This window comes from Lactuca sativa, chromosome 5, assembly GCF_002870075.4.
Source record: "Lactuca sativa cultivar Salinas chromosome 5, Lsat_Salinas_v11, whole genome shotgun sequence".
NCBI lineage: Eukaryota > Viridiplantae > Streptophyta > Magnoliopsida > Asterales > Asteraceae > Lactuca > Lactuca sativa.
Window position 1 is genome coordinate 347421451 of NC_056627.2, and position 72089 is coordinate 347493539.

The following is a 72089-nucleotide window of genomic DNA, read 5'->3' on the forward strand; positions in this document are numbered from 1 at the left end:
TCGTTTAGGTTGTGTCGGCTAAAAATCAATCCATCTAAAATTCGAATTTCGGGTTGTACACCGCTAATCCGAAACTTCGAAAAATCATAACTTCTTCATACGAAGTCAAATTTGGGCGTTCTTTTTATCGATGTTCTTAGTTTAACATATTCTACGACTTTTGTTTAGAGCGCTAAGGCTAAATCTCGCTCTATCATAAATTTACTATTTACGCTTCCCGGCGCCGTGCCGGTTCCGACGCGAAACTTCGACGGGTCATAACTTCTTCGTTATAACTCGGATTTCGGCGTTCTTTATATGTATGGAAACCTTGTGACATATTCTACAACTTGGTTAAGATTATTTATTCTAAATAATCTTTTTGTTGAAAAGTCGTTTTCGACCCCTATTGCCTTTAAATTGACTAGCCCGGATCTGCGGGCGTTACAATGGTCGTCATTTATACTCCGCTAGATGACTGGGTCATCTTTCAACATCGAGGCCTCTCATCATTTATTTCATCTGTCATCATCTATATCATCTACCCATCTTTACTCAACATATTGATAGGTATAAAATACATATACAATTTAAATCAAGTAAAACATGTATAAATCGTTCATCCAGCATAGATATCAAGAACACAAATAATATGCACGTATAACATGTAATTTATATTAAATACTTCATATCTATGTGTAAGATGAAAGTAACTATGCACTCACTTGTAAAAGTGATGACTCGAAATTCGGGCAACGCTTCACTTCTAACAATTGTCTTTTCCATTGACGGAACCTAGTATTATTATTGCTAAATTTTAGTCTAATATTTATTGCGATTAATTATTAGTCTATATTCATCATTAACTCAAAAGTCTACTTTCATGATCTATCAAGTAAGGAACAACCAGGTAGGATCAATATCAGAGGTAGAGTCTGTTTGATATATGAAGTATACTATTTGGAAAACCCACTTTAAACACCCCACTAAATCATAACCTAGACATCATACACATAAGTAGATCAATCAACATAACGAATTTAAACATAAGTTATACTTAAAGTAGGGTAAGCATAACTCACTTACAAGAGGGTTTAGCAAGGAACCGTGCTCTACGTGGGCAGAACTTCTAAGCCAAAAGTTCTTTTTCTCGCGGCCTTCCGACGCTCCAGGACTCGCTACTAACACCTAGGAGGTGCTAAGGAAAGGCTTGGAGGGTTTGGGGTTGTTTGAGAGATAATGGGTTAGAAAGGTGTGAGGAATTGAGTGATTTGCACCTTCTATTTATAGCTGGAAATCTCATGAATGTGGGGCGTTCAAGAGATAAATGCAGGGCGCTCGCCTGCCATGTGTCGCCATCTCGTTCCAAGTCGTGGGGAAGAAGGTGCGACTCAGATTGTGCCACGTGTCACTCGCAGATTTAGCCTAAAATTAATTATCTTCTAAAATCCGTAACTTTCGCATACGAGCTCCATTTTTTACGTTCTTTATATCCACGCATATGTAGCAACGTGATCTACAACTTTCATTTACACTCCTTCGGCTAATTTTGAATTTATTTTTAAAGTTATATTTTAACAGGCTTAGACAGTTAAAATCCGTTAAAAAATTCATAACTTTGTCATCCGACGTCCGTTTTCGACTGTCTTTATATTGCTGAGCTCCTATTAATGATATCTTAAAATCTCATTTAGGTTGTATCGGATAAAAATTGATCGATCTAAAATTCGATTGTTGGGCTGTATACTACTATGCAAAATCTTAGAAAAATCATAACTTTCTCAAACGAAGTCAGATTTGGACGTTCTCTATATGCATGCTCTCGATTTAACATATACTATGACTTTCGTTTAGATCACTAAGGCTAAAAAGTAGCTTATCAAAAATTCACTTTTTAAGATACGTAGCGGCGTGTCGGTTTTATCACAAAACTTCGACGGTTCATAACTTCTTCGTTACAAGTCGAATTTCAATGTTCATTATATCTCTAGAATCCTTGTTATGACTATATCAACTTTCTTCATAGATATTGTGTCTATCTATTATTTTATTTTTGACACATATTTTTATTATTATTTTATTATATCGTTGTAAGCACATATGTTGCACATAAATCACTTAATACTCAAATAATTCTTCTTCATTACTTCAAAACAGGTTACAATTGTTGACCATAACTAGTACACCATCATAATAATGCTTAGTCAGAAATGCGGACGCTACACCATTGACTCTCGCGTCAATTCTCGGTTTTACTCCACTTGTCATGCTAATCTTTTGCAGAATATTTCTAGTGACAATTGCACTGCCAAGATCTTTGGGATAAACTAGCGAAATTCTTCCTTACTAACAAGATGTCACGCATGCTCCAACTTCAAGAGCAATTCTGCAACACCAAGAAGGGATCCTCCACCATTACATAATTTTGTCACTCCCTAAAGAACTTGGTTGAAGCTCTTGCTAATTGTGATTCTACCATTGATGAGGTTGAGTTAGTTATGCAGATACTTCGTCAACTCCCGCCCTCGTATCACAACATATTTGATGTAATCACAAATACAAAACCTTTTCTGACATTTCTCGAGGCCAAGAACATGTTACTCATCCATGAATCTCATGAAGAATCGATTGATCTTAATGGTGATGCCACTCTCACATCTCTCACTGCATTGTACTCATTGAAATCATCAAACGGAAAATTGAAAAATAGATTTAATAAGGGTAAAAATAATGGGTGTTTTGCTCCCAAGGGGTAATTCTAATGTTTCTGTCAGTTCTAATTATGTTTCAAGTACCCATGGACTTCAAGGCCACAACCAAACTCTTTTTGGTGCTCAAACACCACAAGGCTCCTTGTTTTTCCAGCAACCGGGCTTACTTGGCGCTCTACCTATGACTCACGGACCTGCTATCATGAGACAGCCTCCTGCTGCCACTCAACAACAGCCATTTGTTGCTCTCGATCAGCAGCCTCCTGCTGTTTATGTTGCTACTGCCTTTGGTTCTCCCTCCACGTTTGGCACCTCACTCCACGGGTCTTCCCAACTGTTACCCAAGCCTGTACATAACTTTTCTCAGCTACCACAATAGCCCCACTACCCCGGTCAACAACACCAGCCCCCTCGGGGCAATTCTCACCTGTTTTTGGAGCAAATCAACAGCCCTATCAGACATCTTTTGGTGGACGTGCTTCTCAACATAACCAACCACAGTACACGGATCTCGCCTCAGTTTTTCAGGCTATGTCGATCCAACCTCCACAAGACAACAATTACTACATGGACTTGGGTGAAAGCTCGCATATGACATTTAATCAAGGTATAATGCACTCCATTACTCCATGTAGCTCAAAATTCATTATGGTTGGTAATGATGCTCTTCTTCCCGCTCAATCCTTTGGTCAAACTTTTTTCCCTTTTCCAATAATAATCTTAAATTAAAAAACTTCCTCATATCTGATAAAACTGTTAAAAATCTTATCTCTGTTCGTCGTTTTACTACTGACAATTCTGCTTCTATTGAGTTTGATCCTTTTGGTTTCACTATGAAGGATCTTAAAACAGGTGTCTCGCTTCAGCATTGCAATAACACTCATCATGACATGTATTATGTTCTTCCTTCCTCTGTTGGGCCTGTCATTGCTTATGCTCATGTTGTTGTCTCTTTTGATATCTGGCATCGTCGTCTCGGCCATCCGGAATCTGCTATTTTTAAGTTCTTGCAGTCTCGTAATTTCATTTCGTGAACGAATAAAGACAATTCTCTATGCCATGCTTGTCAGTTAGGAAAACATTGCCGCTTACCTTTTCAATCCTATAACACTAAAACGTCTCGTGTGTTTGAACTCATACGTTCTGATATTTTGATTTCTCCTATTTCAAGTATCAGTGGATTCAAATATTATATTGCCTTTTTGGATGATTTCTCTCATTTTTATGGGGTTTTCCATTACGTTTGAAATCTGATGTTTTTTTTTAGTTTTTAAGAACTTTCACCCCTATTTTCTAAATCAATTTAAAACTGACATACAACTTTCTCAATGTGATAACGATCGTGAATTTAACAATCAACCTCTTTTATAATTTTTTAAAACCCATGGCATTAAAATTTGTTTCTCATGTTCGTATACCTCTCAACAAAACGGAAAAGCTGAACACACCATTCGCTCTATCAACAACATTGTTCGTACCTCACTTTTTCAAGCTTCTTTACTTCCCAAATTCTAGGTTGAAGCTCTTCTCTCTGCGACTCACACCTTTAATCTGCTCACCGCTACCATCCTTAATCTCAATACTCCTTTTGGGATTCTATTTGGGTTCTCTCCGTCATACTCTCATCTTAGGGTGTTTAGTTATCTATGTTAACCAAATACATCCTCCACGACTCCACACAAGCTTGCTCCCTGCTCATCAGCTTGTGACTATCTTGGTCCCTACATTGACCATCGTGGGTATCGTTGTCTTGACCTCATCACTCAAAAAGTCATAATATATCGTCATGTCATCTTTAAAGAGTATCACTTCCCTTATTCAAATTTTCACTCCCCTCTTCCCTCTCTGACTATGACCTATTGGATCCTGATGAGTCTGTCGCCCTTTTACCCAATTTTTCTACGACTCCTATCACCCATACTCCTCCTACGTCTCTAGAGAATTTAAGGTGTTGTTTGTTTTTCTTCAAAAACCTATTCCAAGCTCTTACTGTTATGGGGCGCAGCGCACACGCAACACTTTTAGTCCTGCAACAGTTTGTTTTTCGGAAGTCTTCGGGGCTTAAAACATCTGCTGTGTGCTTCTTGGGGAAGCACTTGTTGTACCTCTTCCCGCCCCTTCTAACCTGAACCGAAAAACATCCCACCCCCAAAAAACATACGCCTTCTTCCAGAAATCGAAACCCATCGCATCACATCTTCTCTGTCGTCGATCTCCACCTCGCCGTCGCCCCACCTTGCCGTCACCCCACCTTGTCGTCGCCACAGCTCGCCGGAGCCTCCTTTTTCCTTCTTCTTCCGACAGTATACACATGTACATTTTTTTTCTATCGATTCCTGAATTGGCATTTGGATTTGTTTGAAATCATAAATTGGTGCTGATTTCTTTTATTTCTGCATATATGTTTGTAACATCCCAAAAGTACGAGCCAAAATTTTCGTTTTTAAAACATGTACTTAGCAAAACATTTAGGAATAAATCATTCAATGATCATTTCATTTCAAAAAAGATGTTTCACGACGGAAAACATTGTCATAATCATAAAAGTGTCAGAGTACAATTTCCTAGGAAAATATCAGAATGCGGAATACAAGCAGGTGTGTGATGTACCGCTACCGCGCCAGCTCCTTCCCTTTCAAAGAAGAGGTACCTGAAACCAAAACTGAAAATTGTAAGCACGAAGCTTAGTGAGTTCCCCCAATATACCACATACCATACAATCACATATCATACATACTGTCGGGCAATTCTTGGGTGACCGACCTACCCGGTACGGCCATTCTGGGGTGCTGACCTACCCGTGTCAAGCCATTCTGGGGCGCTGACCTACCCATGTCAAGCCATTCTAGGGTGCTGACCTACCCGTCGGTCCTAACAACCGACCCTCGGGGACTATTCCCCTCCTACTACCACTATCACATATAACATATCATACCAGCATATATCATATCATCACATACTGTCAGACATATCTGGGGTGTCTGACCTACCCTTCGGTCCTAACAACCGAACTCTACTACTATCACATATAACATATCATGCCAGCATATAACGTATCAGGTAGTAGCAAACCTAGATGATATCACAAAGACAATCATCCAACATACAACTCCTACTGGTGGGCCGGCATTGTGGCCATAGACCCACCGCTACTAGAAGGTAACTTACCTCGAAATAGTTGTTGATCTGTGTGGGAATTGACTGTCCGCTGCTGCTGCCGCTCCGGAAATCCTCCGGCTATAATTCCCACAAAATACTCAGTCAAATACTGCTAACCGATTTCAAGGTAAATTGACCATTTACCCTTAACAAATCAAGAGTCAAATCACAGTCAACTGCCAGTTGACCAGACTCGCCGAGTTGGCTTGCCGACTCGCCGAGTCCCTATCCCCTTTGTCTAACCATGAGCCCGTCTCTACTCGTCGAGTTAGGGATTGACTCGACGGGTTTTTCCTTCTAACCAAAGGCCAATAGTCTTTCATCCTACTCGCCGAGTTGTATGAACAACTCGCCAAGTTCATCTTCATCCGAAGAACACTCTAAGCTGTGACTCGCCGAGTTGTATGAACAACTCGCCGAGTTGTTCTTGAGACAAGAAGATTGCCTTGAACTCGCCGAGTCATGGCATTGACTCGCCGAGTGACTTCATGAGTGAGTCTGGCTTCCGACCCACTGAGTCACACCCAACGACTCACTACTCCCAACCCGCAAATGCGAAAAGGGGGAAACTCGGGGACTCGCGACTCAATTTGCCGAGTCAGATGAATGACTCGCCAAGTCGGCCACATGCAAAAACTATACACGCGATTCTGCTTGGATCCAACTCATGCCATTCATAGATCTGGGTTTCTAGGGCATGAATAACACGTAAAGTTTCCAACTTTACGTGTAAATAATCACCAATAAAGGTTTTAGGGCTCAAAATGCACCAAACGAGTAGATCTAGGGCTTTCATGCAATATGGCTCCATAAAGACAGTAGATCTAAGCTCCTGGAGCTCAATCTCACCTAGATCTAGAGGCTAACCACTTATTACAACCCACAAAGCACAAACAAGCTTGGGGAAAGGCTCAAGAAGAACTTCCATGGAGCTAAAAGGGACTATAAGCATGAAAACAGAGGGGAAATCGAGTTATACCTTAAGGAAAACACTGAGATAGCTCAAAGATGCCTGACCTCCTCTTCTTCTTCTTGATCTACTCTCCTTCCCACTCCAAATCTTCAAGAAAACACACCAAATGCTTCAAACTCACAAGGAACAAGGCTTGAACGAGGTATAGAGCTCTGAGGGTGAATGTGGGCGAGCTTGGGGCGGAAAAAGGGGTTTAAATAGGGTGCAAACCCTTGAAATTTAGGGTTTCATCAGACAGCGGTGACTCGCCGAGTCCAGAATATGGACTCGCCGAGTCGCCAACTTAAACGTGTTCCGGATCCCGTCCCTACTTGGCGAGTCGGACCTACGACTCGCCGAGTCCAAGGCTAAAAAGAAAAGCACTAAGATAAATTTTACATACCAGGAACCAGGTGTTACAATGTTGCTGAATCATCCATAAATTTCGGCTCCTTCTTCCCTTTTTCCTCCAGCAGCCCAACGAATTCCTTCACAGGTATGTAAAAAAAATTCTTTCTGTTTTCTATCATTTCCACATGAAATTGGCAATTAGATTCGTTTTTAATCATAAATTGGTGCTGATTTGCTTTTTTTCTGCATATATGTTGCAGAATCAAAAATTGTTTTCTTGTTTTTTTTTCTATGTTGAAGATGATGTTGTTGAATCAGAAATTGTTGTTGGTTTTGTTTTTTTGATGCAAGTTTATTGCTAAATTGTTATTGTTGCTGTAAGGTCACCTGTTATGTGGTGAAGTATCATAAATTATGCTTAAATGTTTGTTGAATATGCCAAAATCTTTGCTGAATTGTTTGTTTTTCAACTATAATAGTGATATTTTATTGTGGAATGGTCATAAATATATGCTGAAATATCATAAATTTTGCTTAAATGTTTGTTGAATATGCTAAAACAATTGCTGAATATGCTAAAATCTTTGCTTATATGTTTTTTTTTATTCATGATGCATTATTTTAATTTTTTAATGTCTGCAGCAGTCTGGAGATGTTAACAAAAACAAACACGCTTCTTGTTACAGTCTACAACCGTTTGGTCCACTTCTTCTGCTCCAGAGGTTTGCATAGGTGGTCCGCAGACTTTTTAAATTTTTGCTTCAGAAAAATCAACAACACCTAAGTGACCCTACTCCACCTCCACCTCCGCCTCCTCAAAACCGACCATCTTCCTATCCCCCTTCTAACGTTGGTCACCCAATGGTTACCCGGTCTCATACTGGTTCCTTGCGTCCCAAGAAAATCTTCAATCTCTCAGTTACTTTAGATATCTCTCCCATTCCTCACTCTACGGATCAAACCATGTGTGATCCTCACTGACGAGTAGCGATGGACTCTGAAATGTTTGCTCTCTCTTCCAATAACACTTGGGACTTGGTTCTAAAACCCCCCAATGAGTATTTTGTTGGGTGTAGATGGCTTTATCGTCACAAATTTGATGGTCACTGTCGACTTAATCGCTACAAAAGTCAACTTGATGCTCAAGGATTCTCTCAACAGTCTGGCCTTGACTTTGACGACACATTCAGTCCTATTGTCAAACCTGCCACCATCCACACTGTTCTTAGTATCTCTATCTCTCGCAACTGGCCTATTCATCAGCTCGATGTTAAGAACACCTTTCTTCACAGTGATATGATTGAGACTGTCTACATGCGTCATCCTCCTGGCTATGTCAGTAGTCAATTTCTTGATCATGTCTGTCATCTGAGAAAAGCTCTCTATGGAATTAAATGTAACGTTCCATTTTTCACAACCAAAATTTTCCATTTTTATTAAGGTAAAACTTTTATAAATTCATTATTACGAAAACTGTTTATTCCAAATTACATTTATTCAAAATCAGAGTATTATGATGAACGTGAAATCCTCATTGTTGCTGATGAGTGTGTACAGTCCCGTCTTCGCCTTCCCATAATCATCAATGATACATGAAACAATAAACAACTGGATAAGCATGAAGCTTAATGAGTTTCTCCCAAAATACTTCATACGATAAACATACAAGCATGGATAATGGCCCACAACCTCCCAGTTAGAATGCCTAGGCCCAATCAGTCCCTTGGACTGGAATGCCAACATGCAACGGGTCCAATCAGGAATCGGGTTAGAATACCCAGGCTTTGTTGGCCTACCACCTCAACCCAACCACTCTTTTAGATCCTCTGTGCCTACGGCTTATAGTTGGCCCGCATCGGGTATCTTGGCCTACAACACAAAGCAATACCGCCTCAACCCACCTACGTAACTACAGACAATCCCTAGGGCACTCCATAAGAGGATAACCGACACAACATACTCGATACCAGGATACAGATCTAACAAATCACTATAGCCTAACAGCATACTCGATACTAGGATACAAATCTAACAGATCACTACAACATAACAATATACTCGATACCAAGATACAGATCTAACAGATCACTACAACATAACAACATACTCGATACTAGGATATAGATCTAACAGATCACTACAACATAACAACATACTCGATACCAGGATACATATCTAACGTATCACTACAGCATAACAACATACTCGATACCAGGGTACAGATCTAACATATCACTACATCATAAAAAAATACTTGATACCAGGATACAGATCAAACAGTTCACTACATCATAACAACTTACTCGATACCAGGATACATATCTAACATATCACTACATCATAACAACATACTCGATGCCAGGATACAGATCTAACATATCACTACAATATAACATCATACTTGATACCAGGATACAGATCTAACAGCTCACTACAGCATAACATTACACTAAGTATCAAAATCCAAGGAATGCATGACCATATATATTTAGAGGTAAGATAGCCACCCGGACAGGTGGTCCTACCCTAGAACCACAACCAAACAAGGAACATGTAAGAGAGCCTAGACCAAGAGTCCTCAGTCTATCCTATATGACTATATATACAGTCCCTAAGGCATCCTTCTACTAACAGATAACCAAAACTAGTGAGCCAACATTGGTGTATTCGACTTATGGTACAATGAGGCGAAACTCACCTGAAATGAGAAACCTGAGAACACCACGATACGCTCCCTGCTACACTGCTTGCTCCCGCAGATCCACTAACATCATAATCAATAAAATCTTAATCACCAATCGAAACCATCAAGTTTGAACTAAATTCTAACTTGGTCAAAAGTCAATGGTCAACAAAGTAAACAAAAGTCAAAGTCTAAGGCTGGTTGATCAGTACACCCCTCTACAGGTCACCTATTCTACGGATAGAAACCAAGGCTTAACTATGGCTCAAAACGTCCAAACATTTCCCATTAATAAAATAATCACAATTTCCTAAATTAACCTCGGTCAAAGCTAACAAGTTGAAAGTTTGTTTTATTTCCTTCTTTTTATTAGTTTATTTTAGATTTTTAGATCTTTTTATCAATATTGCATTGTATTTTATTTATTTTCTTTATTATGGATCGTATCGGGGACTTTTTATTTTGCATGAGGTATTTTGTAGGGTTTTGGAGCTTGTTGCGGTTGTGGATTAGCTTGGAATGGGCTTTATGGGCTTTCAAGGCATTATTGGGCCTTGCAGGTCCATAAAGGGAGATTTGGGATTAAAAGCTAAAGACTTGGATGAAGTGGGCTTGTGAATATGGGTCATGGATTGTTATTTTGGGCTTGGAGCATCCATATTTGAAGCTAAAAAGATGATTGATTAATTTGAATCATGTGGGATATGGAGGGGACCAATGGAATCTTGGGTAGTGGAATGGTGTAGTGGAGGAAAAATGAGCCAATAGCATTCCAACAATATTTGCGCGGGTGGATTCTCACATGTGTGGGTACCCGCGCAACTGCCCAGTTTTGGGCATTTTGGTCATTTGGCTTACCATTTACCTTGGGGGTTGGATCTTTCTGCTATCACTTCGATTTTTCACCATTAGAGATCAGAGGAGATGATTTTTGGAGATTGGATACACATTCTTCTTATCTTCCAAAGTAATTGTTAGTTTCTTGATGCAATTAGACTTTTGTGATTGTTATTTTGTTGCCATGAGTGACTAATTTCTCTATTTTGGTCAACCTTGGCTAAAACCTTTGAATGTTTGTGGGTTTTTGAAGGATCCATGCTTATTTATCATTTATCTTATGTTTATGATTCTAGTTCATATTTCTTATACTTGTTTAATACTTTGATCATGATCTTGGTACTTGAATGAGCAATTGTTGGTTTATTTCTTTGGCTTAGCATTGAATCATTGAATTTACTTAGAACAAGGGATTTATGATGGTAGAAATCATCTCTAGCTTATGAATCATGACTCCTTTATGGATGTGTAAGCATTGACATCCTTTAGGAATTGGGGATTCCTTCATTCATAAGGCTAATCAACTTCTTGGGTTTAATTGCTTCAATTGAATCCTTGATTTTGATTAAGAAGGTGTGCTGTGGGCTTCCCCAACCTCCATACTACCTATGAGGAATCTTGGCATATCATGCTTCATGATTTCTATAACCAATTTGGGATGAATGATAAGCTTCATATTGAATCCTAATGATAAACACACAAATGTTCATTGTGTTGAATTGCCTTGGTTAACTAATTCTCTCCAATATTTGAGCTTCTCACCATCTTGCTTTATTGCAAGCTTTTTAGTTATTCAAGTCTTTTAGTTTTCAAGCAATCACAACACCCCCATTTTAGTTTAATTGTAGTTAGTTAGTTTATTTACAACAGCTCTATTGGATTGCATTGGTGATTGAATACAACCATTTCCACGAGGATCGATACCTCCTTTTACCATTATATTACGTTTTATTTGCAAACAAAGGGTGTAATTTGCTTGGTGGACTTGACATACCACCACAAGTCAACTGAGTCAACCCAGCCGAGTCGACACAGAACGCGTACACGGGGCGTACTCCGAAGGTATGTTGGGCGTACTCAAGCCTTGATCGCATTCAGGATGGTTGACCTCGTGCGCGCTGCATACTCCAAGTATGCAGGACGTACGCTCAGACCTCTTAAATCTCCATTAAGAGCTTAATGTCTTAAGTTATTACGTCTATTTATCAGATCCATGGCCAAAATATTGCTAGGAGTTATAAAGTTTCCAACTTTATGAGTTTTCATGTCCATTAAGCACTTAACTCAACATCTTAATGCATTAAGACCATCTAAGGAATGCAGGGAGTGAAACTAACCCCCAATACTACATTTTTATGACTTAAGACCCCTCTAAAGGTCTGAAAGGACGACTTATTGAGTCAAGAACATGCTATGCTTAAGAAACACCACATTTGGGAAAAAAAGAATGTAAAATCAATCCCAAAACAAGATCTAAATGAAACTTCACCAAGTTTAGAACTTTATACCTCCAGAGGGAGTCAAAAGATGATGGAATTTTGGATCCTAAATGTTCCACTCTTCAAGGATGAACTTCTCTTCCAACTTGCTCCTTTAAGGACACCAAAATATACACCAAAGCTCAAAAATGCACTAGATAGGATTAGGGTTGGTCGAGGAATGATTTTGTAGATGGAGACTGAAGGGTAAATGAGAAATGAGGAGTTAATGTTGTATATATACGGACCACACCCTAAAAATTAGGGTTTGAGGATCCACCACGTACGTCCTACGTACACGGAGTACGCCCAACGTACTAAGCTCAGCCCAAGTACGCCCAACGTACTAAGTCCTTAGCCAAAATCACCAAAATTCCACAAAGGGACAAAATGCAAACAATTATCATACTAAGGGGTTAGAAGATAATTACTTAAAAATCGAGATGTTACATTAAACAAGCCCATCGTGCCTGGTATCAACGCTTTGCTGTTTATCTCTCCAAACTTGTCTTCTTGAGCAGCAAGTCTGATAGCTCTCTCTTTACCTTTCATCATGGTTCTGACACCATATACCTTCTCCTTTATATTGATGACATCATACTTACTACTTCCTTTCCTTCTCTTATCTACAAAGTCGTCACTCAACTCTCCTCTGAATTTCCCATGTGTGATCTTGGATCTCTTTTCTTCTTTCTAGGTAGTGCTGCCACTCGCAGTGCTTATAGTCTTTTCATTTCCCAATCTGCCTTTGCTCAGGAAATTACCACTCGAGCAGACATGGCTGCATGCAATCTATGCAACACTCTGGATGACACCAAAAGCAAACTTGTTGTTGGAGGTGATCCTGTTCCTGATCCCACTCTTTATTGCAGCCTTGCTGGTGCTCTGCAATACTTAACTTTCACCAATCCTGATATCGCTTATGTTGTGCAGCAGGTCTGTCTTTTTATCCATGACCCATACAGTCCGCATTTTCATGCCTTAAAGCGTATCTTACGATATCTTTGTGGCACTCTGACGCATGGACTTCATATTCGTTCATCAGTTGTTGATCACTTGGTCTCTTACTCTGATGTTGATTGAGTCGGTTGTCCTACTACTCGCTAGTCCACTTCTGGGTTCTATGTTTATTTGGGTGATAATCTCGTCTCTTGGTCCTCCAAATGGAAACATGTCATCTCTCGTTCTAGTGCTGAAGCCAAGTACCGGGGGATAGCCAATGTAGTTCTTGAAACTGCTTGGATTTAGAATCTTCTCCTCGATTTATCATGTCCTTTGTCATCTGCCACTGTTGTCTTTTGTGATAATGTCAGTGCCATGTATCTTGCTTCTAATCTTGTTCAGCACCAAAGAACAAAACATGTGGAAATTAATTTACATTTTGTTAGAGAATGTGTTGCGATTGGTCATGTGAATGTTTTGCATGTCCCATCGGCGTATCAATATGCGGATATATTCACAAAGGGTTTACCTACTTGCTCGTTTCTTAGTTTTAGAAATAGTTTGAACATTTGAGATTCCCCAGCTCAAACTATAGGGGTGTGTTAAATAACTGATATGTTTCTTATTTACATCTTATGTATAATATAGGGACATTTGTGTAATATGTATCTTATATATATATTGATCTAATATACATAACCCTATTTAATTGGTTTTCAAACCAATTATCAAATAAGATAAGTAAGGTTGAATTTGAATTAAAGATGGTGTTTTATTTTTTATATATATATATATATATATATATATATATATATATATATATATATATATATATATATATATATACATGTTTTTTTTTTATTTTGATATATAGTTATTTCAAATTATTTTTTCATGTCACCTGAAGAGTTGTTGTTTGGGTTTGGATGTTAAATAAGGGTTTGATTTTGTTAATTATCTATACCAAGCGATGGCTTTCTTCTGATTTTTTTTCCAATTGAGATAACGAAGAGTATGAAAGATATATATATATATATATATATATATATATATATATATATATATATATATATATATATATATATATGAAAGAGAGAGAGAGAGAGAGAGAGAGAGAGAGAGAGAGAGCGTGCAACATGGAATGATTTCGGTGTTGGCTATTTTGAAGTTGACGATGGGTGGAAGTACGATCTGTAACCGAAAAAGAGAAATGAATGGTAGGGGTAACGTAGGGGAGGTTGTAGGTTATTTATTTTCGTTTTTTCATTTTCAAAGTAAAACTACATTTAAAAATTGAAAATAAAAATTAGAAAGGAGTGTAATTGTAAATTCAGATCAAATTTGTAATAAAATAAAACCACATTGATCAACCATGGAAGTTTTAAAAACCATAAAAATCATGTTGGTCGATATAAATTAAAAAAAAATTGAAATTATGAATTTATTAAATCATAGGACCATTTATATAAATTTGTCTAAAGTTATTAAATTAATAAAGGTGGATCCAATTTGGATATTATCACACTCCTCGTGAAACTGTAATGTCATGTAGACAACGTATCAGTATTTACCACAAAAGTGTGGTTTCATGCCACACCCAAAGAGTCGTGTCACACTTATTTAAAGGTAAAAAAGAAATATATATATATATATATATATATATATATATATATATATATATATATATATATATATATATATATATATATTCATTTGACCGTTCAATGATCATGTAGGTGAAAAGTGCAACAAAAAAGTGCGGCCAGTGGTCTCTACCACACCAAAACCACAATGAAGGGACGATATTTCAAACTGAGATGACAAAAGAGTGTGCCACTCCCACACCCCTTAGGCTTTGGGGAGTGGTCACACCCACCCCACCGAAAAAGTGTTGCCACATGTGCAACATGTCAACTTTACACCCAACCCACAACCAACCCACTAAACATTGGGAATGGTTACCACTCCACAAATTCATTTTTTTTAAATTATATTAAATAAAAAACAAAATACAAACCATAATTTAAATAAAAACCACACATTACATTAAAATTAAAAACACATTATATTAATATAAAAAACACAAATTAAAATTCTAAAATTCTTAAAAAAATTAAAATCCTAAATTACTTATGACCATAAATAAAATCCTAAATTACTTAAAACGATAAATATTAGAACCTAAATTTCATATTTCTCTTGGACTTGTCGTTGAATTTTAAGAAAGGTCGCAAGATTTCCTAGGTCGAGATCCGGTTGGGGCTTTGTGTTTATGATTTGAAGATCGGTAAGAACTATTTTTTGGCGAAGAGCTGCCTTCGACGATTCATATTTTTTTCTATAAAACTAGAGCTTTATCTATGGATGTCGGAAGCTCGCATTCGCTAGTTGTCGGTGCTTTTCCGCTTGAAGATGCTCCCCTTCTCGCTTTATCCCTTCCCTGTGGTCGACGAAGTTGGACGTCCGGTGGGCCCTCCCCCTCGGTGGCGTCGAAGTCATCGTTGACGTCGAGTCCAAAACCCATGTCCGACTCGGACGTTCTTGCCCTTTTGTTGGAAACGGTTGTAGATCCCGAATGCATCATTTCCGGATGTAGAACCCATTTTGGACCGTTACGACAAACTTCTCACGCTTTTTGGTGGCCTGAACGGTTTACCATTGGTGGTAATTTTGTATTCGTAGGCCGTAGTTGCTAAAATGTTGAAATCGTTGCTACCACTTTTATGCATGTTTTTAAGCTTGTCAAATATGTCATTGAATTTGGTGCAAGCCGCTCGTAAATCACGCCTTTGTGTTGGCCGAGTCGTACGTCTGCTCCGTTTTCTTTCTTAATAACGCGTGAAAATGATCTAAAATACGACACCAAAAACTTTGACCCGTTTGTGAGTTCCTGACATCTCCGTCTTGCGATATGAAAATCCAAGCTTTCACTAAAGCTTCATCCTCATCTTCGTTTAATGCGGTAGTTTTTTTTCTTAGATCTTTTGTTTTTTTTTCCTTCGACGAGTTGGTTGCTGTGTTTCTTGGACCCGTTCATCGTCGTCGTCATTGTCGAAATTTATAGGTTGAGACTGAGATAATGAGACTTGAGTTGGTTGAAATTGTTAAGGTATAAAAGAAGGTTGTTGAAATTGTTGAGAAGGTTGTTGTTGAAAGGTTTGGAATTGGGGTTGATTGAATTGTTGTGGTTGTTGTTGGTAGAAGTTTTAGGGGTATGAAGTGGTGAATAGAGGTTGTTGTTAGATTGGGGAGGTTAACAATTGCATGTAGTTAACATTTGCATTTGAAGTGTTTGGGGTGTTTTGATTTGAATCCATGTAGAGAGAAAAAAATATAAGAGAGATGAGTGTTTTTTGTAGATGGTAAGAAAATATAAAGATTGATTTTAAGTGTAAATTGTAAAGAGAATAGTAGGTAATTTATAGGTGAGGCTGAGATTGTTTAAATTTTAAAAAATATTTTTTTTTTATTGTTGAATAGTCAAATGACCGTTCCCCACAAAGAACTCGTTACAAAAAGAAAAGAAGGATTGTGATTCGTCGTCTCATCCCGTCTCCAGAGTCACGTCACGCGCACCCCATCGGACTTGGGGGCGATGTTCACGCGTGGGGAGGCATGCCACCTCAGCCCAAGACTCGGCAGTAATGATTGGAGCGGCTCTTGGCGATGAACAAATGTGTGAAGGCGGCGACGGTGCTAACTCGATTGTGCGTTGGGTTTCTCGGAGATGTGATAGTGATGCTCCGATGGCTGGGGGCTGTCGGATGTTCCCCTTCAAACTCGGCAGTAATGGTGTTAGGACCGATTTCTCATGTGGTCTTCAAATCAAATTTAAAAAGTCGACGATGATGGAGAAACCCTAGATAGTTTAGCTGAAGTCAATGGTTACGATAATTATAGGATATTATTTGTGAAAACTAATTATCAAATTACCTATTTACCCTTATTTAATTATTTATTTTTATTTTAAATTTTGATTAGACCACATTTATGCATACAATAACACAATAATTACTTTAAATACCTGAACCTAGCTCTTTCTCTCTCTCTCTCTCTCTCTCTCTCTATATATATATATATATATATATATATATATATATATATATATATATATATATATAAGTGCAACAAAAGAGTGCAGCCAGTGGTCTCTACCATACCAAAACCACAATGAAGGGACGGTATTCCAAACTGAGATGACGAAAGAGTGCGCCACTCCCACTCCCCCTTAGACTGGAGGGCATGGGAGGGGTGTTTCCCTTGCTTTTTGTGGGTTATATCACATTTTTCCTCACCTAAAACCTAAGGAATTGGTGAGAAGCTCCCCTGACTATTTTTTTATTTTTTTAAAAAAAATATATTTCATATATATATATATATATATATATATATATATATATATATATATATATATATATATATATATATATATATATATATTATAGGGAATTAAAACCATGAATTTTGATATATTTTTTAGTATGTATATAATTTTATAAATATTAAAAAATATATTAAAAAAATGACCAATATAATAAGGAGAAAGAGTACGGCACCCCTCCCTCTGCGTCTTTCCCCGCGGATTGCTTCCCTCTCTCCCACGGTATGGTGTTCCGGTACGAGGGAAGCTTTCTGCTCGCTCCTTTCCCGCTTGTATTCCGTCCGGCCTTATAAAAACCTTGAGTTGTGGGATAGAAGCGCGGGTATCAAACACCTTAGAATCAGTGTTGGCGCACATATCTCCACGCTTAACCTTTCTGTCCTCCAATTTCACTTCTAGCCTGTTAATGTCAGATCCGGCGGCCACCATCAGCTGCCATGTGGTGGCGATACCATACCCCGGCAGAGGCCATATCAACCCCATGATGAACCTCTGCAAGCTCATTGCTCTCCGCCGTCCCTCCGACTTCCTCGTCACCTTCGTCGTTACAGAAGAATGGTTGGGCTTCATCGGCTCCGAGCCAAAACCGACTAACATCTGCTTCGCTACCATCCCTAACGTCATCCCTTCCGAGGTGAACCGAGCCGCCGACTTCCCTGGCTTCATCAATGCCACACAAACGAAAATGGAGGATCCGATAGAGCAATTACTCCGACAGATGGAGGTTCCGGCGAGTGTCCTGTTATACGATACGTACCTTATTTGGGTAATTAATCTCGGAAATCGAATGAATATTCCGGTGGCGTCATTGTTTACGATGTCGGCGACGGTATTCTCCTTGACCTACTATTATGATCTCCTCCTCAAAAACGGCCACGTCGGAGATAATTTCTCAGGTATGTTTAAGGAAAACGGAAAACTTTTGTTCTTGTAGATCCATGACTCGATCTGATAATTGATTTGATATTCTGTAGAAAAAACTGAGGAAGAAGTTGATTACATACCTGGAGTTCGTCCAATACGCGTGGCTGATCTTGTGACTGGCTTTAATGGCAATGGCAAAGAAGTTTTGCCAGTAACTCTGCAAGCCATTTCAATGGCGACGAAAGCTCAGTTTCTTCTTTTTGTGTCGGTTTACGAGCTCGAATCCCAAGTCATTGATGCCATTAAATCAGAGCTTTCAATACCCATATACGCCATTGGACCAGCAGTACCTTACTTCAATTTGGACAACATTGAAAATGACCAAAATACCCCTGATTATATAAAATGGTTAGACCATCAACCCAATGGTTCGGTGTTATACATCTCACAGGGAAGTTTTCTCTCGGTCTCGAATGCCCAATTGGAAGAAATCATTGGCGGTGTGCGCGACAGTGGTGTACGTTACATGTGGATTGCAAGGGGCGACGGAATATCTCGATTTAAACATGAAAATGACGAAAATGCCCTTGTTATACCTTGGTGTGACCAATTAAGAGTGTTGTGCCATGGTTCCATAGGGGCATTTTGGTCACATTGTGGTTGGAATTCGACGAAAGAAGGTGCTTTTTCGGGTGTGCCGATGCTCACATTTCCAATATTTTGGGATCAAGTTCCGAATAGTAAGATGATTGTGGAAGATTGGAAGATGGGAAAGAGGGTGAGGACTGAAGAGGGTAATTTGGTCACTCGAGAAGAAATTGCTAAACTCATTAAGTGTTTTATGGATCGGGAAAGTGAAGAGGGGAAAGAGATGAGGCGAAGGGCATTGGAAGTCAAAAAGATTTCTCGACAAGCAATCGAAGAAGGAGGCTCTGCTCAAATTGATATTGATTCTTTCATCAACGACATATCAAAAAGTCACTAGAATTGATTAATCCATTATTTCAGTTATGATTGTTAGGACTAAATTAGCTAGCGAATGGCAGTATCATCATCTTGTTGTAAGAGTATCCACAACATGACCACCGTTTAGAATCCATAATATGAGTTTTTAAGAATTTTTTCAAAAGCTAAAAAGATCTTAAAATAGAAAAGCTGTTAGGCTTAAGGGAATGGAGTGCGGCACTCAATGCGGTAGGAACACGGCCGCACCCTTCTTTTCTCTCTTTATTTATGTGTCTTTCTCTTTCTTCTTTTTCTCACCTCTCTCATTTTCTCTATTTATTTATGTGTCTTTCTTTCTCTTCTTCTTTTTTTCACCTCTATTTTCTCATCATGGTTTGCACTTCCTGCGTGTAGTAAAAATGATGTGCCTTCTATGTGTCATAGGAAGGAGTGCGGTTCCTGTGACACGACTCCCTTCACTCTTATAAATAGCTAACTTTTTTCTTGAATTGAAATTTTCAATGATATGATAAGTCTCATACCTTTTTATATCGATGGCATAACTTGTGTAAGATATAAATGGCTTTTTCATTTTAACTTTTTTTTTTTTCACAAAAAATCTTTCAAGTAAACCCAATCCATTATGGACGCTCTTAGTTGAGGTACATATCGTTCCTAGATGAGAGATATCACATTTTTTTTTCATTTTTTAAACTTATAATATTGCATCCTTTTGTTTTTACATTTTCGGTTTATACCCTACACAAATTTAATATATCAACTAATTATTAAAACACATAATAATATATAAAATAAATTGCAATATTTTTTTTTGTCTAAATCTAAAAACATATTTATGTTATGTTATGTTATATTGAAAAGGTTAAAGATTTTGAAAAATCTATATGGCCAAGAGTCATTATAAAATGATATAGTCATTATAAAATAATATTGCTAGATAATATATGATGCTTAAATGTCATACTAACAACAAAGTGATGCAAATATATTATTTACAAGAATTTGATTCTTATAAATAAATATATATCTTGTAATTAATTGGAAATTACATTAGTTTGTCTAAACTACTGGCCTATAAGCATACATAAAATAAGTTCAAACGAGTAAAACTGTCTCAAACCAATAATGTAGTGAAACGTATGAAATGCATACTAAATATGCATAATATATCGTGAAAATGATTAAGAAAATATACTAAAATGATACATGAAAATCAACCTAACACATTTTTATAAATAGCTATGATTATATCAACAAGAATATTATTTATCATAACTACATATTCTTAATATGAGATATGACAAATAGATTTTAAAAAAAAAAATCGTTTTACATAATATATATATATATATATATATATATATATATATATATATATATATATATATATATATATATATATATATCATATTATCCTAACAAGATATGTAATGCTTAAGATCCACCTGTGGATATAAAGCAAACATCTTAATGTTAGAATCCTCATTTTAATATGAAAACACAAGATATGCTTTTATATCAAATTGAAAATAATATTTGTGTTTACTAAGAACTAGTGGGAGCATAGTGATATTCCTAATTTTGTATGAATGAGATAACCTTAATCATGAGGAATTACATTCTGACCATGTCAGACTTTTTCACCTTGACTCGGAATGTATTTCTAATATGAAATACTTAGGAATGACAAGATGGATTCTTGAAATGTAAAATCTATAGAAATTGATAAAGATGAATGTTTAAAAGTTTTAAATTCTTTTGCATGAATTAACAATAACTTGAAAGAGGTCAAGATACAAGATTCCTTTGGAGGATTCTTGGCATTGTCACATGTTATACCCCGGCCAACGACTGAAGCGTCAAGGTTGTGACGTCAAAAATTGGATCACAATTAACAAACATATATTGAACATTGCAAAACTTTAATAACATGTTAGAAATATAGTGTTTGTAGTGGAGATCTGGATACCAACTTGGATCGTGAGAACACTTTCCGAACTGATATTTCTATCCTATGCCTGGGTTGCAAGAAATTCAACCTAAGATAATCTAAGTGGACACTTATGATTCTAGTCAGAGAAATCGTAAGCCAAATTGCTAGAAAGATTCTGTGAAAGTTTGAAGAAAACGAGAGCTAAATTTCGTGTGTCTTCTGAGAAGGAAGAACCGTTTATATAATAAACGAGATCAGGGTTTCATTAGGGTTAGGCCGTCATGAGTTTCTTTAGAATCACGTCAAGGTAATTAGGATTTTAATGAGGATTTAGGGTTACCAATACTAACGAGTTTTGTTAGTTTTACCCCAGAAGTCAACTAGTCAACCCTTGGTCAAAGTCCAAGTCAATGGTCAAGGTCAACAGTCCATGTTGACCCGACTCGTCGAGTGTAGTTCACCGAATCGTCGAGTCCTTCCTGAACTCGAGAAGTCGTAAAATCCCTCATTGACTCATCGATTTTCCCTGTAATTCGTCGAGTTCATGCATATCTAAATGTCGGGAAAACCCTAGCTGACGTGCTGAGTTCATGCAGAAATCCTTGCATGACAATCTTTATCGGACTCGCCGAGTTGACCATGCAACTCATCAAGTCCCTTCAGTCATTTCTCCATTCAGATGCTTTTTAAGCCACTCCAAAGCTCCATATTGCAGATTAAGCTTCCCAAGGCATGTTTATCATGTAAAGTTGCAAACTTTACGTGCATGCAAGGCTCTATAGGCTTAGAATGTCAAATCCAAGCTTATAATGGGGTTTAACTCAAAAGGGAAGGTTCATACTTGCTAAATCTAGAGATATTATAGCTATAGAGACCAAGATAAGCTCAGATATGAAGTTGCAACTTCAGATCCTAGCCCATACCCAAAAATGGCTAATATATGCTAGAAAAGCCCTGATCTTTAACATAAAGAGATCTAGAAAGAGGGAAGGTCAAGGTAACGACTTGTTACCTTCAAACTGATGCCAAGAAGCAAAAGAGTCAGATCCACTAGCTCCTATTACACTACTCCTCTTATACTTCAAGTCTTTTCTTGCAAATCACCTTCCAAGCTTGAAAATCACACAAGAATGGAGCACACACACGAATTAGGGTTTCTGGACTCACAAGGGGCTGTAAGGGAAGTCTAAGGGGGAAAAGGATCCTTTAAATAGGGTGCAAAACCCCGAAAATTAGGGTTTCATCCTTCAGCTCTACGTGTCCTCTGACTACTCGACTTGGTCACTTAAACACGTGGCCAAAAACGTTCCTTCTCGACGAGTCAGGGCATCTAACTCGTCAAGTAGACCTTTCAATATGAAAAATAAAGCTATAAAATTAATACCTGGGAGTCGGGGCATTACTGGATGTCCGCTGCTCGAATTGTGCAGGCTTCAGAGTTTGTAATCGTTGATGGCGTCAATAGAGTATGCGTTGTTGCAGTTTTCATGAGTACTCCTGTAATAAGATTTGAGTATTGGATTAAACCCACGATCACTTAATCACTTCATGGATTTTATCACGAGTGATTAGTGAGACGATAATATCTTATATTCTTGAAACGGAGACATATAGTTGCAATTTACAAGTCGATTGCACATTGATGATGTGTAAACGCACCAGTAACTTGGTGTTATAAAACACATTATTGTGTGTGATTTGATGAGTAAATAGAGCAAGCATATGAGTCGAAGTTTATCCGTTCCTTTTACCCTAAGAGGGATAAAAACGATATATGTGGGCCCCGATGAGGCGTACCAGTCATGCTGAAGGTTTTGTGAGCGTACCAGATAGACTATAAGTCGGTGGGGTGTTCCAACCAAGTTGAAGGCTCTGTATGCATGTTGTTTGCTTTTATTGTTATGATTGTGTTGTGTTGGTATTTTGGGGGAACTCACTAAGCTTCACGCTTACAATTTGGTTTATAGTTTCAGGTACCTCAGTGGATAGTGGCAGGGCGAAGGCGTGACCATACACATCCTTGGCTTTACAACTGATTGGATCTTGGGAGACTCTGATTCTAAATAATGTTTTGGAAATAATAGTTTGTAAACATTTTTATTAATAATTGGGTAGCTTTTGAAAGTTTTAAATTTGTTGAAAATTTTGGGTTGTTACAATTGTCTTTCAAGGAACGTGGTCTGGTTTAAGCATTTCATCGAGCAGTCGGGGTGCGTAATGAAACTCTCTTTCAAATCTTAATATCAAGTGGTTGGGGTATAATCGATCCTTGTTTATGGGTTATGATGGAGGCAAGTGTAGTGACATGGACCTACGGATCACATTCCCTGCACAAATAAAGACGAACAAACATAAAAACGTCAAAAAAATTCACCATGAATACAAATAATAAAAGTAGATGAAAAGAATTTGAAGACAATATGCAAACCTGAGCTAGTTAGCGGAAGCATCAATAAGCCGCCAACGGTGAGACCTTCGAAGTAAACCATCAACAGATACTAAAGAGGATGAAGTAGAGTAAGGGAGCTTTCGTTTAGGCACAATGCAAATAAAAATCCAATATAGAGGAAGTACAACAACAACGTAGAAGCAAACAGAAAAAACAAATAAATAAATAAAAGGGATTACCATGAGGAAGACGAAAAGAGACGAAGCGAAAGAGATGGAGAACGACGAAGATTAAGGATGAGTGAGGAGACAGGAGACGATGATGCATTGTGAAACACGTAGAAAGAGGATTGCCACAAGCGAGCATGTGTACAACATAAACTCTAAACCCAAGAACACAAGAACACAAAAGGCAGAGGTTATAAAAAAATAAGTTTTTCCGTCATCAAACAAAAAAATTAGTAATAAATAACCGATTTAATCTATCAGATTGTTCCTAAAGGAACGGGTAATTAATATGTATAAAGAATTAGAAAAATTTGTCAGAATCATTTAACTTTAAAAAAGATGATTTATTTATTTATTATTATTATTTTGCTACAAGGTTTGTAGATTATATGTAACTAAACTTGGTTTAGAAATCAATTACTCATATTGTAAAGGGAAAATAACTTATTAGGGTAATCATTTTTATCGTTTTGTTCACATTTAGGTAACTTCTTTATTATTGTACATATTTGACAATTTAACTTGTTATATGTGTTCATATATTGTCAATGTCACTGGCTAGGTGACAATGGTAATATGTGAACAAATTAACAAGTTAAATAGTTAAATGTGTAGGAAAAAAGAAAGTTGGGTAAATGAAAACAAAACGAAAAAGTTAATTACCATGATAAGTCATGTTCCTCATTTTTAATAGCGATTTTATTTTTCATATTTGTTTTTATTATTTTTTTTTTCAAAAGTTATTTTTAAAATATCCACAATTTTCTAAATATCAATTAAATATTGATCAATTTTAAATTTTACTTTTTAATTAATAAATATGTTTTTGTTTTGTGAAATATTTTATATAGCATCTTATAATTTTTTTCTTTTGTTTTTAAGGATATACAACATTTTTAAAGTACATAGTATTTGACAATAAAATTAAACAAATTAAATATGTAACAATAAGTATGGAGTGTCTTTTAAAAATAAAATAAAAATATTACTTAGCAAATAAAAAAACAAAAAAAATCTATATAATGTAAATGTGTTTAAAATTATTCCAAATTTTTAATACTTTTTAATTAGAAGTTTATAAACTTTTAATTTTTTTAATACAATGTTTTAAACTAGTATTTAACGAAAATATTTTAAAATATTATAAAAAAAAATTAAACTATCATACAAAATCCGTGAAACACTTTAAAATGTTGTAAAAGAAAGTTTAGAAATAAATGTATGAAAGTTACAAAAAGATTATATGAAAATTAAAAAAAAAAAAAATCAAGTTAAATTCTTGTAAGAAAAATTTAAAACAGTTATAAAATATTTGGTTTAAAAACACTTGTATTAAAATTATATGAAATAATAAAAAAAAAGTTTTAAAAAAAATATAAACAAAGATTTAAGACATTATATTAGAAAAACTTATAGGAAACAAATATCATAAAAATATTGTAAGAAATTATAAACTTTTTTTAAAAAATTTATAAAAGAAAATTATTCACATTTAAACAACTTTCATTTTTTATATACATTTGACTATTTAACTTGTTAAACGTGTTTACAAATTAAATGATCAAATGTATATAAAAATAAAATAAAATTAGCTAAAAATGAACAAAAGATAATTTGTCATTTTCCTTGTTGTAAACTCAAAGGTAGAAGGACGGAAACTGAATAGTAAGATTATATAGGGATCATTTATATAATTCTCTTGTGTCCCTTCGAGTTGCGGAGATATCATGAATCGCAAAGAAACCATGTCAAAACCCTAATTTTTCAGCTTTTCTTGTTCAAAGTTTTCGTGTTCATTTGTGTAATAATTTCAATTTTCTTTATTATTCTTTTCCAATGGCGACGACAGAAGCAGCAAAATTCAAGAAATCCGACCTTATACCGATCCCACAACCACCAGATTACCACCCGGAGATAACCGTCTCGCCGCAGCACGACGGCCTCCACTTTTGGCAGTTTATGATCGCTGGTTCCATCGCCGGCATGGTCGAACACATGGCCATGTTCCCAATTGACACAATTAAAACCCGTATGCAAGTGTTAGGATCATGCCCCATTAAATCTGCTGGACTCCGACAAGCTCTTCAGTCGATACTCAAGTCCGATGGTCCCGCCGGTCTTTACCGTGGAATCGGAGCGATGGGACTCGGTGCAGGTCCGGCACACGCTGTTTATTTTTCCGTATACGAGATGTGTAAAGAGACGTTTTCAAGGCAGCACCCAAATAATCCGGCAGCTCATGCGGCGGCGGGGGTTTTCGCGACCGTGGCAAGTGATGCAGTGTTTACTCCAATGGATATGGTGAAGCAGAGGCTGCAATTAGGAAGTGAGAGTCCGTATAAAGGTGTGTTCGATTGTATAAGAACAGTGTTGAAAGAAGAAGGATTTGGGGCTTTTTATGCTTCGTATAGAACAACGATTTTGATGAATGCGCCATTCACGGCTGTCCATTTTGCGACCTATGAGGCGGCGAAGAGGGGTTTGTTGGGAGTCTCGCCGGATAGTGCCAGTGATGAACGGTTGGTGGTTCACGCTACTGCTGGTGCAGCCGCAGGAGCATTGGCTGCTGCTGTCACTACTCCACTTGATGTTGTCAAGACTCAGTTGCAGTGTCAGGTATTTCTTCACAAATCTTCTTAATTTCCTGTTAATTGCTTAACAAGTTATTGAAGAAAGAAGAATTAATATCTGTTTTATTATGCTTATAAAGTTCAAATCTTTGGTAATTAGGTTTGTTTGTACTTAAAGAAGAAGTTGAAAAATCTTTTTATCTTGTTTCTTTTTGCCATATCTGAACTTCGAAAGTATCTTTATCCCATCCTGTTTAGTGATGTCTAAAGTTATACTTTATCTAGACTAAGACTATGCATATCTGCTGAAATATATCTATTTATATGTAGTTGATGATATTGAAATTGGAATGAATGGCAGGGTGTGTGTGGATGTGATAGATATGCAAATGGTTCAATTAGGGATGTATTAAGAACAATATTGAGAAAAGATGGATACAGAGGGCTTTTCAGGGGATGGATGCCAAGGATGCTTTTTCATGCTCCAGCCGCAGCCATTTGCTGGTCAACATATGAAGCTGGAAAATCATTTTTTCAAGACATAAATACTGATGATAGAGGTAGCAGAATGACCTAAGAGTATAGGTAAAAAAAAAATCAACATTCACTTTTTCTCTTGTTGTTACATCAAGATTTAAGACACATACACTCCTCTCCTCTCACATAGAAAACAAAAGAAAAGAAAGATCAACTTCTTCTACCCGAGTGAGTGCTAATACTTCCAATTGTTATATTTGTTCTGATGAGCTTCAAATCAGAATCAAATTGGAGTGATTGAGGCAAAACAGAAGAAGGGTATGCCATTATTGTTTATGGCTTGAGCTGTATTGTTGTTTATTGGCTTCAAAATTATTTATCCAGATCTATTGAGTTTTTTTTATCGTGCAGATTTATCTGTAAGTTTTGCTGGAAATTTTTTCTTAGTGTCCATTACCACTGCTATATTATTGGATTTTTGCTGATGCAAGTGAAATGTTAGTTGTTGAATAAAGTTTTAGAGCTTGATTAGTAGTAGATGTTTTAAATGTGTAGTTTGATTTATTAATGTGTTAGTTATCTTTAAAAAACTAAACTTTGAAATGATAATATAAATTGTCAGAATAAATAAATGATTTCGAATGTTGTAATTATTTGCACACTCTTCGTGATATTTTTGACTGTTTTAATCGTTTATATTTGAGTTAATTTTGTATATCTGACTAACAAAATTAACTTATTTAATGATAAATGAATTAAAAGACATGATAAAAGTTGGTCTTGAACCTTGTTTCTTTGTGATATACAAACAATTTATCACTTTTAGAAATTATATCAACGTCAAACAACAAAGTTCTGAATATGGTGGTGGAAGGGGTTTCCATTTGTTCAATTGTTCTATTTTCAAACTTTAACTTCAAACAAGCAATCAACAATACAACAATTTGTATCAATTCTTTGCAAAACCTTACCTAAAGTTTAAAATTACACATTTGTTGGATGTTTATACATTGACCAAATCTATATTACTCTTGACATATGAACAAATACCCATTGAAGCAATGATCGATTCAGTCAATTGCTTACCACTTCACCAACTATTACGGTTATATCATCCATCTTTCCACCTGCACAGTAACCATAACATCAGTATTTATATTGTTCTTCCACTTGCAGCTTCTAGAAAGTTCTAGAAAGTTCTACAAGTTCAAGACAATATCCATGAAACTATATACAACTACTACTAATTACTAAAATGCCATTAGTCATGCCTGTTAGCTTTTGTCCCACAAGTTTTTTCCACCATGGCACATCAAACCCCTGCATATCAACAAATACATACAATTTACGCCTTTGTTTTTTTTTTTTCAAAAAAGAAAAAAAAAATGAGGACAGATTTGTTAAAAATTTACTCTGGTTCTGGCTTCAAGTGAATACGGGGATTCAAAGTAGAAGTCCACTGAATGCTTGTAAGCAAGATCAGCCAATACTTTTGCTACCATTCAAACCAAAAATATATTCCATTAACATCAGTTTGCTTATTCTAGAAAATGTGATAAAAAGGATTTTCAAGAAATAATTACCAGCCTCTACAACGTCTTGATGTTTGGTAATTGTGGATACAATTTCATGATCAAATACATTATCAAAAAGCCCATCTGAACCCATCACAATAATGTCCCCCTTCATTGAATCCACACTTGTAACCTACACACACCCCATGTATTTTTATTTATTTTTATTTTTACAAGGTAAAAAAGTTTGAAAATTTGTTTTTATACAAAAAAAGGTTTTGATAATTTTGTATACCGTGGCATCTAGATATGTCTGGGTGACTGCCTCTGAGCTCAACTGATATGGGCAATCAAAATAATGCTCTTGTGGAAACGTGGAAAAGATTATTTGGCCTAAAAGGTTCAAGATTTATACAAAAAAAAACATATCACTGATTAAAGATATTTTTGAAGAGATAAGAGCTTCATAGAATCTTGTGTTACCTTTGCGAATAACCCGAAGCCCACAATCACCAACATTGGCAACCTTCAAAATCCCATTCTTGTCTAGCATTGAAACAATTCTACAAACCCAAAAGCATTAATGTAAATATTGGGAACATGTCTATTATACATGAGACCTATGTCAATGGGACAAAAACTGCAACTTTGTCCCACCAAAAAAGGTAGGAATAACTCGTCTTTGAAAAAGACGTAAATGCCCTCATCAACAAAAAGCCTAAACGTGTAAGTGATTGGTGATGAATTGGAATACATGCCAAAACATACACAGTAGCTGAACCTGTGGAAGAGGTGGCAGCATGTGCTTTCCTAACAAGAATCCGTGGATCATAGTTAACCTATAACAACATTAATATAAACATCATTTCTATAGGGATTAGATATAAGAAATCACAAAAAAAAAAAAAAAAAAAAAAAAACATGGCTATTGTACGTCTAATAATATCATATAATAAAATGATGAAGATACCTCCTCATCCTCAACCAAAGATGAAGCTTTTCTCATAAGTTCTCTTGAGAATTGTGCTGGATCCACATCCTTTTCAGCCCACCTACCACAAAAAGGATTAAGAGTTGAAAATCAAAAGGTTATATGCAGTTTAGCTCAATGTTTACTGTTCACAAATTTAAAGTTGTGAGCTCCAAAATTGCTTAAAATGAATGACAAAGGAAAGAAAGCAAAATAATTAATACCCAGAAACACCATCTGCAACAGCAATAACTCCACCATTGTAACTGCTCACAAAGAAAGCATCTTCCCCACCTTTTGCAACCTTCAAACAGAACATAGAAAGAATGATCCAATGGGGAACGAAATTGATTTGATACCCACAGTAAGAGGAACATGTATACCTTTTTGGGGTGTGGAATGAGTTGAGTTCCAACACGAATAGACAACTCTGGCCTAAAAAAACAACAAACAGTCATGACTCAGGAGTCCCTTGTAAATTAACATCTTATCTATCAACACTAGCAAGCAATAACGGAAGTCGTTCGTCAGAAATTTCATGGACCAGAAACACAGTGAACGAATTTCAATCAGAAAATGGCGACTCAGAAGGAATGGAAATGAAAATATACAATTGAATTTGGGATTGGGGATTGCGGATTGCGGAATTAGAAGTACCTTACAATAGGAGTGGATTGTGGAGAGGAACAACGAATGAAGCTCATCAGTTTCTTGCTGGGAAGTTGTATTGCAATTCCATTATTAGAAGATAAGAATTGATGATGACGAGAATAAGAAACCGTGACTGCCATTTCCAGTCGTCAGACTCCGACCACCGCTGCTCAGCGGTTCGTATTTTACACACAATCACTACACAGCAAGGATGGGTGTGTTTGAATGCAGAGGTTTGATAGACATTTTGCCACGTCATCCTTTTTTTATAAATGTACGATAATTTATATTATGTGGGCTTGACAATCACCAAAGCACCAGTGGTCTAGTGGTAGAATAGTACCCTGCCACGGTACAGACCCGGGTTCGATTCCCGGCTGGTGCATTTCTATGCCATGATGAAAATTGCGCTAAATGTGATGTTGGGTCATCACAATTGTTCGATATTTCGAATTAAAGTGCTTCTGAGCATATATTTTTTTTATTATTATTTTTTTAATTTCTTTACATAGTAGTTTAATAAGTCTTAAAAAGTCGAGCTTTTTGAAGAGGTCATTTTGAAGTAGGATAGCTTTTGGTGGACGTAGTTTTTGGTTAATGTGTTGTGGTACGTGTATATTATGTTTTGGTTGGTCTCTTCCATCTTCAGCCCCTCTATTTTAAACTCCCCGGCAGCATTCGTCCAAACATTATGATAGTAACAAGAAATATGTCTCACTCCACATTCATAGCAGTTACAAAATCTCCTCTACAATAAGATCTAGTGGCCACACGAAACCGATGGCGTCTCAATGTTCTCCTTGAAGTAGTCTTGTTGTTCTCCCTCTTTAAGAAGTTTGTAAAAAGGATCAACATTTTTGGCATTCTATAATATAAAACCCTCTTAGGTTGTAGCAATGTCTTTTACATTCATTGCTACGTTTGAGTTAGTTTATGCGGCGGGTTAAAGAAATGTTCATGGCATAAGTCAGCGGAAGCAAACAAGAAATCAGTTGCTTGAAGGACCCCAACTTTCTTTTTTCATAGCTTCCTTTTTTTTTTTTTTTTTTTTTTTTTTTTTTTTTTTTGTGTGTGTGTGTGTGTGTGTGTTTCTAAAATGGTAGACTAGATTTAGCATTAGGGTATGTGATAGAGTTCGAGTGTGGCATCTAACCATAGATTAATGAACTTTCGAGTTGATTCCTTAAGAAAGTTATCGAAGTCTATAATGTAACTTAACCTTCTCATTCATGGAAGGATTCTTTTTTCAATGGTAAATGTCAATCGATGACACTTCATTTCAAGATAGGGAATCATGATGCATAGAAGGGAAAACCTTCCTCAATCATTGATCATTGAGACAAAGTGGATCGCAATCAGGTCCGATTGAAGATATTGCATTAGAAAAGGATATAAAATCACTTCCGATGATTGAAAGAGAGGTAATCCCATTTTGATACAAGTCTTGTTGCATTTCTTCGAGTTTATGACGTATAGGGCGCTAGGGACTGTTATGCTTGTTAGGGAGAAAGTGCATAAAAGAATGCAATTTATTGATCAATAAAATAGGCCAAAGTGCATTAACTACAATTGTTTTTTGGATAATAAGATGGAACTATACGGTAGATACAACTACAATTTTTTTTTCTAAGCATTCTTGCCTTACGAAAACTAACTTCTAATAGCTTATTAGAGTTGTAAAATTGGACATGGAGTGAGTTAGAATTGTCATCATGCATCTACACGACTACACCCCCAGTTCCCCTCAATATGATTGGTGTAGAGTTATAAAATCAATAAGGTGTATCATCATCTCCTAAGGGGGTCACATTAAGATGTATGATAAAATTTGAATTTTTAAACGGTCTGAACTTCTAAGATGATTTGATTTTTCAACATATTGTTTGGTTTTAACCTCTAAACTGTTATGCTGAATTATAATAAAAAAAAAAAAAAAAAAAAGACCATTTAATCCTTTTGTATTATTTTTTGTTGAATTCAAAGAATTTGTTTATTTTTTGATCGTTTTCTTTTTGGAAAATATTGTTTACCGGATGGGACCATGTGAAATAGATAGGGATGTAAACGAATTAGACGAACACATAAACAAACACATTTACTTGTTCGTGGTTGTTTGTTTAAAAATTGCTTTGTTAATGTTTGTTTGTCTTTTTTCATTAACACGTTAAACAAAAATAAATAAGAAACGTTAACAAACATATAATTAAGGTAATTGTTCAAGTTTGTTTATTAGATAAACGAACATATTACCGAACAATATACTAAAGTTCATTTACATTCTTAACAATGAGTAATTCGCAAAAACAAAAATTTAATACTTTTGGTTTACATTATAAAAAAATGTGTGATGCAAAAAAAAATGTAAAAATATTAGGTTTCTTGTAGGAATAAATCTTAATCATATTTGTACAACATATATAGAAAACTGCTACGAACGACATATTACCACGAACAACTATGTTTTACGGGCAACAATATTGTTTGATCTGTTGTGTTGGAGAGAACTCAAGTTGTCCTTCAACGTCCAAAAAATTGTTCTCATCTGTTATTTTGTCATATGTATCATGTCTTCGAATAGTATACGTATATATAATCATATTGCTCCATCTTTTGGGACGCCTACCGTCCTACTACTTCATCTTTTTGGGCACCTAAGAATCTACACAATCTTCACATTCATCAAGTTTTTCGTTTTGATCTTTTTGTGCCTAAAAACGATAATGTCTCTTTTGGATTATTATAGATTAAAATCCGTGTGATCACGACATAAGATTGAATTACCAGTTAAGAACAATAAACAATAAACGATTCATCAAGATATTTAGGAACTTTTTATCGTCGTTTCATTCATTTTTTGATATCTTTCTTGCAATGGACAAAATCGATAATCGAACATTCCTTGAAATAAAACCCCACCTAATTAAATCTGAAGGGTTGCGTTAGTATTTTTCGTATTTAATTTATTATTTGTTTAAAGTTTTATTTATTGTATATAATATGTTTTTCTGTTTTGATAATGTACTAGGAAATAGGGATGAGAATTTGGCCCGAAACCGAACCGAACCGAAAACTGAACTGAATCGAGAACCGAACCGAACCGAGAACCGAACTGAATCGAGAACCGAACCGAATAAGCAATTTGATTCGGTTTCGGGTATCTATATAAGACGTATCCGGTTTTCGGGTTATTTGGTCCGGGTTACCCGAATAAGGGCTTATTCGGTCCAAAGAACCGAACCGAATATGAAGATTCGTTTTTTTTTCCTTGCACAACATACGTATTTGGTTCTGTCATCATCACAATCGATCACAAAAAAAAACAAATCGAAGATCGTTACCCACTTAATACACCAAATCGAATATCCTATTACACCAAATCGAGTCGACTACTTCCATATTGATGATTGCGACAATTTTGTTTGATCGACAGTTGCTGCTTGCGAATTGCTCCTTCCGACAATTTTTTTCTGATCGACAATTGCTCCTTCGACATTAGTTTTTGATCGGCATTAGTTTTTGATCGACTTCCGTACTTCAAACTTCTGTGAATCATCTCCTCATCTTGTTTTCTAGTTTTTACTCCATTCAATTCGTGGAAAATTGGGTTCCAAATCAAGAAACACAAGTAAGAATTTGTATCTTAATCTACTATGTATGTTACTCATTGAATACTCAATCTTTAAATATGTTATTATGTATGTTATCAATTGAAATTTGAATGTGCTATGTTAACAGTTAACTTTTTTTTTCTATAAGTCCAAGCAATAGGGACTTTGACCTTGTATAAGAGAATTTAATGAAAACAACAATATATGTTCTTTTATTTGTTTCATTCCATATTGATGAAGTTATTCAGGTTATATACTTATAGATAGATTTTTGGGTGTTTTGGATGTTTAATTTTTAGTGTTTAATTTGTTTCTTTAAAAGATTTGTTATGAAATCATAAGCTACAAAAGTAATACAAAATATTCGGGTTATTCGAATCATTAATCATCTTGTACATGTTATTTGGGTTATTCGGGTCGGAACCGAACCGAATCGAATAATACCCGAACCGAACTGAACCCGTATTGCTTATTTGGTTCGGTTTTCGGTTCATAGAATTACCCTTATTCGGTTTTCGGTTTATTCGGTTCGGTTCGGTTCCGACCCGAATAACATCCCTACTAGGAAATATCAAATTGGGATGAGTGGTCAATAATTTGCTAAATATTGCAATTCTTTTCACAGTTGTACTCTATTGCCATGGGATTAAGTCAGTGTAGCCGTGATTTTTGCTAAATTCCATGTTCAACTTTTACACGGTTTTGGAGTAATTAAAATAGCCGAAATGTATATATTTGATATAAATACCTGTAGAACATCAAGCACCAGTGGTCTAGTGGTAGAATAGTACCCTGCCACGGTACAGACCCGGGTTCGATTCCCGGCTGGTGCATTTAATTATGCCATGATGAAAATTGCGCTCCATGTAATGTTGGGTCATTACAACAGTTCGATATTTCGAATTTAAGCGCTTCTGAGCATATTCTTTTAAAATTTCTTTACATCTGAATTAGTCCTTTTTAAGAATTTAACGATTTACGTAATAAGCTAGTAATTAAAAATAAAACAAACATATATTTAAAGTCAACATTTTAAATACCTGTCTTATAAGTTTATAATTTAATCTTTTCCTTAATAAATGAAGTTTTTTTTTTTTTTTTTTTTTTTTTTTCTTCACATGTCAATCTCTTATTAATTTTAATACTTGTTATTTTGTGGTATTTTTGAAATAAATATTATCCATTTGTCAATTTTTGGTTTCTTTCAATTTTTAAAATCAATGTCATATAGTTATATATGTAAAGTATTAAATATCATATATATGATATTAAATTGCAATAAATACATTTTTTCTTTTCTTATTTTAAAGTTATATATTAAAAATTATTTTTAGTTTACACTTTAATGTTTAATTTTTTTAAAATCAACTCGTGTAATACTCGGTTTCACACCTAGTGATACTTAATATTTAAACAAATATTTAGTTAACAACATAATTACAAGTATCATTACTAGAATACCAAACAAGTGGCTTGCGTCTTGAGAAGTTAATTATGAAAAACTGAAAACGCTTACAAACTATTCGATAAAGAGATCACATGTTGCTGTGTTATACTCATAACAAATATATCACTCAGAGAGCATATAATCATGATTCAGGTACAATTACTAACGAATCTTATAACCATACACAAAAACTCAACTACATCACATTAATCATCTCTATAAAATCTCAAAATCCCCGTTATGCCCTTTACCCCAAAGATTATTATAAAGCAACAAATCAAGCTCATATTCCATCACGCCATAATGTTTTCAATGGGCGATGTTTTATCCATTCTCTTCACAATCCCAGCAATAACCTGATTTAAAATTCAATTAGATCCACCAACAAGATGACATGTAACCTAATTTAGGGTTTAAGGTTTAGGGTTTTTACCTTTCCAGGTCCAAGTTCATAACTCTTTCCCAATCCCCTCGATAGGAGAGTCTTCACTGTCGTCTCCCATTGAACAGGCGATGTAACCTATCATATAATAATTTTAATTTTAATTTTTATTTTATTTTTTTTTATTTAAATTGATTGCAAAATAGAAAGGTTACCTGGCGAGCCAATATTTTCTTAATTGTATCGGGGTCGGAATGTGGTTGTGCATCAACATTAGATATGACTGGAATTCTTGGAGTTCTGATTTGGGTTGCTGCCAATGCCGATTCCAGTTTCGACAATGCCGGACTCATGAAACCGGTGTGGAATGCCCCCGCAACAGCAAGCCGTACCTAGGGTGGAATGGAATGGAATGGAATGAGTTGTTACATTTCATATCAATGGAATGAACAATTCCATTCAATCACACATACCGTCATTCGAGCCTTGAATGATTTGGCTTTTGCTTCCACCGCTTCAATTCCCTTCACGCCTCCAGAAACCGCATAGTTTCCCTGAAAAGGTAATCATCAATTCATTTTCCATTTTCCAAATGTAAACTTTATATGATATACAGGGGCAAAATAGTAAATAGTAATAAGCATTACAGTGCATAAATAATTTGCAATTTGAACTTTCTCAGCTTCCTCAACTTCTTCATTAGCTGCATCACAAAGTTGTTGCACCTTATCTGAATCTAGTCCAATGATACTGGCCATAGCACCTCTAGAAGCATCCGCAGCTTCCTGAACGTATTTGTATCTTTTAGAAATTATATCTCTTTCAGCAAAAAAAAAATAATAATAAAACTATCAAAGAACACAATAACAGTAGTATTGTTGACTTGCTTACCTGCATTGCTTGACCTCTTAGTTTGACCAGCTTGAGACCATCTTCAAAGCTAATAATATAGTAAAATGCATAAAGAATGATTTTTTTCTAAAGCAAAAAAAGGGTAATAATGGAATTTGGAATCCTATCAAAATTGCATGGCTCACCTAAATGCTCCAGCAAATGCAAGAGCAGTGTATTCCCCCAAACTTAGCCCACATGTAACATCCACTGAGTCAATTATTTGTTGACCTCCATCACGTGCACGTAGTATCTCAATTGCAGCTAAACTAGTAACATAAATAGCTGGCTGCAATTTTTTTAAGAAAAACAGTATTCCAATAAGCAAAATTTATATCTTAAGGTCAACAAGACAAAACAAGTTGTATTGCATCTAGTGTGCATTGGACTGAGACTGATGTCAATGGGACAAAAATTGCAGCTTTTTGTCCCACCCAAAAAGACGTGAATGCCCTTCTCACCCTCATCATCAAAAATAGCCCTAGAAAACTTGCCTGACTTAATACGGTGGAATCCAACTTTTCTTTTGGGCCGTTGATGCAAACGTCCAAAATGTCAAACCTTCATGCAAAGATTCATATTGGTGATTGAGTCAATGACATGAGTTAATTTTGCTCAAATTTTGAACAGTAGATGAGAAATGAGAAATGAGAAATGTGAAATGAGAAATGAATTTAAGTGATGTGATGCAATCTCATGTTTTGAGAAAAGGAATTATCGAGCTAACCCTAGAATTTCATTTGCCTTGTTGTACAACTCTGCAGCAGCTGGCACCTTTTGAGCCTCTTGTCCCATTCCAACAGCTTGTGCGCCCTGAAACAAAATGAGATATGAAATGAAAACATTTTCATCTTTGCAAGTTCAGTTTGATTGCTACCAAAACGGTTTATCCTAATTCCTAAATCAAAGTTGCATACTTCATTGCTAGTGAAATCTCTAGCTACTTCAAAATCATAACAGTTGTGTATAAATCACGGTAGCTCAACATGAATCAAAACAATGATAGCATTTTCATCTTTGCAAGTTCAATTTGATCGCTAACAGCATTAACAATGAATCAGAATAGTATTTCCATAGATCGTTTTCATAATTCTTATCAATCACAGTCCAATTCAAACATTGAAACTAAATCAACTACTTTAAATTCTCGAATCTGACCTGACCAGGGAAGAGGAAGGCGGTGGTAGGCTTGTAATCGGCGAACAGTGCATCATCAACTGCAGTGGTAGATCCAACAGATACGCTCATAGAAACCCTAGATTTATCCAAATTAAGACGACGAAACCCATGCTTAGAAGCCCCAAAACAAAGAGAAGACGAGCTCCTCAACGGATACGAATCAAGAGCATCAATTGACACTTCATGCTTCAGCGAAACCGAAGGAAGGACAAGGGAAGATGAAGCCATTGTTGAGTGAAGATTGAAAGGTCTGAGAAATCGAGGGGAGTTGAACCAAATGAGAGATTGGTGGGAAACAAGCATTCAGTGGTAATGAATTTGAATTTATATATGAGGGTTTTGAAATTGCAGCGGAGATTACAAGGGTAACTTGAAGTCCTATGGAGCATGCCAACTGCCAACGTTTGGATTGATGTTTCATTGTTTTGTATATGAGTTCATAATTTGACACTTTACCCCCTTGGGATTTCTCAAGCTATCAAATTGAGTTCAAGTTTAGGGTTCTTTTTTATTATTAAGTTTTGCATGGATGATATGTTTAATGGATAAATAGGTATCTATATATAAAGTTTGTTTCATTGTTAAATAACGCGAAATTTTTTAATATAAGGACATGGCTATTTTATCCTTTTGTCTAGAATGATATTGGACAATAAATAAATATACAATTATTTGATATCAATAATGATACAAATATAATTACATGTAAACACAACATGGTTAATAACTTAAATTAAACACAAATTTAAACATAGCATCAATGATAACTCAAATCTGGATGTACTCTTTTATAGATTTAAACATAAATGCTAAATTCTGCCCCTTTTATTTCAAACCCAAAATAAAATGTGAAATTGGAAAAACAAAGTTATTGGCAATTTTGTAAAATGAATGACCAATCTATCATTTAACTTGTTAAATCATTGTTTGCATTAATTGTTTGTATTAAATAAAAAAGAAACAACTCTATATATCTTAATTAGTCAAGTCATCATTTCAACTTTACACATACAACCTCTTGAACTACAATTGAGTTCTATTTAACCCCCACTTCTTTAGTTGTTTTCTAAAAAATATGCAAAAAACCGTATCCAAAGGAGAAATGTGTTCTAACAAATTTATTGCTGCAACATGGTCTTAATAATGGGCTTGGTTCAAAGTCTATTTTAGGATACAATACTTATAAGAAGTGGCATACCTACATAATGATAGACCTTGTATTATAATCATTTATCATAACTATTTATAAGAAGTCAAACACAAGCACCTTAGTTATTAAAAAGCCCTTAAAGCCAGTCCTAAAGGGTGGCCATAGAGATAATTCATCAAGATGTACATGTCCAAGTTTGTAGAAAAAAAAAAAAAAAAGCTCCCTATTAACATTATTAATCAAGTAAGTAACCTCTAAAAGCAACAAATTGTTTCTCTTTCAAATATTAATAAGTAATATGATTACATCTTGTTTGTTGCCATGTAATGTAAATATACATCAACCAAACAACTTTTATTCCATAAATACCCTTTTAGTTTATATACATATCCCCCAGTATAGACATGAAATTTTTCTAGAGTAGCAACTTTTTCATTCATTCTACATATAATCAACTGCCTGAAGTTCATTGAATGTCTCTGATTCGCTCCTTATTACCCTTGTTTTATCGCCTCTTATTTCTAAAACCTGGTCAATGAAAGTCAAACATTTTACAACATTACAAAACATATTTATAATAAAAAAAAAAAAAGTAAAAAGAAAAGGAGTACGTTTTACCTCAGGTCTTGAATCAAGAACCCCACTAGACATCCCCACATCAATGCGCCAAATGCTACAATTATACTTACTGCAAACAATATAAAATACCCTTTAAGTTATTACATTCATAAGTCACTTTAAAATATATACTACAATTATTATGAAGACATTTTGTTGGTGATTTTAGTGTCATCTGACCATTTGAACATGAACATGATGATTGCTTACCAATTGACACCTGTAGTTTGTGGAGTATGACCCACCACCATAGCTTTTGCTCCAACCACTTGAAGTGTAGTGTCAAGTATAGACTGAATCTGTAACAAAAAACATGTTTTCATCAAGTCCCAAATATAAACATTTTGATATCATGAAAATAAACTTTAGTCACCTGTTCAATGTGATAATCTTCTAAATCAGTGGTGTCTCTAGAGTATAAACGATTCCACACAACACTATCGTATCCTCTAGTAGCTATAAATGGTATTTGCGATTCATCATCTTCACCAACATTATTCATCCATTTAGATACCTCATTGTTTATCTTCTCTATGCCATAAGTAACTAAAACACCACCAAGAGGAAATTGAGCTTTTGTGGTGTAAATTATAGTTATAATCTAATGAAAATAAATTTTTTTTTACCATGGTGGGGAAGAAGGCCACCATGACAAAACACCCAATCATCAACTTTAAGAACAACAGGGTGTCTGGCTAATTCAGATGCTAATGGACCTCCGGGTCTTAAAAGAACCGATCTTGCAATTACTCCCTTTTGCCGCTGTCCTAATATTACCAATACGCCATCATCATCATCATCATTACAAAAAAAAAAATAATAATAATGATAATTACTACAAAAAAGTTAAGATTAATATACTGATAACCAAAAATTACCTTGACTAGGTTCCATGGTCCCCATGAACTCTGTGCCAATTTACGTTCTTCTTTCCAACTTTCTGACACTTGACCCCAGCTTGAGAAAGCATCTTCCCAATTATGTTCACAATCATCCAAGTATTCTAGAAAGTCTGAACACTCATCAAATGCCCCCGAATCAACATATCTAAAATCCCCTTCAATGTTCATAGTTTCATGATTTCCATTCACCTAAGATCATCAAACAATGGTACAGTTTAGATTTTTGGCTAATATGAAAGAAGGATTTTGTCCCATTGCTAGACCAAAGGAGTTGACTTTGACTTTCTCATAGACTACTACTGAATAAGGGTAATCAAGTCTTTTACTTGTGTAGTAAGAGCATCAAGACCTTAAGTAGCAGTAGTAGATGGTTGAGTATTAGTTAGTGGTTATCGAAAATTGCAACTGAATTTTTGGAAGCGTGAGCTCTGGAAGAGTCCTAGTCTCTCGAACATTTGATTCGAATCCAATCCAATTGATCTTTTGATTTTTTTTTTTCTTAAATTTGATTGTATGAGTGTATAGCACCCACATGGGCATATGTAAGAAAAATGGTTGTATGCCTATAAACGGAGTCTAAGGCGAATACACTTAAAGTATTTGGTTCTTTTCTTTTCTCCACTTGTTTTTTTGTGTATAAAATTGAGTTAAATATTTGGATATTGTGGGTGTAATTGGGGAGACTGGCTTGAGAGATTTGTCTATGTGATTGTAATAATTTGCCATATATACCCATGGTTTTTCCAACAAGTACAAAGTCAAATAATGATGCTATTAAGATTCATCTATATTCACATAACATAACCAAAAAACATAGTTTCTAAACCAACCTGAAAAACAGCACCACCATGTTCTTTAGCCTGTATTTGCAGTGACCTTAATAAAGATAATATAGCGATTTCATCTTCACCTCTGTCGAGTATATCTCCAAGCTGAACCAAGACCTGGTCAAAGGGTATAAATGTAAACAATCACATCACTTATAAAACTTCATAGATGATCAAAGCATTGATAAAGACTTACTGTTTCTTGGCCAGTCCAAGTGTCTCTACCATCTGAGCTCAAGACTCCAGCTAACTCAAGTGCGCTTCTTGCTTTGGAAAGATCCCCATGCAAATCCCCAACTGAATGAATTGATTTCATATCAACATCTCAATATATCAAATTCAAATGCTCCCTTGTTCTAAAGATAGAGATGTTTCTTCTATTCAATACGCTAATAACATGTATATAAGATTACTACCAGTAATTTATTAACATGATTATAGTACTCAACCAAATCAATTGATTTGATATGGACTTTCAAAAATTCAAAATTAGATTTCAATGTATAAATTTTGAAACTCAATGTTGCAGATAACATCATGTAAATTCACTAGAGCTCTTTAAGTTTTAAGAAGATAGTATTAAATTATTAATTCGTCAACAAGTAAATTGAATCGCAACCGAAAAGAACAGTAATCGCAATTAAGTTTTCAAATGAGGAAACTTGAAATTTGATATAAAGGTTAATCGATAAGTGCATTTTGATTAGCGAGTATTCAAATAGGAACACTTTTAAATCAAATTATACATCCAATTTGAATTTAGGAATTACTAAGTTTAAATCCCTAAGATTCTCTACAGGGAGGGAGAAACAATAAGAGCTAACCGGCAACGATGCGGCGACCGGGAGCGGATACGAACGTCGGAGGGTCACCGGATATGACTATGGGTTTTAAGGAGCCGCCGGCGCCGGTTCCGTAGTTAAGAGAAGTTGATGATGGAGCATCAATGAGTTTGCGACAGTGCTGAGAAGGTGGTTGCACAGGTAAGGAATTGAGGGACAAGGAAGCCATCACCATTTCTGTGTTGCTCACTTGGTCGAAGCTTGAATAACAATGGCGGATGGCGTCCACTACAACCACGATTTTTTTATCTTCGCTTTTTTGTCTCCGATTTTTTCTTCGTTGCTTTCTAAACCTTTCACTAATGTGCAATTTTGGTCCTTCGACTATTTAAGTAAGAGAAAGAGAAAATTACACGAATTGTCCCTATGGTTTGGATTAATTTGCACGCTTGGTCCGTAACTTATTTTTATAACTTCGAAAGTCCCTACCGTTTGTTTTTGTTATGTGTTTGGTCCCTGTCTTACCTAAAAGACTATGCCCTTGATTTTTTTAATTTATTTAAATAAACACACCCGAACCCCACCCCTTCGTATTATATTACCCACCCTATCATTTTTTATTATTTAAATAATAATCATTTTAGATAAGACGAGGACCAAACACGCAACAAAAACAAACAATAAGGACCAAACATGTAACAAAAACAAAGAGTAGAGACCCTCCAAGTTAAAAAAATAAGTCAAGAACCAAATATGCAAATTACTCAAAACCATAAAGACCATTCGTGTAATTTACTCTAAGAGAAAATGATAGAAATAATTAATTTTAAATGTGTTATTCCAAACTACAGTTCACATTTCAGACTGCTTTTTAAATTATTTTTCAAAAAATGCTCCATTCTAGGTTTCATCTTCAAATTTAGGAATTAGTTTTTGATTTTTTTCTTGTCTCTTTGGAAAAAAAATATCTTCTTTTGTGTTTAAAATTTCCAATTTGAACTGTTTAATATCTGAAAATTTTCAATGAAATGTATGATTATATGCACTAATATTGTATATAGTTCACATTTATTATGTTTGTTTAACTTTTTGTTATATTTAAGTAAAAAATTCAAAATTTCGGAATTGATCATCGAATTTTAGATTTGTTCTTACAATTCCAAAGTTTTTTTTTTTCAAAATCCGAAAATTTAGTCCTAAATCTGAAATGACATTTTGGAATATATATATATATATATATATATATATATATATATATATATATATATATATATATATATATATATATATAGCATGTTAGTGGGTTCCCCGTTATTTGATGACCCTACTTTTTCTGAATATATATATATATATATATATATATATATATATATATATATATATATATATATATATATATATAAGTTTCTTATTTCGGGATTGTAGACAATAAATAGATCAAGTAAAGGTCATGGGCTTTAAGGGAATATGGTTTAGACCCTAATGGATGTTGATAATATTGGTTATGTGATCTAAGCCTTTGGTTTGTGTTGGAGTCAAAGGGTAAAAAAGGGAAAAGTGATGTTTCAAACTTCTTTCATGGATTATAGTTTTTATTTCGACATGTTTTAAGACAAAATCAACTAGATAGAAGTGTGGGGCTCGTCAATACCTTTCCTTTGATATAAAGATCGTCAAAAACGGAGTTAAAACGAAGAAGTTATGGTTGTTTGAAGTTGAGTGTAACACCGTAATTTTACAAACAATTTTTCACTTTTTAAAGACGTATTTTCATTCATAAATATTATAAAATCTCATCGTTTCACCTATCAATCTATATAACACAACCCAAGGTCATAAAGTATAAAGACTCCTCATGTGTGTACTGATCATGGTGGCGCCTTCCCGCGATCCTCACTGGTACCTGAAACACATAACACCAAACACTGTAAGCATAAATGCTTAGTGAGTTCCCCAAAATACCACATGCAACACATATTAACCACTCGAGGCTATAACTCTGTATGACCCTCTGGTCAAAGTGTCTCAGTGGGACCCTCCAATCCCATAACTCTGTGGACCCTCTGGTCCTAACTCTGTTAACTCTGAATCACATATAACACAGAATCATAAACATAACACACAGGATACAATATACTCTGTCACATAACTCTAATTACCACTCTAGGTAAAGTATAGTGAGAAGACTCACCTCGGATAACTCGGTAAACCTCGGACTCTGAAATACTGCACTAGCCTCCGCCTATTCACATAAATAATTACTTTAATTAATACAACTTCTAAAGGCTAGGCTAACCCCTTTCTATAAGTTCTCTAAGAAGGGTAAAAGACCATTCTACCCCTCTAATGGCTCATAAGTCCAAACACTGACTGAACCCTAAAAGTCAACAAAAGTCGACGGTCAAACTTTGACCAGACTCGGCGAGTTCATGTGTGTCCTCTTCGTCCCTGGCCCTCACTCGACTCGCTGAGTCAACCCCACACTCAACGGGTTATCACAGGTCACGAATCGCGGGCAACCCAACTCGACTCATCGAGTCCCTTATGGGCTCGACGATCCTCCCATGAAAACACTTATCTGATCTCCTGAGGTCAGATCTGCTTCTCTAATCTATAGATCTGACTTCCCCATGACCAATAAACACGTAAAGGTCGAATCTTGGTACACATGCAAGGCACTTTAGGCTTATTTTGGTGAAATCTCTTCTAACATGGCAACCTATGTCCATTTCCTCCATAGAACCACAAAAAGTAGCATGGTTCAGGCTCTTTGGACCTCAAGAGGTCCAGATCTGGAGTTTAGCACTCAATGGGACACTATACTCATCTAAACAAGCCATAAAAGGGTATAGAAAACCCTAAATTCAATGCTCTTAAGCAAAACAGAAGGATAGGATCGAATAGCTACCTCAAACTTGAAGATCCAAGCTGGAAACCCTCTGAAATGCAATCCTCTTGACTTCCCCTTGCTGGAAACACTTTCTCCTTTGAAAAATCACACCTAATATGATCAAAAAGGCTCAAAATCTCTCACAACTCGCTCACAATCGCTAGGGTATCTCTCTCTGGACTGGTAGCCGCAAATGGAGGCCATAAAGGCCTTTAAATAAGGCACAAACCCCGAGAATTAGGGTTTCAATCCACAGCGCGGACTCGTCGAGTCCACCCTTCCCGACTCGTCGAGTCCGTTCATTAATCCAGTCAGCATTCGCGGTCCTACTCGACGAGTCTACGACTCAACTCGTCGAGTCCCTCCCTTTTTCTCAAAAATAAATGATAAAATATAATACCTGGAATTTCGGATGTTGCATTGAGGTAGGTTTAGGTGAAAACAATCGCCACGACACGCCGATTAGTCAGGCCCAAGCCCATGATTTTTAGGGTTTTCAACATATTTAAGCATAAGGTTATGAATTTTTGGCCATTTTATCAGCCCTCATCACCTCTAGAACCCATTGGGAAAAACCCTAGCCTCCGCCTTCAAGATTTGAGCTTATCTTCTATCCTCTTTTCTCTTTTGGGTGCTTTTATGATATTTTTATGAGGTTTAAAGATCAAGAAGGTTCTTTTGGTTGCAAAGAATGATGCTTCAAGTTGGGATCCATTAAAGACACTACATTTGTGTACTATTGTAGGTATAAAGTTCCAATATTGCCATCTAGTTCTTTAGATATTGTCATTTGGGGTTTTGCACTTTTGGTCCATTTTATGGATGATCTCGGAGTTGAGTGGACTCCAACATCTTTTGATCAGATTAGAATGCTTCTTAGACCTCATGGACTAGAAAAGTTGCGAACTTTTTCCTCCCTTTATAGCCTTCAATATTTGAGCTTATCTTCTATCCTCTTTTCTATTTTGGGTACTTTTATGATATTTTGATGAGGTTTAAAGATCAAGAAGGTTCTTTTGGTTGCAAAGAATGATGCTTCAAGTTGGGATCCATTAAAGACACTACATTTATGGAATATTGTAGGTATAAAGTTCCAATATTGCCATCTAGTTCTTTAGATCTTGTCATTTGGGGTTTTTGGCACTTTTGGTCCATTTTATGGGTGATCTTGGAGTTGAGTGGACTCCAACATCTTTTGATCAGATTAGAATGCTTCTTAGACCTCATGGACTAGGAAATTTGTGAACTTTTGCCTCCCCGTATAGCCATGCAAGTTATCTTGGTCTCGTGAGTCATTTTGGTGTATTAAAGTTTAGATATTGGAAGCTTGAGACATTGTTATGGATAAATTTGGAAACTTTATCCATCTAAATATCATGTTGATTCAGATCTGAAGGTTGGAGACTTGGACTTAATGGATTAAGTTAAGAAAGATGCATTTTTGGGTCCTTTAAGACTTAAAGTCTACATCTTGATGGTTTGGACATTCCTAATGGATAAAGTTAGAAACTTTATCCATTAAGACCCTGGAAAGGATCAGATATGAGCTTTGGAGATCCTAAAGTTGGAAGAAAATGGATTAAGCTTGTTTGAGTTGTTCAGACCAGTCCTTACGACATGGCTTAGTCTGCTACGACATGGCGACTGGGGAATCATCGACTGTTTTGGCATTTTTTTGCCCACGACGTAGCTAAGGAAGGCCATGACGTGGAGGGCCGATGTTGGCAAATTTGACCTTAAAACTTGCTATACAAAGTGAGGCTTTCATATCTCTTTCACCATTCATGCAAAAAACCATAACTACGTATGTATGTGTGTTTCTCTATACTTTTAGTTTAAGACATGAAGATCACACTCTTGCTTATGCTCTCTTTATGTTCTTAGTTAGATAAGAACATAAAGCTTAAGAGTCTTAAGAGTTCATACAAAAGAACTAGCATTCTACATCAAGTTGATTCATTATTGGTGTCTCTAAAGTTCTACATTCTTCATCAACGTCCAAGTCTCTCAAGAGGATCCAAAGAACTACAATGGTTGTAATTTTTCTCCATCTCTTATTTGGTTGGTATTGTTTTCTTTCCAAACTTTGCAAGATGATCCTTGGTGGGTTATAAACTTGTTTTCTTGAAACTAGTTTTTGAATAAAAAACCAGCAGAGTAATATACATATTTTTGGATATATCGAAATTACTCGGCTTTTATAATGAAACTTTATCGTATATCTTAGTTAATGGCCTTTATAGTGAGACATTACTCGTTACATAAGTTTAACTAATTAGTATACCCTATTGACCATAACCATTAATCATCGGAACGAGATACGTATGTATAGATCTATATGGGTTAACACCTCCATATACGGTTGCTAGCTACAACCTCGACAGATCAATTGAAGCGGGTGATAAGTATCTTCAGTCATTATCCACGACTTCTAATGAAGTGTCATAAGGGGTTATATCTTAACACATAGATCAGTTATAGGAATCACTATAAGCATTAACTGGAATATTTATCAAGGAACCACGAATTCAGTTTCTCTTTTTATCAAACATGGTTTTAACTACAAAAGAAATATTTTCAGATTTTTTAAAAGTATTATTACCGCGGTTAGCAAAAAACCTGTAACTCTCACCAGCCTTTGTGTTGACTCTCAAACAACATGCACTCTCTAGAGATTACTGAACCAACTTTTAGCAGAAGCGATAGTCATGTATTTCGGACAATCTAGTCTTCTCTAGTTTTTGTTATATCGGGCTATCTGTTAAGGCAAATTCATGAACTTATTATTATTATTGTATGAACCATGTATTTGAACCTTAAAGTGGGATATAACTTATGTGTTCTTATTGTTGTAACTTGCATTGTATATTCAATTTGCTTATGATCGATGAACTAAGTCGCAAAACCCGACATGTTCCGCCGCCTCGGTCGGGGGTGTGATAAAGTCCATCTTTTACTTTCAGACTTCCCTTCTTTAGGTTGAATTTATTCTTCGAGTTAGGAATGGGAAAGATTTTCAGTTGAGGGTGTGAAAGGCGGTTGGGATTGAAATTGGAATTGGAATTGGTTTTGCGTTTAGGTTTGGGGTGTGGGGATTGGATTTGGAATTGTTGTGGCATTTGGAATTGTAAATAATAGCTAGGAACACCATCTGCAAACGCTTGGTTTTGACATAAAATCGATGGATCAATTTGTGGCCGGTAAGGTGGTTGTGATGTCTAATTGTAATTGAAGACTGCAATTCGATTGGAAGCATTTTGGTTGGAAGAGTTGAGATTATTTTGGTTATTGGAAGAAATTTTGAATGAGTGTGTTAATTAAAATGAATGGTAAGTATTTATATATAATGATAAATGTGCTAAAAAAAAGTTAGCCATTTGCCAACGTTCACCTCCAATAGTCACCCAACATCCATATTTTTCGAATTTGCCTTCGGTGGAAAGCTACCATCGATATAGTACCGGCGGTGAAAAATGGGTAAGACATGGTGTTTATCGTCGATAACAGTGTCAAATCAACTTACCAACGGTAAGCAATGCATGACAACGTATAGCCTATGTGAATAAGAAGTTATATTGTATACTGTATATAGGTTTGTGTTTATATTGATTTTTTAATCTAATTATCATATTAAGCTAATTCAAGGATGATATTGTTTTTTAATATATTATATATTTTTAAGAAAAGGTAATTTATATTTCATTTTATTTCCATATTTTTAATATTCATATATATCATGTTTTTTTAAATAAAAAATTATTATTTGTTATTTTATAACTCCTAAATAATTTGATAAGATAGTCAAATAAAAAACATTCTTATATATATATATATATATATATATATATATATATATATATATATATATATATATATATATATATATATATATATATATATAACACCCTATCTAGTTTATCATTAATACAATATTTTTAAATTTGAATAAAATTGTTATCATAACTTTTAATTTACACGTAACAAAATTTGCAGGTGTCTAGATTTTTGCATTAATCATACGACATTAAAAATTTTTAATCAATGTTATATAACTATGTTTTATTGATATCATATCATATCATATTATATTATAAAGGAAACATTTTTTCTTTGACCACATTCATTTGAAAATTTCATGTATTTTTCTTTTCATCACATTTATTTGAAACTCCAATGACTTTTCAATTTCTTTCTAATAAGGACTATAAGTTGGTCAATAAGATTAAATAAATATCAAACATAAAGTGTAATCATATATATAAACTAAATTTCAATATTAAAAGAATATATTTACTTCTACTTATAAAGTTATGTTTTTTTAATGGGATAATGACTTAAAAGGGTAATACATTTTTCGATTTGTACACATTTGGTCACTGAGTTTTTTTTTCGTCCACATTTACCCCTTCAACTTGTTAAACTGTATACATTCAATCCTTATGACCGGCTACTACAGGTTACCCGGTAAAAATGACTTAATATGGTAATATATTTCTCACTTTGTACACATTTAGTCCTTAATATTTTTGTATACATTTAGTCTTTTTTTTTTTTCAAAATAAGTCATTTTTTTGTACTCATTCAGTACTTATGAATGATTTTTTAGTTTTTTCTCACGAAATCTTACGTGGGACATTCGTTAATGAGGTGTATGGGGCTTTTGATGCTTATATCCATTGCGATCTCGACTACTTGGTTGTTTAGGTCATGTGTTCTGAACGTCATAACTTCTTCATATGATCTCGTATTTTAACGATCTTTATATCAATGCGTTCGTATTTTAGTCTACTACAACTTTCATTTAGATTACTCCCATTAAAAAATAATATATTTTTACTTACGATTTTTATATCCATACGCGGTGGCGGATTTAGTATGGTCCCGGTGTTGCACCGACAACACCTATTTTTTCTGTTCGCAGTGGAAAAAATTTCGCTTTATTTTTTACTTTTATACATATTTTCCATGTATTGGCAACACTTATTTTATCTCGGCAACACCTACTATGTATTATTGCATCTTCCCCTATCCATACGTTTTTTATGAATGCATGTATGTATGTTTTTTTTATAAAATTGTTAGTAAAAATATATTACATTTTAACGGGAGTAATCTTAATGAAAGTTGTAGTAGACTCAAAAGATGAGCACGTGGATAAAGATCCTTAAAATCTCATATCGTATGAAGAAGTTACGATGTTCAAAATACAAGACCTAAGCCAAACCACAAAACTTACGCAACCAAGCAGTCGAGATCGCATTAGACATAAGCATCAACAACGCCAAGCACCTCATCAATGATTGTCTCACGTAAGATGTCGTGAAAAAAACCTAAAGAAATCATTCATAACTACTAAATTAGTACAAAAAAGGACTTATTTTGAAACAAAAAAAATGTTAAGGACTAAATATGTACAAAAATATTAAGGACTAAATGTGTACAAAATGAAAAATATATTACCCTATCAAGTCATTTTTCCTGGCTAACCTGTAGTAACAGGTCATAAGGACTAAATGTGTATAGTTTAACAAGTTTAAGGGGTAAATGTGGACGAAAAAAAACTCAATGACCAAATGTGTACAAATCGAATAATATGTTACCCTTTTAAGTCATTATCCCTTTTTTTATTTTTACATATTATACTTAATTTATTAGTTTTAATATATTGTTGGATCTAAACCATTATCATTTTAAAGCTATAACTTTTGAACAATTTGTATAAAATATTTAAATTATAAACTTAAATATAACATTACAGGACCAACTTAAATATAAAGTTTAGTTTAACTTAAACAATCCAAATAATATTTTGTAAATAGTTAAAAGTGATAAATTGTAGTGACTTTCTAATAATGATTATAATTTGGTTAATAAGGTTAAATAAATATCAAACCTAAAGTTTAATCATAAATAAACTAAATTTCAATATTAAAATAATATGTTTATTTCTACTTATAAATTTATGTCTTTGACTTTTAACATATTATACTTAATTTATTAGATTTAGGCCCCGTTTGTTTGCATCTTAATACCACTTAATAAGGGGCAAGTCTGAATCGGTAAGATTCAGACTGTTTGTTTACCTCTTATTTTGTGGTCTTAATCTGAATTTTACCACTTACCGAATTAGACTTGGAAGCCCATCTGAAAAGAAAAAAAAAGACGCCCTAGCCCTCTCTTCTCTTTGTTCGCTTTCGCTTGCTTTCTCGCTTCCAGGTTATACTCTCGCCAACCGAAGAAGGCATTCCTCCTATCCTCATCTGCCGCCGTCACCTCCCTTCCAAGCGTCATCTCCTGCCGCCGTAGCCACCCTTCCCAACGCCATTTCCTGCCGTTGCTTCACCATCACCGACTTCAGCAGCATCATCAGGTTTGGCTTTTCATCTCTTTTCTTCTTGTTTTTTTTTCCTGGTGTTCTTTAGCCGAATCCATCAACCGGGTTTATCACTGACTCCTATTTTCCTCCCATCATCATCAATTTTTTTTCTTTTATCTCGTTTTTTTCCTGTTGTTCTTCAAAATCATGTGTTTAAATATATTGTTCTTGTTGATTTCCAAAATCATGGGTTGATTTCTTGTTGATTTCCAAAATATGTTGTGATGTTGATTATAAGTTGTTGATTTCTAGTTGATTTCTGAAAATAAGTAGTTGATTTTGTTGATTCATAACTGAAATCTATTGGTGAAACTTGTTAATAATGTGTTTATTGATATGTGCTGAAATATATTGTTCATTTGCTGAAATAAGTGATGGGTTTTAGGCATAAGAACAATCATATGTGCTCATACAAACCCTAATGCTTGGATCTAGGTTTCTCTATTGTACATGCTTTGAATCCAAGACTAATAAACTTAGATCTAACATATTATAAACTGAATTGGGGTTTGGAGAATTACCTTTGATTGTTATATAGCAATAACAATCAATCCCTTGCTTGGATTGGCTTTAAAAAGCTTAGTGCCTCAAATGCTGCACCTCCAATGGAGTCACAAACACCATATACAACTTGGATGAAGAGGAGAAGAAAGGAGGCTGCCCAAAAACGACTAGAAACCCTAGAGAATTAGTTCCACACGTTTTTGGGGCCTAAGAGGTCCTTTATATACTTGTGTGGGCTGCTAGGGTTTCAGTCAAAACCCTAATGGACAGCTTAAACTCTAAGCAGCCCATGGAACCTTCTGGATAAGGCAATCGACGAAAATATGATGGGCTTCCATCATAATTTCGTTCACCCCTTATTCCTTTAGCATTCCTTAGCCCAATAACTCAATTATCCAATAATTGCAGTCCAGTCCCCTAAATTTAATTAATCTCTTTTAGCCACAAAATTAATTATCAATTAATTCTTGACTAATATTAATTAAACAATATGATTTCTCCTTTAATATATTATTCTCATAATATATTAATAAATCATATTTAAACCTTTCTCTCCTTAAATCATCCTACATATTGCTACGGTGAAGGCAACCCAAAAGGACCATGCTCATAATCGGGTCAAGTACATACCAAAATAGTTATGGACTTAGACACTAATCCAACAGTCTCCCACTTGGATAAGTCTAATAACTATTTTCCGTATGACTTCAGAACCTGATCAGCAATCGTAGCTTTCACAAGCCGCTGTCAACTCTGATCTTATCAGACAGCGTGTCCTCTAGATAAGGGATTATATATTCCTCCATTCTCAATATATCGTATAGACAAAAGACATGAATTTCAATCATTCTCTCTATACTATTTCCCGGCTTCCGATTTATGACGACTGATAACAGACTATAATTGAACACATCAACTTAGTCCCGGCTTAGCCAAGCGCTTAGGTATCATCACTAAATCCTCGAGAGGCCCATAGATATCACTTTTATCCCACTTTGGATAAAAGGAATGGATAAACTTCGACTCAAATGCTCGCTTGCATTTACTGATCGAATCACACACAACAATAAGTTTTATAACACCAAGTTACTGGTGCGTTTACTTATTATCAATGTGCAGCCGACCAACAAATAACAACTCACATGTCTCGGTTTCAAGAATATACAATATTATCGTCTCACTAATCACTCGTGATAAATCCATGAAGTGATCCAAGTGAGCGTGGGTTTAATCCAATACTCTAATCTTATCAAAGCACTCATGAACTCTGCAGCAAACTTGTGTTATGTCTAAACACTTCAGACAATCTACAGACAGATTCATGACAGTCTTTATTCATACCTACTCCCAACGTATGACCGACTATGGATGTTTGAATAACCTAGTTATTATGGAAGTCAAAACATGGAAATTGAAACATAACAATAATACTTAATCCTATATGGCCTCAAACTTGTGAGAGTAAATAAAACACTTCTATTTAACCACCATATTGATTACTCATTATTATCGTTTACTGTTTCAGAAAATCAACTTATTACTTAAATTACAACAATAGTTGTCCCATGCATAAAGCATGCACACTATGTTTCCTATGGTCCTTACTTTGTGAAATAGATCAATTGAAAAACCTTTTCAATGATGCTCATTTCACAATTCATAATCCTTATCATTAGTGTAAGAACACAAGGTTCTTTGCTACTATTAGAATATGCTAGATTCTAACATCTTATGCAATGATCCTTTCATAAAGTCATAGCACAAAAGTCACCAAGACTTGGCTAATGAAATTTTGAAGTACTCTATTGGACATTGTTACAAGACAATTCCATAGACGTGAAGTCTCACATTCAAAGTACATTCATTTGAACATCCTTCCTGCATAAAAGTTTATAATCTAGGCATAGAATCTCAATATCCAACTCCCAATATGGAAACATTTCCACATTTGCCATATGACAACTCATTCTTAATAGAATCTTATCTATTCATAATAATGTCGATATGGTCCATCCAATACCATACTTCTAACTACTCACAAGCGACCAATCCTCAGCGAACTTTGGACCATCCTTTGATAGTTGTTTAATTATTTTAGTCAAAACCAATTCTAGTCCTTTTTCCCTCTTAATGCGCTAGACATTTAGAAAATTTTAGAATGGTAAAATATTATAACATTTGCAATCGATCCTATACCCGAAGCGTATGGGACACGATGCATAATGTCTTACATAAAGATAGATACTTTGACATGTATTCAGAAAACAAATGAGCTTCCAGAAAACAATGCCTATTGAATTTCTGAAATTCATATTTCTAATACCAGACGCTTCGATAAGCCTTTATCTAAGCTTCTTAAACTTATACACCTTTTCCTTAGATAGCTCATATGTGTGTTTGAACAATTTAGAACTTATGTTACTAAGTTCCAAATGTTCAAACTAATTGCCAAATCTCACAATTCGAACTTATGGAAAGGGATGCCGTAACCATAATCGAATTTGAGAATACAATTTTCACAATTGATATCTTCTTAAGATCTCTCTTAGTGAAAGCATTTCCTCACAGTCATTTTCATGAAGGAGGGAATCTTATGACACTTAGATTTTATGGTGTATGAGTTCCTATCCATGTGAATTTGCTAAAACCAAGGTTTGTGACAAATCCAAACTCATATGGACTAAACTTTCTTAATCTTGATTTTTTGCCTTATGGTAACACGAGTGCCCACCATGTCTTCCAAGTAGTTTAGTAATTTGTCCTTACATATCAATGTACTTTTCATCGACTAAGGCTCTAGTGTGCATTCAAATGAGAACTCATAGAACTCACATACACAATTAACTCAATTGGAATGGCATAGAAACAAAATAATGTCAACACGATAGGTTGTAAACCTCAAGTCGTGTGCTAGTGATGATCTATAAGGTTTATTCTTGATTTGTTCTTGAAACCTTTCAAGACCATTAAGACTCCCACTGACTCCTTGATATATAAGATTCTCTTGTCAAGAAACATTTCTTGACAAAGCAAATATTCAAGAGTTAGTGTAGTTCTTATCGAGACAAAACACTTCACATAATTGGTCCTAGTTGGTCTTGTCTTATCCAAGATAGCACAACTTACCAATTTCAAATGTGCAAGAATAAGAAAACTTTTCCAATTTACACATTTGATGAGTGTTATAAACCTACTTAAGACTTTTCACTCAATGTCACAATCTTGACTCTAAGACTTGATATTAGAACGAAGTATGATTGACTTATTGATTTAACCATTTCTACAATACTCGATTCCTCTTCTTAGACATGCAATTGCACTAAGACTCACTTAGAGGATCTATTGAGACATGGTTCTTAATCATTAAGACTTATCATAAAACACAATAAAAGGTACTCTCCCTTCTTCTTAGAATAGGGAACTTTTTATCTTTCTGCCTATTTGATTCTTCTTTATTCGTTCTACTATTCATTGAAACTCTTTCAATCAACTCAGAATTACACTTAATCTTATAAGTATAATCATATTTACTAAACTTTAGTAAATCACGATGAATATCTTTGTCACTCTTGTGGTGGACTTGATCAACGCACAACCTAGTGTACTTGATCTCCTAGTCCTTCAATTGACACTTTGTCAAAGAATTAGTCTAAGTTTCCCAAATGTGAAAGTTTTTCATTCATCATACAATACACATTGCATGATTCCAAGTTTCTGTCCAATTGAAACTTGGGCGATGAGAAACTCTCCCTATTTTGTAAACTTTTGACATTTCCACAAATAACATAATTAAGAATCAAATCCATTGTTGCTAATAATAGAAACATTCAAACATCAAATTTTTCATACATGCCATCGCAAGGATAAATAAATATGATAAAATCAAAATTCATTTTATTGCGGAAAAAAATTTTTGTCCTTACAATGCAATTCAATTGAAAAACTATGTTATTACGTATTTCTTAACAATCTATTCTATCTCCAAGTAGTAGCTCAAGAATCCATTCTTCAAGTAATGCGATCGAAATCCATTTCTTCATGATTAGATTCAACTCACTTCTTCCCTCAAGCTTCCTCTCTTTTCTTCGATCCTATAAAACATCAAAATGTAATCTTATCACATCATGTATTAAGAATCTAGAATAGGAAATCAAAAGAGTTAGATAATGGATTTTACCTGAAGCAGAGCCATATGTCTTGAATCTCCCATCTCTTAGATCTCTCAGGTAGTTAGGGCAGCTTCGTCTCCAATGCCCCTTCTCTTGGCAATAAAAGCAAATGGACTCCTTTGGCACAGCACATCGGACAATCACAAACTTAGTTCTTTCTGCACTTCCAATGTTGCCAGTGTCCATTGAAGTTTGGGAGTTTGATTCATCAGACAAGTTTGCTTGACCAGCACGCCAAATCATTGCTGATTCAGCAGCTATAAGCAAATAGGTGAGATTAATGAGGGTCACGTCGTAATCCATCATATAGTACTCTCTAACGAACTCACTATATGATTCAGGAAGCGACTGAAGAACCCAGTCAGCAGCCAACTCACTTGAAATCTCGACACCCAACATGCTTAACCTATCAATGTGTGACTTCATCTCTAAGACGTGTGCACACACAGGTTTCCCATCTTCGTGTTTACTTGCCAAAAGGGCTTGAGTGAGCTTGAACTTTTCAAGCCTTTGAACTTGTGGGTCAGGGAGAACGATTGGAGGAGGTGGAGGAAGTGAAGCATGACTCTCATTTCCTTGATCGTATCTCGAAACGTCATCTTCATTTGGAAAGCTTGTTCCAAAGGATTTAGGAAGACCATTGTAAGATTCAGACATCTACAAAACGGGAGAAAATTCAAGTTATGTTGATTAGAATTCTTGATGTAACACCCAAATGAAACATCAAGCTAGGATCCAACACAATATTCTACAACCTAGAAAAGGGATGCCGTAATCTAGTTGCAAAAAATTTGAAGGTAGGTAAATGACGATTTACCAATTTTCACCATGAAAAACGAAAAGGAAGATTAAGTTTTAAATGAATTGAAACTCCTAGATCTTTTGAGATTCATTGAACTTTTCAATGGCATGTTTAATCTTGATTATGCCCTACTATTTGTGACTGGGATGCCGAGGATCACAAACAAGGTGTGAATAACCATACGAATCACGTGGTGCACCCAATGCTACTATCACCTAATCAACGTGTCGGTTAGCCACACACGCTCCATTGATCTATGACAAACATCGAGTCACCCTTCACTACCAATGTCATCCCCAAATTAGTGTGTCGGTTAACCACACACGCTCCACTAACGTTTGACAGGGGTACGAAGTGTAATTCTATAGATTAGCATACAATTTCACATTTTTCCTAAAGTAACTATGATTTGGGAATTTGAAAAAGCATTTAGTTACTTTGTACTTCATTATACTTATAATGGAAGGTTTCTGTCCTATCCTACCTGTTCGGCTAACGACCCTCCACTAGTCAAGAGTGCGGTGGGTAAGAGTGGATACCCATTCAATCGCCATTTTATAGGCAATTTCCTTAAACACCCCTTATAGACCAGCTTCGTGAATGAGGCCTACTAACGGTAAGACTGACTGTTTACTCATATATAATACTAGACTTTTAATGTTATATATAGTATAGGGTGTATTTTACACTTTTAAAATACTAGGTGGTTTAACTTAGTAAATTATACTTTTAATTTAATTAAATGTAAACCAAAAACTTTATGGGTTTATTAAATCACTTTTAATTATACACTTTAATTAATTAACAAAACCATAAGGGTGTGATTCAAACTTTTCAAATTACTAGGGTTTTAGAATTTAACATTTCAAAATTAAACTTATAATCAACTTTTAAATTCCAAAACTTGAGGGCAAGTTTTTGAAACATTTCAAAACATTAGGGATCAAATAACAAATAATTCAAATTAAACAATTAATTTCATAATTATCTACATTTGACCTAATCTTATTTTAGTCATTAGATAATTACCAAATAACTTTAAATAATCCATATTTATCACATAAACAACCAATATTTAAAAGATTTGAAATTATCTATTGTTTTGGCAAGGATAAACATATAATTAAGATAAAATTCGGATTTTAGCTTCATAAAACAATTTAAGCATCAAATCCAAGTCAAAACAGCAGCTAAATCCCGAAATACCCTCTGCCTGACGCACTGACTCGCCGAGTCAGATCTGGACTCGCCGAGTAGGGCCAACTCGCCGAGTCCAGATACTGACTCGTCGAGTTGTGTCGGGCAGAGGCAAAAAAAAACGTTTTTAAGCAGACAAAACAGTTAAGCATCACATACAACTGAAACCAATCAAGGCTCTGATACCACTGATGGGTTTTAGGCATAAGAACAATCCTATGTACTCATACAAACCCTAATGCTTGGATCTAGGTTTCTCTATTGTACATGCTTTGAATCCAAGACTAATAAACTTAGATCTAACATATTATAAACTGAATTAGGGTTTGGAGAATTACCTTTGATTGTTATATAGCAATAACAATCAATCCCTTGCTTGGATTGGCTTTAAAAAGCTTAGTGCCTAAAATGCTGCACCTCTAATGGAGTCACAAACACCATATACAACTTGGATGAAAAGGAGAAGAAAGGAGGCTGCCCAAAAACGACTAGAAACCCTAGAGAATTAGTTCCACACGTTTTTGGGGCCTAAGGGGTCCTTTATATACTTGTGTGGGCTGCTAGGGTTTCAGTCAAAACCCTAATGGACAGCTTAAACTCTAAGCAGCCCATGGAACCTTCTGGATAAGGCCATCGACGAAAATATGATGGGCTTCCATCATAATTTCGTTCACCCCTTATTCCTTTAGCATTCCTTAGCCCAATAACTCAATTATCCAATAATTGCAGTCCAGTCCCCTAAATTTAATTAATCTCTTTTAGCCACAAAATTAATTATCAATTAATTCTTGACTAATATTAATTAAACAATATGATTTCTCCTTTAATATATTATTCTCATAATATATTAATAAATCATATTTAAACCTTTCTCTCCTTAAATCATCCTACATATTGCTACGGTGAAGGCAACCCAAAAGGACCATGCTCATAATCGGGTCAAGTACATACCAAATAGTTATGGACTTAGACACTAATCCAACAATAAGTTGCTGATTTTGCTGTTTATGTGCTGTTATTTGATGATTTGTGCTATTTTTGTGCTAATTTTTGTTGTTTATATATTGATTTTTGTTGTTATGTGTTAACTTTTGCTGTTTATGCGTTAACTTTTGTTGTTATGTGCTGATTTGTACTATTATGTGCTGATTTGTGTTGTTATATGCTGATTTGTTATTGAAATTACACTAGACATGTCACAAAAGAAGCCTAGGATTAGTTGGAAGGTAGAAGCCGTTGAAAGAGCTTTTCTGGAAACATGTTTGCAAGAAATTATGGTTAATGGTTGGGAAGGGGGTAGTTTGAAAGCACTCTCTTGGAGGATTGTAGCTGGAAAATTAGCAAAAGAACATAATTTTTTGTGGACCAAAAGCAAATGAAGAATCGTTATGATTACTTAAAGTCAAAGTTTTTAGCCTGGTTAAAGTTAAAAAACAAAACCGGGAATGTTTATAATCCCTTAACCAACACCTTTAATCTTTCAGAAGAAGAATGGCAACTAGAAATGAAGGTATTTTGTATTTTTTATAATAAAAAATTATTATTAGGCTTTAATAATCTAATATAATAATTTTCAAGCAGTCGAACAAACATGTTGAAAGTTTGAGAAGAGCGCCACTATCCTTCCCCAACCTTTGTACACAATTGTTTAAAGGCGCGACTACGACATGCATTCATAGTTGGGGACCAACTTCTACCCTTCCCCGTCCTACTCAAGAGTCAAGCCACTATAGTTTGCATGAATTTGATGACATTGATTGCATTCAACAAGAAACTGTAGGTCTCAGTGAGAGTCCTTTGCTCAATCAAAAAAACAAAAGACTACAGATACAACAAATAGTCAAAATAAAAGTAAAGATAAGGGTAAAGATGCATCAAATTCAAGATTGCTTGAAACCGGGGAAGATATTGCCACAGTTGCTAAAATATTTGTGGAAAAGCATACTTCTTGAAATTTGGATGCGTGTATGGAAAAGTTGGAGAAGTTAGGATGGGGAATATTTGGTCCAAGATACATTACTGTTGTTGCTCTTTTGGTGAAGGTGCGAATAGGAGGCACGTGTGGTTAACCATTGATCCAACTATTTGTGAGAATTTGGTTAAGACTATTGGAGCACATTATGGAATGTTTCGCTAAGTAGATGTTTTGAATGTTTTGATGATTTTTTTTGGATAACTAGATGTTTGGTTTGAACTAGATGGTTATTTTGGATTACTTGATGTTTGGTTTGAACTAGATGGTTTTTTGGATTACTTGATCTTTGGATTACTAAATTTTTATATGACATGAATGACTTGATGTTTTGGATGAATTTTTAAGTTATATGTTGTTAATATAATTGTTATGTATTTTCAAAATAACAGATTGCTTGTGGATTCGGGTGAAGAAATTGCATTTTTCATTTTACTATGTTGCTATTGGTTGAATCTAGCATCCAATAGAATTGGAAGGGCAATTGATAATGATTCAGAAATGAGCGGTCATCAACATACACAAGAATTGTTACATAGAACTTCTACACAATGCCATGACCTGATGCGTCTTTCACGTGAAGCGTATGTATTTTTATGCAATCATTTTAAACGAAAAAATTGGTTGCACAGTAGTAGGCATATAAGCGTTGAAGAAAAGATGACTATGTTCTTGACAACTATAGCACATAATAAACGGTTCATGATTATCAAACGAAGGTTTCAACACTCCACATAAACAGTTCATAGATGCTTTCATGAGGTGCTAAATGCAATGATGATTTTTGCAAAAGAAGTTATAGTGCCGACGGATTCTAATGCAAACGTGAATTCATCAGAGAGACATCGTAGGCTAAAAGAAATCTTTCTTGGATCAATAGTCGCATTAGATGGAACTCTTGTACATGCAGTCGTGCCTGCTGATCAACAAACTCGCTACAGGGGAAGAGGAAAAGGTGAATGTTTTCGAAATCTTTTAGGAATTTGTGATTTTGATATGATATTCACATTCGTATAGGCCGGTTGGGAGGGTATGACACATGATTCGCGAGTTTTGAAAGAAGTTGCATTTAACCCGACTTCAGGCTTCCGTTCCCTCCTCTAGGTTTGTAATTCTTTTTAAATTTATTCTAAAATATGATTTTAAATTTCTATATCTAATACTTTATTCACTCATGTGAATAGATAAATATTACCTTTGCGATGCTGCATACACCAACACTCATGGATTTATGACTCCTTACTGTAACACGAGGTATTGGTTAGCCGATTTTCGACGACGACGTGTGTTAACTAAGAAAAATTCAATCATGCACATGCGCTACTCAAAAATGTTCTTGAACGTGCTTACGGTGTTTTGAAGACGAGATTCCCAATCCTAAAGCGAATGACTCCTTTTCTTTTTTTAGTGCAAAGAGATATAGTCATTGCTTGTTTTGCAGTCCACAATTTTATAAGGAAATGCGATATTCATGATGAGTTATTTATGGCATTCGAGGAGAATAATGGTTAAGTACAGGGCAATGAATACATGGATAGTTTGCGTGACCAGATTGCGAATCAATTGGGGCCAGATTAAATTTGTAGGATTTTATTTGGATTTTAGTATGATTTTGTGGATTTAAAAATATTTATATTTAATTTTGATTTATGCTAAATTTGGATTTTATATGGTGTTAATATTTTTTTTAATACGTATTGAAGAAATTTATTAGGTTATTTTCTAAACAGACACTTGAATTGAATAAAAATTAAAACATAAGGGTAAATTGGTCATTTTAATAATTCAGCACAACAATTCAGAGGTTCAAACCAAACAACATGTTAAACATTCAACTCTTAAATTTTCAGACCCTCTTAGAAGTTCAGATCTCTTAATAATTCAGATCTTAAAAGTTCAGATCCTGCCAAACAACCCCTTAATATATTGTTGTATGTAAACCATTATCAATTTAAAGTTACAACTTTGTAACAGTTTGGACAAAATACCTAAACTGTTAATTTAAATATAACATTACAATGTTAACTTAAATATAAATTTCAGTTCCACTTAAAAAACCCAATAAATATTTTGTGAATTGTTAAAAAATGATAAATACAAAAACTAAATTATAATATCAATTTAACTAAAATATTTTCTAAAGATATTTGTATAATCGTTAAAAGTTTTCAAATAAGTAACTTAAAATAACTTACAATAACAATAGTTAAAATTAACTTTTAACTATATATAAATGATTTTATTGTTACCTTTAAAATCAAAAAACAATGTCTGATTTTTTAAATAATTATAATGATATAAACTAAAATGTTAAGAAAATAAATTTTAAAAAATTAGTTAACAATAACAAAAACTATAAATAACATTAAGTCATATATTATATTTAATTTTATTCATAAGTAACTCGCAGATAGAAGTCATTCAAACGGTTGAGATTATACAGTTATAATAGATGTATATATTTTATCATATAATTCAAAATAGTCAATATATTAAATTAATTTAACATACGAATTATTATATCAAATTTAACAACAACGTTATTGTTATATTTAAAAATATATATATTTCTATACAACGCACGAGTATTCACTTAGTTTTCTTAATACAAGAATTTAACATTCGTTCATATGCAAAGCAAATGTATTTATTTAAAACTGTTCCAAATTTCAACGTTCTTTGAAATGGGCTAGCATTTTCCATCTCTTGGCCCTTTGGTTAATGGGACTTATTCGCTTTCAATGATTCATATTTCCAATTTTCCATCAATGACAATGGGCTTTAAGCTTTAAGCTTTCTGTCTTTGTTTTTGTTACATTTTTTTTCATTACTCAAAAGTCAAAACCAATATAATTTGTCATTTGGGTAAACTGGATATATAGGTTTAAAATTTTAAATATACTGTTTATGTACAATTTATTAGGAAAAAGTTCAAAAGTTTATAGTATCGAATGAAATTCAATCCAATTCATTTTGCTTCACAAAATATCGTTTCATCAAATAATCAATTGAAATTTCAAAGTATCTAATGAAAAAAGCAAGCTTGAGTGTATATTTTTAGGATTGAAAAAAAGAAATGGAGGAAGAAGTATTTATGCTTAGAAACAAATGACTTAAAATGGTTTCAATTCCGAAATTATACAACAGTAGGTTTTGAGTAACTATTTAAAATACAATATAGATCTTATATATTAATTAAAAAAATATTACTCGACTCAAAGGCTACACCGTTATTATGCATTTTGCCTTTTATAATACAATGTTCAGTTACGAATGCTTGTAATTATAGGTGACAATGAGCCGAGTGTAATGGATTGGCTACTTGGCCAGCATGTCAAATAAAATCATTTAAATTTATTTACAATCATAATAAGTTAAGTCTAACAATCATTATTTTTTACCCAACTTGTTTACTTTCATAACTATAATCTAAATTAGTTTTATTTTTATATGAACATTTCATATACTTTCGTCTATAATACGTAGATTCGATATTTCTCTATATTATTCTATAAAACTGGCACAACCATCCTTTTTAACAAAAATTTTTCCCAAAATCTTTACAACAGTCCACTACGTAAATAAACTTAAAAATATACCGAAACCATTGTTCTCAAAAGTAAGTGAAAGAGTAGCAAAAGCCACAAGGGGTAGATTGTAGATGTAGCCGCTTTAAAGAACAAGGAAATCAATGAAAAGCAAACATAATACCCACAGACCAAACACCACATATACGCAGGATGTAACTACACATGATTGATTGTCAACCCCTATCACTTGTTCCTTCCCTAGGAACACCTTTACCAATGCATATATATATATATATATATATATATATATATATATATATATATATATATATATATATATATAGTTAGGTTCAAATGTTTTTACTATTTATTGTGTGCATGTATAACTGATTATGGACCAATCATTTTTTAATAAAAATATGTGTATGTGTGTGGAGCACGCAGGTAAAAATAAAGTTTGAAAATGGATATTATTACTTTTTTTAATAAAAAGCCCAAGCTCACATCAAAAAGCTATGAATTGAGAGGGGAATTACAAGTAGGGATGGAAATGGGGCGATGTTGACCATCCATGTCCCATCTTTCCCCATCCCCATTCCCATGCCCGGATGCGGGGAATCAAATCTCATCCCCTTTGTATTTTGGGCTTTTCCCCAACCCATCTCCTGTCCATCCCCAATCCATCCACAATCTATCAACATAATAAACTCAACTTTAAAAAACCAAGTTTAATAAATGATCAAAAACATATGTCATAATTAGATTCTGTTTACATCAATCATAATTTTAACAAACATCAAAATGAAAAGTGATGATTTGGTATACAGATCGTCGAACAAAGTGACGATTGATGAACTCTTGGAATTGTGAACATAATTTGGTATATGGATTCTATCTCTGATGTTCTAATATAGATCAATTCATTTTAGTGGACTTAATTTAAATTCAATAAATAATCGATATATATATATATATATATATATATATATATATATATATATATATATATATATATATATATATATATATATATATATATATATATATAGGCGGGTTGGGGTTTGTTATACCCGACCCCGACCCCATCCCCGGTTTTAGCATAATAATGATCCCCAGCCCCGTACCCGGTACCCGTTTTGGCGAGGAATACCCGTCCCCGATTGGGACGGGTCAATCGGGTTCCCCACGGGGCCAGGTGAAATTTTCATCCCTAATTACAAGAAAAAACAACATTAGTATATTACAAGAGAAATAACATTTAGATTGAAATGGACAACAACTCCATTCCATCTATCTACCCATCCAATTCCCCCTATTTTTGATCCATTCAAAAGTTTGTAGGATTATGGAGTCTGTAATTTTTGCAGGGAAACACCTCTCTTGCTCAAAGTCTTTTCGTTTCTTGCAAGTCATATGTTTCAAACTTGGAGTAAAAGATTGTGTTAAGAATATGTCTCTTCTTAGGACAATTTCCCCATGAAGCAGCATAACCAATAAACACACTCACTGTATTGATTGAAAAATGTTAATTCCACACCATTTTAATATCTAATACCACACCTCCGTGGAAAAGTCACAATCAACCACATACGCTAAATAACCGGCACACCCGTGCTGAATATACTGTCAAGCCCTGGCTACCGAACAAAAACCTGATCCGATCCTTGTGCCCTCGCCATATACCACCAGTTCTCCCCCACTTGGGGTTGGAACCACCACTTGTTGTCCCTCACAGTCGATCATGGCGCCAAATCGACTGAGCCAATTCATCCCTACTATCACGCATACTTCCCTCATGGGAATAGGAATCAAGTCTATCGGGAAGGATACCCCAAAAATCTCCAACTCGCATCCCCGGTAGACCGAAGAAGCAGAAACCCCGTGCTCATTGGCGATCGACACTCGCAACGGACACTCAAGCTCATTCACTGGCACACTGAACCCTCTACTAAAAGCCTGAGATACAAACGATTGACTCGCCCCCGAGTTGAATAATAGCAAAGCAGACAAATAATTTAGTAAAAACGTACCTAAAAACAGGTATAACCAGTAAGCATAACACATATATAATAACTGAAACAGAAAAATAGAAACATACCAACAACCACATCCAGTGCTGCCTTGGCCTCCTCGGCCGTAAGCTGGAAGTCGCGGCCCTGAGCATTCGGAGGCTCCACCTTGACTGGCCTCCCATCCCCAATCCTCAAAGTAGTCGATGCGGAACCCTGCGCCGACTTGGCGGCGAGCTGTGGACAGTTGGTCTTCACGTGACCAACCTGATGAAAATGGAAACAAATCCTCATATCTGTTGGAGGGGCGGACTGACGAAAGTCCCTGGCATAATGCCCCACCTTGCTACATTTATGGCAACCACCTCTGTCACACCCCCAAACCAGAACGACGGAAACGTTCGGGGGCGGAGGACGTCATATTCAGTATCATAACAGTTCATAGAAAGGAAAGTACACACCACCATACATATATAAAGGTTTTAAAAATGTTTACATAATTGTATTCATTACATGTTCAAAAGATAAATACATAAACATCTTTCAAAAGAAGTAATTAACACCAGCGCGTTAATCCCCAAAAGTTGATTTCCAAACCTGCTTAGCGGTTCCCTGAGAATACAAGTTATTTCAAAGAGAAAGTGTCAACAATTAAGTTGGTGAGTTCATAAGTGGTTTAGAAAATTTGTATGCCATTCCAAATTGAGTGTATGTTTTCCAAGAAAATCCCTTATTTTCTTATAAAAGTGTGAAATGCATGAGAATATTTGTATTGAATAATGTAGATAGTTGAATCAAGAAAATCCCTTATTTTCCTATTAGTTGTTTGTTTTGTATACAGGAAAATCCCATATTTTCCTAAAGTAATAGCTAGCCTAATGTCCCAGACTAAAAACCGAAAGAAAATGACATGCTTTTAGAAGGTTGAAGCATAGATTTATATAATAAAACCTATTAGAAGATTGCAGTTTGTTAGATGAAGAATAGTTTTAATAGCTAGTCATTCATCAATCAGAAGTACTATAATAATTGTATATCCGATGAGTTTTATAACCATACTAAACATAATATGCCTGTAGCGACGTTCTTCAGGCGTCGTAGCGTTATGACAAACTGTCACCCCAAAGGACGGACTGTAGCTAACAGTCAGGGCGCGAGATCATGACTTCCTGTATAGACCTATACACATTTGACACGTTCTCCGAACGGGAGACTCTGGTTATAGACAGGACTTGTAGCGGTACCTTTCAGCAAAAAGGTATTATTTGAAGATATACACGTCTCACGGATTCTCAACTAAGTCTGTATTAAAGTAGTAGTTTTGTATGCAAAGCTTATGCTTTTTCACAATGTTTGACAAAGCATAAATCATAAGTTCTTTGAATGCATAAAATGATTTATTAAAGAATGTTACCCTTGATATGATGTATTTATATGTAAACGTATAAATAAAACATTATTTCTATTTATAAAACATATTGTATCCCAAGAGGGTAAAGCTGTGTTGTGAGGTGTTTTGCATAATGATGACTTCATAAGATAGTTAAAACAACAGTATGAAAAGTATAGCAAAAGATCGATGTTTCACACGATTTTAGTAGTGTGTTTACTTGTATCCCCCCCCCCCTTAAAAGTGTTTAAAAAGCATTTAAAGTGCAGTTGTAGGGGTATGAACTCACCTGAAGGTTTGAAGAAAGCGAGATGGAAACCGGGCAGAATTTCGTCTCGGGAAACGGATTTCCTTGGGATTCTCGGGAATCTCGGGAGTAAAAACGACATTCGGGACTTGAGCAAAATGACTGGGGCTTTGGGTTAGAACGGGCACGGAAAACGAGGCAAGAACATACAAGAGAGGAGAGAAATGGAGCCCTTTCTTCGGAACCCTCGCATCCCTTTTATAGGGGCTGGAACCGCCTCGGTACGCGGGGCGTACGAGGGTACGCGGGGCGTACGCGTACGTCATGCATGACCGAGTCCTCGACTGCCTCAGATTTCGGATGGGACAAGGGGTAGCTTCGCATAGGTCGGGACGTGGACGATCCGAGGCCTAGGCCTTGAGTACGCGAGGCGTACGAGGGTACGCAGGGCGTACTTCGGCCCTATCTGCTGACTCCCTTTGGATAATACCAAACAATTATAATTAAATTTATATTTAATTTAATTAATAAACTTCTAAAATTCATTTCTTCTTCATACGAATTCCGTTTTTGATGGTCTTTATATCCACGCGTAGGTGAGACTACGCTCTACAACTTTCGTTTAGACTTCGTCAGCAAATTTCGAAATTATTTTTATTATTTATTTTTAAAATGTCGTGATTAAGGAATTTCTTTAGAAATTCATAACTTCTTTATCTGACGTCGGTTTTTGCCAGACTTTTTACCGTTGAATTACCATTGTCGAGACCTTCGATTCTCGTTTAGGTCATTCCGGCCAAAAGTCGCTCGATCTCCGATTCGAGTTTTTAGCTGCCTGCTGCTAAGCCGAACTTGGAAAAATCATAACTTCAATATACGGAGTCGGATTTGGGCGTTCTTTTTACGTACGATCACGGTTTAAAGACATCTATCACAGTAGGTAATTAAATAGAAACTTTTTGGACATTTTATTTTCGAAGTTAATTTCATTATCACAAAAGTGGTTACAATAATTGACTTTTTAGGTCATTACATAGAGTTGAAATATCGGGTTGTCACAACCTCCCGCTCGACAAACCCCAGAATGATCCCGGCCACACTTCCCACAAGCGTGGCTCTGCTGACCCCCGGTCCGAGTATTAGTGGTCTTAGACCGCTTAGGTGCCGGCTGAGACCGTGCTGGAACCTGAAGCTGCTCCCTCAACTGTAGCTCAATCTCTAACTCACGCCGCCTCGCGGCTTCCTGACGATTCAGGAGGGTATCACAACGTTTTGTAGCCACAAACTGTCGAATATATGTCTTGAGCATACTCAGATAACGAGTCATCTGAGACTGCTCTGAAGCCAACTCCGGGCAGAACATAGCCCTCTCCATTAACATACGAGTAATCTCCATCATAGACTCCCCATCTTGCCTCAATGTCAAAAACTCCTGAGCCAGCCGCTCCTTCTCAACACGTGGAACATAGCGGGTGCGGAACATATCCCGGAACTGCTCCCAAGTAACAGCAGCTCGCTGTTCATCAGTGTACGACCCTGTCGTCAATCTCCACCAGTCCTTTGCCCCAAGCCTCAGCAGGTTCAGGGCACACCTAACCTTATGGTCAGCCGAACATGACCACGTGAAGAAACAACCCTCCACGTCAGATAACCACCTCATAGCCCTAATCGCATCCTGTATACCATCAAACGTCGGGGGATTCCTGTTATCGAAATCTCGGTACTAGAAAGCCCTGTCGGCTCCTCCTCCAATCCCTACCGCGGTTACAGCCAATGTGGTTGCAGCGACTACTGTCTCTGCCAGAGCTGCATATCGCTCTTCAAAGTACTCGACCATCGTGGTCTTAATTGACCCAAACATCTCCGGCAGCTTAGCTCGGAAAGCCGCAACGACCTCATCGTGCAAAATCTCTCGGATCCTGGCATCCAACTCCTCTGTCCCTATCTGAACCACGGGCTCAGGTGCTACCGACACCTCTGATCCTCCGTCTCCCGACCCTGACCCTGATCTGAATCCCGATCCTGATCCAGACCCAGCGACAAAACTTCTCGTCACCACCATACTGAAAGATACACTCAAGACATCATATAAACGGCATAATATCGAGAGACCAAAACCTACAAACCCTAGGGGTTGTGACTTCCTTTCTACGCGTATGGGTCTTGTGCTTTCAGTAGTACGGGCCCATATTAGCTTCCACACCTACCCATATTTGTCTCAAGTATTACCACAACACCCTAACACTATCATCAACATAATATGTGCTCAACCCTCGCTCCTAGGGGAACATTTCCTATCTCGCAACTGATCTCACAGCTCCCGACAACTCACACATCCATGAAACTTCCATCAACCCCTGCAGTGCTAGTGCATGCTAGTCGCACATAACACTGGACCCAATAGACTCTCGAATATCCAATCCTATCCGAAGACTGAATCAAACATTCTCAAGGTATAAGATCTTGATTATGCACAACCGTGATGCCTACACTAACAACTACAATAATGATGTCAATTCCATATACAAGAAACCCTAGGCTAGTAGGCATCATCTAATCAGGCAATTTTATCCTGCGATTTCTGAAGATCCCTAGCCTAGCACTATCATGTTGTTCTAACATATCATAATATCAAATAATTGATTGGTATTTTGGGGTTTACTTATGACTCCGACTGATCGTACCCTCTGCATCCTCCATCCTTTATTTTGAAAACTATTTTTTTTAAATATTTTCCGACCATTCCCTTGATTTGAGACTGGATTCACACGAGTGTTCCTCCAGTTCACTCAAACCAAGGCTCTGATACCAACTTATAAGATCCATAAATTTTACACCAAATTTAAACTTTTTCAATCATAAATAAAACCCAATGGTATTGTTTACAAAAAATGTTTTCAAATCATTATTCAATCAGAGTGTTCCAAAATCCAGATCATAAGGATGAGGAGTGGTACGGTCACGCCTTCGCCTTGCCATGATCTCCTGAAGCACCTGAAACAATAACTGAAAACTGTAAGCCCGAGGGCTTAGTGAGCTACCCCCAAAATACCAATACCGCACTGATAATACCATATCAGTAATAATCAATCAATCAACATGCATATTGGGTCATCGGTCTGATTGGACCGCCCTACAGGGCCTACAGTCTAACTGAATCTATATCGAGCCTTCGGCATGACTGGACCGCCACGTGGGCCTATAGTCTCCCCGGACCCCTCATAGGGTATGTTGGCCTTCAGCACAAAGCAGGACCGCTTCAACCCATCCAACGAGCAAATAATCATTTGCGCATAACTAACATATACCGGCATATACAGACATCAAATATATCTATCTTACTGATCATCAATCATAGCAATCCCTCATAACTAGAGCACCGACCCAGCAGGCCACTAACATACCAATTCCTAAGGATCATAAAAACATAACATACTGCCTATCCAGATTCCGATCTATTAGATCATAATCTCATACATATCATATCTTAACCATAACAACTAAAGGGCCGACCTTGGTTCCTTAGACCCTTTTGATACAGTGAGGATAACTCACCTTACAGATGTCGACTCGGTAGATAAACTCCAACTCTCAGATCACTTGCCAAAGACTCCACCACCTATTACCATAATACGAATATACCCATAAGTCCTCAACCTTACAAAGTACTTCATAAACCAACTAGTCAACCCTTGGTTAAAGTCAAAGTCCTTAATCAAGGTCAACAATCCATGTTGACCCTAACTCGCCGAGTACCCTCGGTTACTCGCCGCGTTCCTTGAAGTACTTGCCCACTCGCCGAGTCACCGGGGTGACTCGCCGAGTTCCTTCAGTTTACGATCAAAACTCTACGGCCACTCGTCGAGTTTCCTTCATACAACTCGTCGAGTCTATGGTAATCTCCAACGGACTCGCCGAGTTGTTCTTCCAACTCGTCGAGTTCATTCCTATCTTCATATGAATCGTCGGGTCGACCACGTGACTCGCCGAGTCCCTTCATTCCTTTTTGCCATACAGACTCATGTGAGCCATGCAGCAGCTCCAAACTACAGATCCAAGCCACTAAGGCATGCTTTACACGTAAAGTTGCAAACTTTACATGCATGCATAGCTATAAAGGCTCCAAATGTCCAATCCAAACCCGAAATGGGGTTTCCTACCCAAGGGAGATATCATTCACGTCCAAACCAGAAACTTTATGACTCTAGGACTTAAGAAGGGTCCAGATTTGAAGTTACAACTTCAGATCTATTCCATAGTCCACCTTATCAACTCAAAGATCCATAAAAGCCCAAGATCTCAACCAAAAGAGGTCTAGAAGAAAGTTGAGGTGAAGGTGACGACTTGATACCTCCAGATGATGCTATCTGAGGTAGACTTCTGATTTCCCACACCACCTTGCCCCTAGCCTTTTGTCCTCCATGCTCTTCTTCCCAAAAGATCCCCTCTCCAAAGCTTTAAACAGACAAGAATGAAGCACCACACGAATTAGGGTTTTCAGAGCTCTCAATGGACTGTAAAGAGGCCAAAGGAGGCTTATGCTTCCTTAAATAGGGTGAAAACCCCCGGGATTTAGGGTTTCAACTGCCAGGTCCTACTCGTCGAGTCCCTTAATGGACTCGGTGAGTAGGTTACTAATCACGCGATTCCACCCTGCTGCTACTCGACGAGTAGGGAAACCAAGTCGTCGAGTAGGAATTAAAACCAAAGAAATTCTTATTTAAATCAATACCTGAGAATCGGGGCATTACAATTCTCCCCCACTTGAACTTGACTTTGCCCTCGAAGTCCTTTGGAATAAACAATGTCGGGTAGTGCTCGCGCATCTCCGCCTCCGGCTCCCATGTCCACTCGGATCCTTTCCGATGTTCCCACTGCACCTTCACCAAAGGTGTTTCCTTGTTCCGTAGAATCCTCTTTTTCCTTTCTAAGATGGCCACAGGCCTCTCCACGTAATTCAGGCGCTCATCGACCTGAATATCATCCAACGATACTACTACCTCCTGATCCATGATGCACTTTCGCAACTGCGAAACATGGAACGTGATGTGGATCCGGCTAAGCTCCTCCGGAAGCTCTAGCCTATAGGCAACTTTGCCAACCCTGGAAATAATCTTGAAACAACCAATATAACGGGGGCCCAATTTTTCCCTCTTCCTGAAGCGGATCACACCCTTCCAGGG

The 72089-nt window shown here is 35.7% G+C and overlaps 5 protein-coding genes, 1 long non-coding RNA gene and 4 other non-coding genes across 12 annotated transcripts; 6 read left to right on the top strand and 4 right to left on the bottom strand.

Moving 5' to 3' along the window:
- Positions 1-5157: 5157 nt before the first annotated feature.
- LOC122194536 (uncharacterized) lies at positions 5158-18612 on the bottom strand. Its single transcript, XR_006183649.1, has 2 exons — positions 18478-18612; positions 5158-5340 (listed from the first exon to the last, which is right to left on the bottom strand). It is a non-coding gene; the product is annotated as an uncharacterized LOC122194536 (long non-coding RNA).
- LOC111912851 (UDP-glycosyltransferase 87A2) lies at positions 17547-19474 on the top strand. Its single transcript, XM_023908580.3, has 2 exons — positions 17547-18369; positions 18448-19474. Exons 1-2 carry the CDS (start codon positions 17880-17882, stop codon positions 19320-19322), a joined length of 1365 nt encoding a protein of 454 aa, XP_023764348.1. The 5' UTR covers positions 17547-17879; the 3' UTR covers positions 19323-19474.
- A 6075-nt stretch (positions 19475-25549) lies between these two features.
- Positions 25550-27552, top strand: LOC111912859 (uncharacterized mitochondrial carrier C8C9.12c). The gene is made up of 2 exons (XM_023908592.3): positions 25550-26468; positions 26784-27552. Exons 1-2 carry the CDS (start codon positions 25689-25691, stop codon positions 26997-26999), a joined length of 996 nt encoding a protein of 331 aa, XP_023764360.1. The 5' UTR covers positions 25550-25688; the 3' UTR covers positions 27000-27552.
- A 230-nt stretch (positions 27553-27782) lies between these two features.
- Positions 27783-30249, bottom strand: LOC111912868 (probable protein phosphatase 2C 26). 2 transcript variants are annotated; one of them, XM_023908603.3, is made up of 11 exons: positions 30041-30249; positions 29767-29818; positions 29608-29687; positions 29384-29465; positions 29182-29252; positions 28897-28976; positions 28709-28806; positions 28483-28606; positions 28312-28394; positions 28171-28219; positions 27783-28026 (listed from the first exon to the last, which is right to left on the bottom strand). In XM_023908603.3, the coding sequence occupies exons 1-11, from the start codon at positions 30172-30174 to the stop codon at positions 27974-27976; spliced, it is 906 nt and encodes a 301-aa protein (XP_023764371.1). In that variant the 5' UTR covers positions 30175-30249; the 3' UTR covers positions 27783-27973. The 2 variants fall into 2 exon arrangements, with proteins under 2 accessions (XP_023764371.1, XP_023764379.1); XM_023908611.3 differs by lacking the exons at positions 29608-29687; positions 29767-29818; positions 30041-30249 and having other exon boundaries at positions 29195-29252; positions 29384-29463.
- A 99-nt stretch (positions 30250-30348) lies between these two features.
- TRNAG-GCC (transfer RNA glycine (anticodon GCC)) lies at positions 30349-30419 on the top strand. The gene has a single exon. It is a non-coding gene; the product is annotated as a tRNA-Gly (tRNA).
- Positions 30420-30424: 5 nt separating this feature from the next.
- On the top strand, positions 30425-30506 carry LOC111913204 (small nucleolar RNA snoR114). Its single transcript, XR_002857463.1, has one exon. It is a non-coding gene; the product is annotated as a small nucleolar RNA snoR114 (small nucleolar RNA).
- A 3898-nt stretch (positions 30507-34404) lies between these two features.
- TRNAG-GCC (transfer RNA glycine (anticodon GCC)) lies at positions 34405-34475 on the top strand. Its single transcript has one exon. It is a non-coding gene; the product is annotated as a tRNA-Gly (tRNA).
- Positions 34476-34482: 7 nt separating this feature from the next.
- On the top strand, positions 34483-34564 carry LOC111913211 (small nucleolar RNA snoR114). Its single transcript, XR_002857465.1, has one exon. It is a non-coding gene; the product is annotated as a small nucleolar RNA snoR114 (small nucleolar RNA).
- Positions 34565-35164: 600 nt separating this feature from the next.
- Positions 35165-37950, bottom strand: LOC111912883 (uncharacterized). 2 transcript variants are annotated; one of them, XM_052763728.1, is made up of 10 exons: positions 37521-37950; positions 37090-37175; positions 36857-36923; positions 36509-36651; positions 36363-36411; positions 36119-36256; positions 35945-36025; positions 35687-35863; positions 35523-35609; positions 35165-35445 (listed from the first exon to the last, which is right to left on the bottom strand). In XM_052763728.1, exons 1-10 carry the CDS (start codon positions 37842-37844, stop codon positions 35383-35385), a joined length of 1215 nt encoding a protein of 404 aa, XP_052619688.1. In that variant the 5' UTR covers positions 37845-37950; the 3' UTR covers positions 35165-35382. The 2 variants fall into 2 exon arrangements, with proteins under 2 accessions (XP_052619688.1, XP_052619689.1); XM_052763729.1 differs by having other exon boundaries at positions 36509-36647; positions 36853-36923.
- Positions 37951-38946: 996 nt separating this feature from the next.
- On the bottom strand, positions 38947-42174 carry LOC111912893 (shewanella-like protein phosphatase 1). The gene is made up of 9 exons (XM_023908634.3): positions 41863-42174; positions 41235-41335; positions 41042-41155; positions 40188-40400; positions 39936-40071; positions 39683-39855; positions 39520-39608; positions 39310-39379; positions 38947-39219 (listed from the first exon to the last, which is right to left on the bottom strand). The coding sequence occupies exons 1-9, from the start codon at positions 42053-42055 to the stop codon at positions 39133-39135; spliced, it is 1176 nt and encodes a 391-aa protein (XP_023764402.1). The 5' UTR covers positions 42056-42174; the 3' UTR covers positions 38947-39132.
- Between the last annotated feature and the right edge of the window lie 29915 nt (positions 42175-72089).

Bases quoted from the DNA above. Each gene is read 5' to 3' on its own strand.
- LOC111912851 (XM_023908580.3), top strand. From the start codon at position 17,880: ATGTCAGATCCGGCGGCCACCATCAGCTGCCATGTGGTGGCGATACCA. The intron at 18,370-18,447 runs GTATGTTTAAGG...GATATTCTGTAG, and splicing joins CGTCGGAGATAATTTCTCAG to AAAAAACTGAGGAAGAAGTT.
- LOC111912859 (XM_023908592.3), top strand. From the start codon at position 25,689: ATGGCGACGACAGAAGCAGCAAAATTCAAGAAATCCGACCTTATACCG. The intron at 26,469-26,783 runs GTATTTCTTCAC...AATGAATGGCAG, and splicing joins AGACTCAGTTGCAGTGTCAG to GGTGTGTGTGGATGTGATAG.
- LOC111912868 (XM_023908603.3), bottom strand. From the start codon at position 30,174: ATGGCAGTCACGGTTTCTTATTCTCGTCATCATCAATTCTTATCTTCT. The intron at 29,819-30,040 runs GTACTTCTAATT...TTGTTTTTTTAG, and splicing joins CAATCCACTCCTATTGTAAG to GCCAGAGTTGTCTATTCGTG. The intron at 28,807-28,896 runs GTAACACAAGAT...TGAACCTTTTAG, and splicing joins GCTTCGGGTTATTCGCAAAG to GCCAAATAATCTTTTCCACG.
- LOC111912883 (XM_052763728.1), bottom strand. From the start codon at position 37,844: ATGCTTGTTTCCCACCAATCTCTCATTTGGTTCAACTCCCCTCGATTT. The intron at 36,924-37,089 runs GTTAGCTCGATA...CTTTGCATGAAG, and splicing joins AAGGCAAATGAAATTCTAGG to GTTTGACATTTTGGACGTTT. The intron at 35,446-35,522 runs GTAAAAACCCTA...ATTTTAAATCAG, and splicing joins ATGAACTTGGACCTGGAAAG to GTTATTGCTGGGATTGTGAA.
- LOC111912893 (XM_023908634.3), bottom strand. From the start codon at position 42,055: ATGGTGATGGCTTCCTTGTCCCTCAATTCCTTACCTGTGCAACCACCT. The intron at 40,401-41,041 runs GTTGGTTTAGAA...TGATGATCTTAG, and splicing joins ATGGTGGTGCTGTTTTTCAG to GTGAATGGAAATCATGAAAC. The intron at 39,609-39,682 runs GTGACTAAAGTT...TTTTTGTTACAG, and splicing joins AAGATTATCACATTGAACAG to ATTCAGTCTATACTTGACAC.